Source organism: Gymnoscopelus microlampas (genome assembly GCF_963454915.1).
Source record: "Gymnoscopelus microlampas genome assembly, chromosome: 5".
Taxonomy (NCBI): Eukaryota; Metazoa; Chordata; class Actinopteri; order Myctophiformes; family Myctophidae; genus Gymnoscopelus; species Gymnoscopelus microlampas.
In genome coordinates this window covers 47398095-47470183 of record NC_139942.1, presented here as the reverse complement: position 1 = coordinate 47470183, position 72089 = coordinate 47398095, and the positions used below count along the sequence as shown (strand labels likewise).

The following is a 72089-nucleotide window of genomic DNA, read 5'->3' as shown; positions in this document are numbered from 1 at the left end:
GTCCACGCATGTGTGAGAGGTACGGAGATGTACAGCCATCTCAGCATGGGGCAGGTGACTGAGAACCAGTGGTGGGAAAAGAACTACTACTTTCTTTACTTAAGTAAAAGTATCAATACTGCAATATAGAAATACTCTGTTACAAAGTAAAAGTCCGGAATTAAAAATGTACTTGAGTAAAAGTACTAAAGTATTGGTATCAAAATGTACTTAAAGTACCAAAAGTATTTCAATTTTTAAAATGTATAAAATCTTTTGAAAATAGCAGATTTTCAAGCTCACAATGCGTCGCCTTCGCGACGCATTGTGAGCTTGTAGATATGGCTATTTTCAAAAGGCCGAAATCCATACAGGGCTGAAGTTTGATAATAATAATAATTTGGATATAATTATAATCCAAAATGTAACTAGTAACTAAAGTCTTCAAACAATTGTAGTGCAGTAAAAAGTACAATATTTGCCTCTGAGATGTAGTGGAGTACAAGTAAAAGTACTGAAAATTAGAAATACCTGAGTAAATGTACTTTACTTTACACCACTGCTGAGAACAAAGCGTGAATGAACATGTGACCTGCCACATCGACAATCGACAGGTCCATGTGATTGTGCACCCCCCCCCCCCTGGCCCCCACACACACACACACACACCTGTGTCGAAGAAGGTGGAGGAGACGATGGAGGAGACGCTCGTGCAGTCGTCGGAGATGGCTGTGACGCGGACCATGTATCTCTCACCACACTTCAGACTGCCGATGGTACACCTCGTGGAGGCGGAGGTGCAGTTGAGTTCTGCGCCAGTGATGTCGATGACCATGGCCTTGTAGGAGTTGGCCCCAAACACCGGTCCCCAGGTCACCGCCACCGTGCTCGCAGTACAGTCGTAGGTCACTGAGATCGAACTCACTTTGTCTATGGCTGCGTGAGAGAAAGAGAAAACATTTATTTGGACGGGACACAGCGCACATTGATGAACGTTACATACAAAATGTAGTGTACATACACCAGATTTAGCAAGAATGCTCATTTCCATCCGTAGTCCCCATACAAAGGCACATATAAACATTACAAAAGGGTACAAAACGGAAGAGAAAAAGTTTTCACCTCAAATACAAGGACACCCATGAAAACTAGAGAAACCTACATTTTAGCCTATTACATTTTTTTTCACGTTTTTCATGTCTTCAAGTTTGATTATTCATGATCCATTTTTTGGGTTGGACTTTAAAAGATGGCACATAAACGGTGCTTAATATTTTGTGTAGGAAGGGGAAGAGACGACAGAGATGCCATGCCACTGTGATGCAGTAAAATCCAGAGTGTTAATTTAGCTTAAAATAACACTAGGATGCATTGGGCTGCAGTAATATGGTCAACATATTTAATGGTTTATTTACAGCATCCTGGTGGAGTTTGTTTATAAAACATGTAGCATTGTCAGGAAATCTCAATGCAGTTTAGAGAAACCATGCTCATAATCGTTTCCATGTTGAAACATTTTCACACATTTCCGAATATAAAAAAAAAGCAGAAATAGCAGATCTACAAGCTTACAACGCGTCACTTCGTGACGTATTGTAAGCTTACAATGCTTACAACGCTTACAACGCTGTGACGCTTACAACGCGGCACTTTGTGACTTATAGCTTGTAGATCAGCTATTTCTGTTTTTTTTTTAACATATATAAAAGTATTATACATGTCAATAATTTATCTATATATTGAAGTTATTTGTCATATGTGCCCTGTGGAATTTTTTGTTACGAAGCCTAAATGGCATACAGAAATAAAACATGTATTCATATGTTCCAATATTCGATTCCAAACACAATTTAATCGTTAATCGCAATTACTTGAGTGACAATTAAGCGTCAGCTTAAATTTGTAATCGTGACAGCCCTATAACGTTGAATAATACCCACTGCTGGTTGTGTGGTTGATGTTAGCGGGCTCGCCAGCCATCAGGAAGCTGTTGACGGATGACACTCCAACCGTGTAATTGGAGCACGGCTGCAGATCACTGATGTCCAAAGTCGTATCTGAGGTTCGTCTGACGACCGGGGCGACGCTGGAGTCATCGTTGTCACTGAGGGTCACTTGATACATCAGGACGGCACTCACGGCAGCCCAGGTGACCCTGGCTGTGCTTTTCGAGGTTGGCATAAGAGTCACATCTGTAGGTGGCTGTACCACTGTGAGGAGAGAACATGGACTGTCAAATCGGTGCATTTACAAAACCCTGCTGTCTGCAAATGTCAAGAACGGATCATTTCTAGACTACATACTGTAGTCTTGTATGTTGGCTTTGGCTTGACACATTGACTAATGGTGTATTCTGGCAACTTTCAACTACATTACATAAATGTTTCATTCACTATTAGTCATTAAAACTACGACGCTGACTTACATGTCGTGATGATCTTTGATCCACTACTGGCCCCCATGCCACCTTTATTAGAGGAGTAAACATAGCATTTGTAGGTCGTGGATGGAGTTAGACCATCCACCCGTCCACTGGTGGTTGTGAAGCTCTGGTTGAAGATCTGTGCAGTGGTCTCATAGTCTGTCACAACCAAATAATACTCATCCGCTTTCACGGTGGTCCATTCAAACTTTATGGAGGTACTGGAAATGGCCTCGGAAAGGGAGAATTGGGACGTGGTCGGCACTGTAGGGAAGTAATACCAACGATGTATAGTTATTCGGTTGTGCAGCAACTTCTCCTTTTTCATTCAATTTTATTCCACTGTTAATTGTACCTGTCCATGACGTATGTGTGCTCTGACACAGTAACGATGAGTGAGATCTGAAAGCCTTTAGTGTCACTTCATACAATTGACCACATTTCAGCCCCTGGACCTTTCTGTTGGGCCAAAAAGAATACACCACAACTGGAGCGGTGCTTGTTGAGTTGACAATTCGGAGGTCCAACAAGTAATTTGTCGCATCAGTCGTAGTGTCCCAATCAATTTGCAGTGATGATGCTGAGGGAGATGATATTGAAGTAATAACACAACCTGGAAAGAGAAATCAGTAAATGATTAAGCATACCACAGAGTGCACATGTAATAAAGAGAAAATAAAGGAAACGCCATCACCAGAGTGAATGCACCATGATTTGTTTGCTCTTGTTGTAAGCCCACAACAGAGACATTATTTATGCATTGGAAGAAATTCCAACGGTCCAGATCAGAAACCGAGCTTCTGCAAGAGTCTGGAGCTGTTCATTCAGTCGCACTTTCTTGTTGATTAGTTTGTCCAAAACTGTTACTTTTCAGGATTCAAATTTAAAAAGTAGCAGATCGACAAGCTCAAACCGCGTTGTTTCTCGTTCCGTGCCGAGTTTCAAGCTTGTTTGAAGATCCAAGCTTTTGTTACACAGTATTTTCCATATTATTGTGTTGTTACATTGACTTGACAGTTATTATCTGATAGTCCCCTCATGGGGACTCATAATGATGCATCTTTTAAAAATATTACTTAAAGGTTCACTTTAACAGGACCGTAGAAAGCATCACATTTGAAAACAGCAGAAAGTGTGCGTGTGCGTACGTATTTGTGTGTGCGTGTGTGTGTGTGTGTGTGTGTGTGTGTGTGTGTGTGTGTGTGTGTGTGTGTGTGTGTGTGTGTGTTTTCAAACCGAGCATCAGAATGGGGGGGGGGGGGGGCGGGGGGGGGGTGATACTAATACATACATATGTCTGTCAATACAAAATAAGAACACATAACACTTACCTGTGGCTAAGGCATACTGAATCTGGAAAGAAGCAGAAGTGAGAAAAAGCCAAAATGAAATGTTATTTCTTGGTAAAATAACTGTATTGAAATATTGTCATGAAATTAAAAAGCAAAAAGAACAACAAAACAAATCCACATGATTACCTGTGCCACAGACAGAAGTATAACAGAGAGACATTGTATCCATTGCTTGTCCATGCTGACCCACAGGGATTCAATAAGTTAGATCCGTGAACGGATGCTTGCTGGTACCTACAGCTCTTCTGATACTTTTAGAGGCTGTGCACTTGCTGACCAGCCACCTGTGAGCCAATCAGGACATCCCCAAATGAGGACAGGGTTGACTGTATTGTCGGACCCCCCCTCCACACACACACACACACACACACACACACACACACACACACACACACACACACACACACACACACACACACACACACACACACACACACACACACACGTTGTACAGCATGATCTTGTTTAGATCACCTTAATCTCTCAGACAGCAATGGCCTGATTGTTGTGAAAATTGTTGTAAGTCGATCGTGTTGTAAGGGTATATTCATTTGATTGCAACGCATATGAAATTACATTCCTTTTGGAGTAATTCCACTTGTTTCTTTTGTTACAACTCTCTGTAATTAAGACCTAAATTGGGCCAATTTACCAAGCACTTTAGATTATAGGCTAAAATAATATGTCAATGTGTTCCAAAGAACAGTAATAGTTGTATTATATAAGTGTTTTTCTTTTGTTTATGTTTTTCATAGTGGAATCCCAATGGAATATGAGTCATATAATAAAATAGACTTTTTTTCAGTATGATTCGGCATGATTTCTTTCCTTTAAAATTTGCATTAAGATATTTCGGTGTACAGCTTTAAATGTATTCAGGCTCATGCTGCCCTACCTACACATTCTGTTATCACCTAAATTGTATAAAATGTGAATCCGGTTCTATATTCTATTCTGTATTACATGTGAGTTCAGTACGTCCATCTACTTTGTCTGTAGTCCTGTTTAGTGCAAATATTAGGTTGTCACTGCACTACAAGCCCTGGCAAATTCCTTGAATGTGCTGCCATGAATAATATAGTGTGTCTGAGTCTAATCTTTGTTTACACACACAAAAACTGAATTGTGACATTATTATATCTATATTATCATCCATATTAAATCAAAACCAAAATGGATAAATAATAATAATTCATATTAAATATCACACAAAACTGCCAGTTTTGGCAGCTTTGCCAACTACCCCTTTTGTCATTTATTTTATACTGTGTATTATTACACTTCAGGTGCTACGGACTACACAAATTATTATCCTTGTTGTCAAGGGAACTGGTATAAATTATTAAATTGAACATTGTTTTATTTATCGGTCTGTGGATGTAAAAGAAAAGGGGGGGGAAAGTGATTTGCATAAGGAGTCGTTCATGTTGACTGACACAAACACTATCAGATATGCCTCTGTGAATAGCCATTTGGGAGAGGGTGGATAATGAAATTAGTTTGTCTTTGTTTGACATTATGTAGATAGAAAGCTAGATAGACTTTCTTGATCCCCGTGGGAAAATTCGGGGGGCGTACCACCAGCACCACTGCAGTAAGCGTGAAACACGGAACAGATGCAGGTACGGATAGAGAGATACAACTGTGTGAATGTGTACATTGTTCATGTACGTTTGTGTCAAAGTTAGTGAGTATCACATGACAACGAACAACAGGATTAGATGGGTGAAACACAAGATATTCTAAAGTGCTGCGTTCACAATGAATGGACGGCATGAACTGTCATGCAGGGTCGTCAGGAGGGGAACACCTTTTCCTAGATAGATGCACACTGGTTATCCATCCAACTCTTTGTCTCTTTGCCTTTCATCCGTAATCTCTCGGATCTCCCGTGTCCTGCTTCTCCTTTTCTCCTGCACCAGAGAGGTCACTGGTCACTTTGATCCATACCTGTTTCACAGACCGACTGATACGCTTGGCCTAAATTATGACACCTGAATAGATGGATAGGCTCTTGTGAAGGTCTGAGGAAGAGCCTGGTGGCTCGAAACGTTACCATTAAATATTTGCATATCGGAGCATAATAGTGGTGTGCAGATTTGTATTCTTTTCAACTGTTCAATGTTTTGATCCAGCCTAGTAGGTCTTTCGGCTTTTCCTCATCTCGTCTAGACTCTTATTGATCCCATAGGAGAAATTCAGGTGCCGTAGCAGCACTACAGTGAACACAGGACCGATGCAGGTATAAAGAGTAGAGACTGCATTAACCAGAGATTAATTTCCTCTCATGTTTACCCCTCAACGTGTTATGAAACACCTCACACGTCAAGAATTTACAATAACTAAGTACTTCTCTATTCTATGGAATTGCACATGCAAATCATTACGACGCTTGCGAGCAGGTACATGTGTCTGTGTGTACATGCGTGCATGTGTCTGTGTGTTTGTGGGCAGGTGACATGCGATGGGCATGGTGTTGTCCATCTGATTGGACACAATCACATGGACCGGTCCACATGGCAGTGTTGCTTCTATTCACGCTCATGCTTTGTTTGCAGTGTTTGTATTCTCATCACCTGCCTCATGCTGAGATGTCTTTACAGATACATGCACCGTACACACTGTACTGGATGCGTGTTTGCAAGCGAGTGAGTGAGCAAGCAAGCGAGTACAGTTTATTGTTGCATTGTTATTGTGTGTGTGTGTGTGTGTGTGTGTGGGGGGGGGGGGAGGGGGGGTAGTATGGATGTGCTTGTGAGCGAGTGTGTGTTTGCGTATGTGTGATGGCACATGTGATGGCCACACCAGCAGCTAGACAAAGTTGGTAAAACATGATTGACGTGATTGTCTTTTTTGGTTTATTAATTTAGTTTATATATTTATTTTCAGCAACTGGTTAATTGACACACTGTTTATTGCAAGTTTGGTGATAAAGTTATTGACTGGAGTGTACATCCATTAAGTTATATTTTGTCATGGCCAAGTTGTTTTATCTGTATTTTAGTTATTTAATTTGTATTTAAGTTTATTATTTTTTTGTTGAGTTTATCAGTTTGGATGAGTGCTGGAGTTAGAAGGCTGGCCAAAGAAAGGACCAGCTGCTTCAGAGGTGCTTATGAGGAACTGATTGAGTAATTGGACTGCACAATGTCCCCTGTGCATATGGGGAGGGGCAGGGGTTTATTATGAGTTTGAATTTATTATTACAATTGTGAAGAAATGTATTTTGATATTTCAGTTGTATGCAATTTATTTTTTTAATGAGTTAGTGCTGTAGCGAATTATGTTGTAGTTATTTGTAGTCTGTTTAAATGTTATTCATTTTACATTACATTACATTACAGTCATTTAGCAGACGCTTTTATCCAAAGCGACTTACAATATTTCTTTGTCTTCCGCTTTGTGTTAAGAGTGGCTTGATCACCCACTTTATATGTTCCCCTTATGTCTCATTTTGGTTAGGTCAGTCTTGATGTGAAGTTCAGTTCTGTTTGACCACGTTTGTTTTGGGCCTAGAATTACTGTCATGTTTTTATTGGGAAAATAAAAGACAAAAGAATACATTTTAAAGAAACTACAGGCGTGTCCTGGTGTCTCTCTTGCCGACCAACTCTGGTCCCTGACAGTATGCTAGTGTGTATAATTTATTACCGCAGCTATTGTATGGTTTATTGCTGTATTTAGTTTATTGTTAAGCACTTTTCTTTTTACCTTTTTCATTGCTGCTGCAAGAGCTTGATTTTCTGCCCTGGGGAATAATAAAGTGATAGCCTATTCTATTCTAACCAAATTATCTTTGGGAAATGTAGGCTATCCTCCTTATTGGTGTCAAGTAGCTTGTGTCCTCAACCTATAGGGTTCAATAGCCTGAAGAGACAATTGTTTTCATTTGTCTCTTAGTGGTACATGGTACAATGGCGTGTATCATGCCTTGGGCCATGCAAATGTGTTGGAGCTTTAGTCACCTCAGGGCATCTGGATCACGTCGCAGATGCAATACGTTATGAGCTTATAGATATAAGCTATTTTAGAAAAGTTTATAAAATGTGTCTATAATGACATCCTACAATAGATGTGCGAAATCTCTGCGTGCGTGTGTGTGTGTCACCAGCGTATCTCAAGAAACGCCCGATCAATCGACTTCGAACCCGAAGTGCGTACCGTTGAGGACCCGAGCGAATCATGTGCCGAGTGGAGGCCACAATAACCTACCTGGCGGAGACCTTTTTCTAGTATTACAACTGAAGTTGTGTGTTATTCGTTTTGTCTGATCAATCAACTGAGATCTGACGCTACTCTCCTACCGGACGAGGCGGCCACATTTTTTGTTTATTGATTTTTCTAGGGTTTTTGATTTTGACTAGCAGAGGGGAAATAAACTGCACAAATATTGTCCAAAAGACCGTAGATCGGCTATTGTCAAATGTTTTGCCTCTTATATTATTTGACAATTTGGCCAATGTTTAACCTGTTTTTATTGTATAGTTTGTTGATCACTTTTGATGCAGTAATGGTATTTTTTTCTCTTTTATTTCTTTTTCTTTTTTTTATTGAGGCAGTAAAAAGGTCTTAAAAGTCCTTCAATTGTCACTTCACTGTCATCTGGGGACCTCCCCAAAATCATGTGGGGACCGCCCTGGGGGTCCCAACCCACAGGTTGAGAACCACTGAACTAGAGTGACAACACTGCACAGGTTTAGTTAGCAGCAATGGTCTGGTCCATCCAGGAACGCAGCTCGGTGACGCGGGCGTACACATACGGGACGTTGACACTGCAGGAACTACTGCCCCAGGAGACTACACCGACCAGGGTCCAGGCTCCATCCTTCTCACAGACCAGGGGCCCACCAGAGTCACCCTTGCAGGACGAGGCTCCAGAGGCTCCAGCGCAGATCATCTGGTCACTGATCAGGTTGCCCCAGTATTTCTTGCACTGCTCATTGGTGAGGAGGGGGAGAGCAGCCTGCTGGAGCAGGGCAGGGGTGGTAGAATCAGAGGGGTCGGTCCGGCCCCATCCAGAGGTCACACACACCATTGCACCGGGGAAGTTGTCACTAGTCTCAGCCACACACACTGGGGAAACACGCATGCCCAACTTGGCAGGGTTGGCCAACTTGAGCAGCTGGATGTCATTGCTGTATATTGGGGATCCGTGGAGGGGGTGCTTGAAAGCCTTTCCAACCCTCATGGTCTGGATGTCCTCTGCGTTTGAAGAGCGGTTGTGCTCGCCCAGGATCACACGTGTATCAGTGCTGATAGGGCAGTGGGCAGCGGTCACAACCCAGTTCTCGTTGATCAGGGATCCGCCACAGTAGTGGAAGCCGTCGGAAAGCTGCAAAGAGACCTGCCAGGGCCAGGAGTGAGGTACAGCCTCCGCACCGTTGACAATAAGGGAGTGTCGAGTGATTACTGGAGGGATGGCAGGCTCGCCTTTGTTGGCGCTGCGTATGGACGCAGCGCCAACAAAGGCAAGGCAGTAGAGAATCCACATGTAGGCGGCCATCCTTTCAACTTGACTCTAGCAGGCTGACTGCAGCGTCCTTTATACTGGAACCCGCAGCAGTGGTGTCCGATAAGAGGTTAAGATGTCAACCCTGGTGATTATGAAGGATATGGGTCTAAAGAGCCCTGTACAATGCAGAGGTATTTGAGTTGGAAGGCCAAATATCCAAGTTCGTTCGGCTGCTGGATTTCCTGGTGGGAGCTGGTTGATGGTCTTGACGTTTGAAGCCTTATAGATAGCGGGATAATTGGGGTAATGCCGATTGCATCTGAATTCATGGAATGAATCAACCATTTATATAATGCTTGGCTGGTGCTCGTGACATCTTCCTGATGTCATGATAAATCAGCTATCATCAGCATGATGTCATATCTCCAAATTATGATCGTCGTGGGCGGGCTTCAATGACAATCTGTCCAGTAAGGCCCTCACATATTAACTCAAATTAAAACACCTGGGAAATCATCATTGACAACACCTGTGGAATCATGGCCTTACTTACAGCCATCCCCAAATGTATGAAGTACATTTGCTTCCTAAAAAGGCCACTAAGTGGGATCCGCTGAGACTGCAACACTGTCCTCTGTTCCCTCTGGGATGGCTGGCAGCACCACCAGCCTTTACACTGGTCCTGTGTATTTGTTCTGACCGACAATCGGGGGCTAGTGCCAAATATCCTCCACCTACAGTCACCATTAGCTCTCACCTAGCAATTTGGTCCTTCGAGTTGGATAGTGGCACTTAACTCTGCCCCACTATGGACCGCCATGAAGAGGATGCAGAACCAATAGTCCGACCAAGTTGTCCGATCCATCCACCCCTTTGGAATTGAGGACTATGATGTAAGCCATGTCAACTGCCCCAATTCCCCCTAGGTTGCACAAATAATCACAATAAATTCTACCTAAGAGATCATGGGAGTATTATGGAAAAGACATGTAGAAGCTTCTATTGAGTTATGTTCTATTCAGTTACTTTAAATTCTATTCTACTCTATCGTAGCAAATATGAAGTGTGCACAGTGCTGAAGTGATTCAGCAGCTTTTATTCCATTCCATTACGTTCCTGTTAAGTATGTAGTATCATAACTACATCTTTGGTGTTTACAACACACCAAACGTTTGAAAATCGGATGAAAATTGAGCACGCTATGGTTATTTCAATAGTACATGTACTATAGACATCTATATATATACAATTTGAATCCTGCGCCATGTCGGTTGTCTGTAACGTTGTATGTAGCCAGTGTGACGTCATATGACATCACGGTCGTGACATCACGATGAGACACGCCAGTGTGACGTAATCTCACGAACTGGTGCACCCTACCTATTTATAGGTAGGATGCACCAGTTCGACGGCTTCCATCCTCAACACAACCCATGCCGACGACCCTTTACACAAATAAACTGCTAACTTCATCTTCTGCGATTTCAACTATCTTTTCACATTGTACACCACTGCACTCTCCCCACAGGTCTGCCATACCAGGTCTGAGTAATCACAAAGTGGGTTTTGGTCATTGGAGAGGTGATGCACGTCACCTCTTTCTGAAGTGGGTACTTTCAAAGCCTGCCGTGGATTTAGGAGAGCACAAAACTCTCTCTCACACTGTGAGGTGCCTGTAAGGTGGCACTGCAAAGTGAACGACGCGTCACGCTAGACGTTCGGGCCGCGTAGCGGCCCGAACTTCTAGTAATGTTACGAATGAGCGAGCTGACTGTCGCAAGATGGCCGCCATGTGGCAACGTCATACTCCATTGGCCAGCAGCGCGGGTGAGTCATCTAGTGTTTATATATATCTATGTACCAGGCCATATATGGAGTCCAGGCCAGTCTATGACGACTGTGTGTGTGTGTGTGTGTGTGTGTGTGTGTGTGTGTGTGTGTGTGTGTGTGTGTGTGTGTGTGTGTGTGTGTGTGTGTGTGTGTGTGTGTGTGTGTGTGTGTGTGTGTGTGTGTGTGTGTGTGTGTGTGTGTGTGTGTGTGTGTGTGTATGTTTTGGCTGCACGATAAAGCATGCAATATTCAATAACGTTGTTGAAAACATTGATAACGATATGACTCACAATAAGTAAAATGAATTGGAGTATACAGTTTTTGCTTCAGGTAAATGTTTGCAAACTAAAGTCATTAATTCAAGAAATTAAAACAAATACCTAGACTAACAAGGCTATATAATGCCTCTGAACTTTTAATTTCAGCTGCATTATTGCCTAAATACAATAATAATATTCAGGGTGGAAAATCAAATTGTCGATTTGGTTTTGGGTAGAAGTAGACGTCAGTTTCATGAGGGGCTATATTGGGAAGTACTCAGATATAACAGAAAACGTTAAGTTGGACACACACACACACACACACACACACACACACACACACACACACACACACACACACACACACACACACACACACACACACACACACACACACACACACACACACTATGAAATAGATACAACTTTCAACTTTCTTTGTCCCTCTTGGGCATATTTATTTTGCAGCATAAGTTCAGGCATTGTAAGTGCAACAAAAACATGGTACCGTAGACAGAAACGTTTACAGCTGCCGTTCATTTCAGCTGATTGTCTCTGAAGTGAAAAATGCACATACAGGCACTTAACGAGCCATCATTAACCTACAGTAGTTTTACATAAAAACATCTACCTTGTAAACCTGTGATGTGACAATAAACCTGATTCTGATCTACCGAGAGATCACAACAACTCTAATCTAATTGCAACCTAGCCTCGTAAACCACCCCCCCCCCTCCTGAAATCAAATGCGATTTTGATGCCCCCCCCCCTCCCCTTTTTTTTCTTCTCTTGTACATATTTTTCACTCTTCATACCAGTAACCTGTAAGCTGATTGTATGACGTTCTGTATAGTAGTGATTATATCTGTCTGTCTCTTACATGTCATCATGATTTGTGTGCATGGGGCTCATCTTAAACAAGCTCAGTGCTTAATGAGTCTTCCAGTTTAGTAGACCATTATTGTGAGAGAGAGAGAGAGAGAGAGAGAGAGAGAGAGAGAGAGAGAGAGAGAGAGAGAGAGAGAGAGAGAGAGAGAGAGAGAGAGAGAGAGATCATCTAGACCAGGCAGGATTCTTCCAATCTTCTTTTGTGCCTCTGCGAATTGTAGCCTCAGTTTCCTGTTCTTATAGCTGACAGGAGTGGTACCTGTTGTGCTTTCAGAGATGCTCTTCTGCATACCTTGGTTGTAATGAGTGGTTATTGGAGTTTACTGTTGCCTTTCTATCAGCTCCAACCAGTCTGGCCATATATATTCTCTTCTGACCTCTGGCACCAACAAGGCATTTTCGCCCACAGAACTGCTGCTCAATGGATATTTCTTATTTTTCGCACCATTCTCTGTAAAACCTAGAAATGGTCGTGCATGAAAATCCCAGATCATCAGTTTCTGAAATACTCAGACCAGTCCGTTTCAAGGTCACTTAACTCAACCCCCCCCCCCGCCCCATCCCCCCATTCTGACACAAACACAAACAAAGGTTCAGTATAACCTACAAGCCACAGCTATAATTTGTTATAGGCCTAAAGGACTTTGGGGATCATTTTCATTGTTCCTTAAAATATAATGATGCAGTAACTTAAACTTGTATACTCTCTTGTGCAGCAACAGAGCATTCTGGAGGTTACAATGTCACTTGAATAATGTTGACAGAAAAGGGGTCAAATTACATTCCTCGTACACCATTATGGTTGGGCAACACTTTTTACAATTCCAGTACATTTCCAGTCCTCAGCCATGCCCCCCAGAAGTGGTGTGATGCATTATCTGCCCGTCTAATGCTACTTCTGTGCTCATTCCATGTCATTCTTTGTCTTGTCCTTTGTTTTTCCCTTGTCTCTCTCTTTTCTCTCTCTTCGGACTGCGCCCCAGGCCAGTGTAATAACTGAATGGGGGGCGCACTACAAATCCAGAACCTATGGACTTTTGAACCTATTGATCTTAATTTTCAACTTAGATAGATAAGATAGATAGATAGATACCTTTATTGATCCCATGGGGGAACTTCAGTCGCCTAGAGGCAGCACAGCAGTTAAGAGTTACAGGTGCAGAGTAAGTAAAGTAGCCTACTGTCGTATACAGCAATACAAAGGCAAGAAAAACAATAAGAAGCACCGTCAATACAGAACAACAATATACAATAGTATATACCTATATACAACTATCCTGCACTGTGCAGAAAAACAACAATGCAACAAGTTACATTGTCCTCACCGTATCCTGGCCAAATAAACAAATAAAGTGTCCATTACAATCAGTGCAATGCAACTTTCGACCTGTTAGTATTTGCCACATAAAACAAATCCGTAGATGAATTATGCCTACATAGGTCTTCTGTCTGTAGCAGATCGTTTTGCAGGTCACCTGCAACATGACCTGCAACGTGCTGTGGCATGGTGCAAGAACAATTAGATGAAGTGAAAGGAGTTTTCGGAGTGCGATTGTTTCTTTACAAAATGTTTATAGACAATGCATTTGCATACATTTCGATTTGGTAAAGACGGAAATAGATATTTACTGCCTCTGTGATGATCAGTTGTACAGGAACAATAATATTTATCAAAAGAAGAACCTGGAATAACACTGAAACTTGGGTTGGGGTTAGGGTTTGCTTTGACTCGTTATAATTGAAGCTAATGTACTACCATAAATATGCTCAATGGCTACAAGTATGCTTACACATGTGATAAAATATTCATTAACTTACCACAAAAAACAAAAGTTGTACCACAAAAACAAAAGTTGGATGATCTCTACAGCTAACGTATTCAAATATGTACATATTGTCATGAAATGTGCACAAAACAAAAATATATGACGCAGAAATAGATTTTACATAAAAAATTACTATAGGAAAAGTTTGTTAGTGACAATTATCAAATTGTTCAAGGTGTTGCCCTGTCTATTATGCGAGGGAATGTCTGCGTGCATCTGTCCTTCGCGAATCCTGAGAACCATTCGACCGATCCACTTCAAACTTGAGGGTGTGAATTCGGTCGGATCAGCTTTTCTCCCAAAAATAAAAAAAACCCTATTGTTATCGAGGGAAGGGTACAGGCTTCTCGGATCAGGCACAAGTAGTTTTACGTGGCCATGCAGACAACTATTCCACAATCTCCACAATGCTACATAGAGTCTGGAACTACACATCCCGAAAGCCGAGAAAGGAAGCTGACATCTGTTCACAAAAAAAAATAAAAAATCTATTTCTGTTAAGCAGCAAGCTACATAGGCTTCAATTATTTAGATTTACCGGTATATTAGGACAAATTTGCGCGACTGTAAAGACGAAACGGAAGTGGGGAGGAGGCGTCATATCCGGCGTCACATCCGTTTTATCCGTGCTCCAGAGGTATGACGGAAGCATTTGAAAATTGTGGGAGGGAACAGTCTGGCTCGCGGCCAGACTAAAGGGAGGCACGAGCAGACTGAGGAACCACCAACAACATCTTCCCCCAGGCTATAATAACTACTAAATGAGCAGAAGTGACTTAATAGCAGTATCTAGCGGTGTGTTATTGCCTTGGTGTGTGTGTTATTGCCTATACTGCTTTAGATTTTAACTTGTTTTTAATCTTTAACCTTTATTAGTCATTTTTAGCGTTATTCTTGTTGTTTGCTATCCTTTATTTGTGTGTTATGGAGCACCCCCCAAGCTAGGTTTTTAGCGGCGCGAGCGGATCCTGCTCTATACCTGACTTTGTCCGTGTTCTCCTTCAACGTTCTGATTGGTCAGACCCGTCAACGTTCTGATTGGTCAGACCCGTCAACGTTCTGATTGGTCAGACCCGTCAACGTTCTGATTGGTCAGACCCGTCAACGTTCTGATTGGTCAGACCCGTCAGCGTTCTGATTGGTCAGACCCGTCAACAAAGTGATTGGTCAAGCTTCACGTGACACATGGCTATAAACACATTATAAACACATATCGATGACAAAATGTATCAAAGGCGCCGCTACCTTCACACAGGGTGTGATTTTTCACAGTGCATTCACTTGTACTGTCTTTGTGTCTATCTATGAGTGACATTGAACTCTTGAACTCAGACTTAGGCAGCACTAGTTGTAAAATGTATGGTTATTGACCGTTTGTCACGTGACATGATGTACAGCAGAGTAATAATTTCACTTAAAGATAATCTCTCAAGAACAGATTCTGCACTGCGTGAGGAGGAACGAACAGTAGAGCAGCAGAGGTCGCTGTTTCTCCTTTGCAGTTGACTCTGGGTTCCGAGATTGACTTAAAGAAAACCCTAGAGGGTGGCAAAAACGTGACCACTTAAGCCGATTTATTTTTAAAAGCAAAAAATACCAGATCTACAAGCTCACAACGCATCGATGCGATGCGTTGTGAGCTTGTAGATCTGGTAAGATTGATTAACAGTTTCACACATGTAACATGGTCACTTTGACACGTAACAATGTTTGGTAACGTACAGGTATGTATACAGTACGGACCTCCCTCTGAAGTCTGAACCGGTCCTGTCAGCTTGGGGGCTGTCCCGTCATCACGGTGATTGATCGCCTTGTCTTGTTACATTCTGTCTTTAAACGTGGAGCAAACACCGTTTGATTGAATACTGATGACGGCTGGGGAGCTAAAAAACAAACATCTGTCATCTTTCTTGAGGCATAATGGAAAAAATAAAGCAAAACATGGACTTTTTTTGCGACCCTCCTTGTTTTTGATTTAATGAACGGTTTATTTGGACAACGCACCAGAGTGGTCAGAGGGAGTGAGTCCGGTGGTATAGAGATAAGTCTGTCAGCCAGGGGTAAAAGCCAAATTACGTTGCTTGAATACACATCATTATCTCGTCCAGCCCCCCCACCCTCCCCCACCTGGATTCCTAGGATCATGACGCAACTCCTCATATCAGCTCTTACCATTGCGCCTGACATTTTCCATTTTGCCTTTTCTTCGAAACACACTTTTTGCTTCTAATCCAACAGATTTTGTCCAGGAGTCACACAAATCGGTGCGCAACATCTTTGGAGTCATGTGTAATCATTAGGTAGATCGCGATCGCGATCTACCAGGTTCTGCTAGGTTTAGGCATAGTTTTACTGAGGTTACGTTTAGGAATACCTGGAGGCGACAGTTCCGAGGTCGCCGGATTTGACCCGGGCGAACGTGTTTTAGGGCGAGCGTTCTTGTATTCTTGTACATCATGGCTGGGGATGTACTTGTGCATCAAGCCGCCTTGAACATCCAGCCCTATGGGCCACATATGGCTCGCGAACCAACGGTTCCCAAGGCTACTTAGGGACAGTTCGATTTTTAGAGGAGGGTACCCCTGGAGAAAATTTTACTAAATTTTACTAAATACTTGTGTGCACTCTTTTAGCATGTAAACGAACGTAAACAAGCTTCCTGTTGATTTCGCTATTTGTATTAGGAAGAGAGGCCAAAAAAGGAGGTATACTATTTTTCCTGTTAGACAGACGACCCCCCCCCCCTTTTTTGTGCATATAGCTTTATTGTTAATTTTTTTCCCTGCTTCTTTTATTTTTTGTTTGTACATAGTGCTATCTTTTTCTGTATTTTCGTATTGATATTTGAACTGTGGTGCCACTATATATGACTATGAATTGAATACCAAGGACCTCATTGGAAACAAGACCGCGAGGACTTTTTTGAACAGACCTTTCAGACAAAGTATTTTAAATGCAACTGTGCTCTTTTACATTTTTGCCTAATAAAATATTCAACCAATCAATCAATCAATGACCTGCTACAACAATATCATGTGCCCAGCAGGACCCTAAGGTCAGCCGTCCAGAGTCTATTGGTCATTCGCTCCCGGTTGTTTTTAGGATTGATTTTAAAATGATTTTACTTGTTTATAAAGCTCTCAATGGTCTGGCACCTTCCTACCTCTATGACCTCCCTAAATACGTTCCAAACCGCCCCCTCAGGTCTTCTAGTGCAGGCTCCAAACTCCCATTACACATAAGACAGGCACCCTCTGTGGACAGTTTTAAAGCACATATGACATATTTCTTCACTCTTGCTTTTAGTTGATTTTTTTTCTTCTAAATCTCTGTGTTGTTATTCATGTCTTTACTGTTTTGCTCACTGCCTCACTGCCTGTTATGTATTATTTTAACCATTAATTTTATGCCAGTGTTTTTTGCCACTGTTTTATTGTGTATTTTATACATTTTTATTTTTGTTTGTTTTTGTTTTGTTCTGTAAAGAACTTTGCGCTGCATTTATGTCATGAAAGGTGCTATATAAATAAAGTTTATTATTACTCTCCGCAGGAGAGTATTGTTTTCACTTTCTAAATATGACACACCGATTGGTCAAGCCTCACGTGACACGTGACAATACGGTGAAATACTGTATAAATACATGGCATCACTTTGACAGTGTCTCTGCCACTGTCAAAGTGAGGTAAGACAGGAACCATCACGAAATGGCTGCATGGCTGATACATAATTGGCAGATAGGACAGATAGGACACTTATATAGACAGGAGGGATATGACACTTACACAGACGGATAGGACACTTAGAGTACACAGACAGGACGGATAGGACACTTATACAGACAGGACGGATAGGACACTTATACAGACAGGACGGATAGGACACTTATACAGACAGGACGGATAGGACACTTACATAGACAGGAGGGATATGACACTTACACAGACAGGACGGATAGGACACTTACATAGACAGGACGGATAGGACACTTATACAGACAAGACGGATAGGACACTTATACAGACGGATAGGACACTTATACAGACAGGACGGATCGGACACTTATACAGACAGGATGGATAGGACAGTTAGAACATAAGAATTAGAACATTCCCAACATTCCCAACACAAGTCTGGTAAGAGTGAGGTAAGACAGGAACAATCACGAAATGGTTGAGAAATGGCGGATACTGTAACAATTGGATAGGACACTTACACAGACAGGACGGATAGGACACTTACACAGACAGGACGGATAGGACACTTACATAGACAGGACGGATAGGACACTTATACAGACAGGACGGATAGGACACTTACACAGACAGGACGGATAGGACACTTACATAGACAGGACGGATAGGACACTTATACAGACAGGAGGGATAGGACACTTATACAGACAGGACGGATAGGACACTTATACAGATAGAACATTCCCAACATTCCCAACAGAGGAGAGTTGTGCTCCGAGGAGCACTTTTTCTAGTTACTCTCCGCAGGAGAGTATTGTTTTCACTTTCTAAATATGACACACCGATTGGTCAAGCCTCACGTGACACGTGACAATACGGTGAAATACTGTATAAATACATGGCGTCACTTTGACAGTGGCTTTGCCACTGTCAAAGTGAGGTAAGACAGGAACCATCACGAAATGGCTGCATGGCTGATACATAATTGGCAGATAGGACAGATAGGACACTTATATAGACAGGAGGGATATGACACTTACACAGATGGATAGGACACTTACAGTACACAGACAGGACGGATAGGACACTTATACAGACAGGACGGATAGGACACTTATACAGACAGGACGGATAGGACACTTATACAGACAGGACGGATAGAACACTTACACAGACAGGACGGATAGGACACTTACATAGACAGGAGGGATATGACACTTACACAGACAGGACGGATAGGACACTTACAGTATACAGACAGGACGGATAGGACACTTACAGTATACAGACAGGACGGATAGGACACTTATACAGACAAGACGGATAGGACACTTATACAGACGGATAGGACACTTATACAGACAGGACGGATCGGACACTTATACAGACAGGATGGATAGGACAGTTAGAACATAAGAATTAGAACATTCCCAACATTCCCAACACAAGTCTGGTAAGAGTGAGGTAAGACAGGAACAATCACGAAATGGTTGAGAAATGGCGGATACTGTAACAATTGGATAGGACACTTACACAGACAGGACGGATAGGACACTTACACAGACAGGACGGATAGGACACTTACATAGACAGGACGGATAGGACACTTATACAGACAGGAGGGATAGGACACTTATACAGACAGGACGGATAGGACACTTATACAGATAGAACATTCCCAACATTCCCAACAGCGGAGAGTTGTGCTCCGAGGAGCACTTTTTCTAGTTACTCTCCGCCAGAGTGAGGTAAGACGGGAACCATGAAATGGCTGCATGGCTGATACATAATTGGCAAATAGGACAGATAGGACATTTATATAGACAGGAGGGATATGACATAGGACACTTATACAGACAGGAGGGATAGGACACTCACACAGACAGAACGGAAGAGGACACTTACCCAGACAGGTTGGATAGGACACTTACATATACAAGAGGGATAGCGACCTATAAATACATGTGTCACTGTGATAAGCCAGATTCCAATACCGAAAATCCGGCCACTAGCTCACTCCCAGACCTTCGAACCGGAAGTAGTCAAGTAGTCGCGGTCCAATTGTTCCTATCTGTCTTATTGGACAGATAGGACAGATAGGACACTTATATAGACAGGAGGGATATGACACTTACATAGACAGGACGGATAGGACAGGAGGGATAGGACACTTACACAGAATGAACGGAAGAGGACACTTACCCAGACAGGATGGATAGGACACTTACATATACAAGAGGGATAGCGACCTTCGCGACCTTCGAACCAACACAAGTCTTCTGGCGGAGAGTTGTGCTCCGAGGAGCACTTTTTCTAGTTATTATTATTATTCCTCGTACCAGGTCGGCGGCCATAGTTGAATGGTTAGAGAGCCTCCCAGGCGGGCTAGGCGGGCTAGGCAGGCGTCCCTGAACAAGACACTTAAGCCCTAACTGCTTTCCCCTCCGCATTCCCCCACGAGATGAAGAAAGATAATATATGGAATGTCCTTCCACAGGTCTTGAGAGCTGGAACGAAAAAAGGTCAGCCTCTGTGGATTTTTTTGTATTGTATGGGATTTATTTGATCTTGTCTCCGGATGTTTCCTTCAAAAGTTATGGGCGTGTGGCTCCTGGATTCTGACAGTCCAATGTTGGCAGCCCTGCAATTATGGCCTGATGATTCTGGTTTTACTTATGGATCTAGGCTGGCATCTATCCACAAGTTTCCTAGGGCGTTGTGGGCATCACTTCCTGTCGATTTCATTGGATATCATTGGATTTCATTGGATCAAATCGACAGGAAGTGATGCCCACAACGCCCTAGGAAACTTGTGGATACACAACTGTCCATATAGGTCCAAATTAATCACATGCACAGAATTACTTCAACTGATTATGAATATCCAGTTATAAATTGGTCATTGTAACCTACCTGGTGTATGTAATTCTATGAGCAACAAAAACACACTTGAAAGAGGATATCTCTGTGTTGGAAATTGGGATAATGCATCTCTCCAATATGCCTAATGCCTGTTGAAGTTTTGCTTAATTGTTCAACCACCATCGTTAAGACACTGAATAGATTTGACTGGGTCGTTCACTTGCTGTGCGTTGATGGCTTGTTAACGACCGTCATTGATTCTAAATAGACCAAGTTGTTACTTGATATCCTTTGAAATAGAGAGGGGTCATTGACCACTGTTCTGCTGTCTACTTAAAAGGTACATAAATTATCAATTCAAAATTGCATGACCCTCCCTTGGATTCAAAGTCAAATTAGCTGACCCTCCCTTGGACTAAAATTAGAAAGCCATGACCCTCCCCTATTTTCCTCCAGGGACCCCCTTCTGTAAATGTTGACTGGTCCCTTAGTACTTACATACAACCATGCAGTGGTGGAAAAAGTACTCACATTTTATACTTAAGTAAAAGTATCAATACTGCAATGTAGATGGTTACAAGTAGAAGTCCGGAATTCAAAATGTATTTGAGTAAAAGTACAAAAGTATTGGCATAACAATGTACTTAAAGTACCAAAAGCAAAAGTACTCATTATGCAGACTGTCCCATTTCAAGTTTGCAAATGTCTAAAAATCCTTTGAAAATGCGACGTATTGTGAGCTTGTAGATCGGCTATTTTCAAATGGCCGAAATGTATATAGGGCTGAAGTGGTTAATGTGTGTTTTGTAATAATAATCAAAATCTACAAAGTAACTTGTAACTAAAGTTTTCAAATAATTGTAGTCAAGTAAAAGTGCAATATTTGCCTCCGAGATGTAGTGGAATAGAAGTAAAAGTACTGAAAATTGGAAATACTCCCGTAAAGTAAAAATATCTCAACATTATACTAAGTACAGTACTTGAGTAAATGTATTTAGTTACTTTACACCACTGCATACAACACACAAGTCTTGACTACGAACCTGTGTTAAGGACTTTTCCTTACGCAGACAGGTTTTTAGCTTTTTAACTAGCCTTTCTCTTATATATAAGTTGTTTCTTTGTTCTGTTTTTGTAAAGCGACATAGAGTACAGAGAAAAGCTCTATGTAAATTGGATGTATTATTATTAAGTACTTACTACAAACCTACGTCATGGCCATTTCCTTAAATACACAGACACTGTCGACATACAAGTCCTTACCACAAACATACGTCAAGGCCTTTGACGTATGTGACTTGTGTTAAATACACAGACACTGTACAACGTGATATCCTAAACTGACATTCTGACATTTACAATAGAAAAGAGTCGTCGACATGGACACACACGTCCATATTGGAAACCTTGTATGTCCGGAACACGGTTTTGGACATACAAGGTTTACCGCCCAACAGTGACAATATGGACGTGTGTGTCCACGTTGACGACTCTTTTCTATTGTAAATGTCAGCATGTCTGTTTAGGATATCCTGTTGTACAGTGTCTGTGTATTTAACATAGGTCACAAGTAAGGATTGATTGATTGATTGATTGAATACTTTATTTAGGAAAGACATGGTGGTCCTGTAGTCTTTCGCTCGCGGATTAACACATCGCTGTTGGAGGCGGCACTGTGTGTGTGTGTGTGTGTGTGTGTGTGTGTGTGTGTGTGTATGAGGAGTCAAGTCAATAGTTTGTTTGGTGGTGACGACGACCACACAGTTTTTTTTAATAGTTTGTTTGGTGGAGACGACCACACTTTTTTTTGGTTCTGGGCTATGATCCCATTGCATGGGAGGACACCCGTCGTTCAGAGTATGGGGAAGTCTCCCCATTGGCTTAAATGATTGAAGGACAGCCAATGATGAAAAGGTTGCTAGAAAGTGTTTAGAAAGTGTTTAGTAGTTGATCAGTCTCTTCCTAGACCCAGGCTGCAAGCAACCTGGTAAAAACACATCAGCTCACCGTTACCATCCTCCTAGATGGAAATGGGCCTGTCAACTGTCCCCTGGAACTGAACAACAGCTACCTCCTGCTTCCATCATTGATGGCACGAATGGAAGTAGGCATGAATGAGAATTTGTACCTATTGTTTCTAGTTGCAGGGGCCTCTAACCGTTGGCCATAAGGCAAGAATTTAGGGGATGAGAGCTGTCCGCTCTAATAGATGATGCTCTCTTAAGCACCTGCTTGTCATGTATGACTCGGACAGCTAAATTGCACCCCCACGTGCACCCATTTCTCTTGCTAGCCCCGCCTAACAAAGCCTTTTCTATCTGAACGCCAAGGTTTCCATATCAACAAATGACCTGTAGAACTAAATCGTCAATGTCATATCCACCTGAAATTTGACTAGCTTCCTTAAACAGGAGAGGTGCTGCTGATCTTTCTTACACATCATTTAAGTATTAAAATCAATTTTCAGACAATTGTTAATAATGGAACCGAGATATTTATTAGTGGTTACCAAATCCACTGTCTGGCCATTTATGACACAACTCTGAGGAGCTGGTGGAGCTCGTCTAAAAATCAATGTACATATGTCTTTAGTCTTTGCGACATTAACTTAATGCCTCTTCACACCAGGAAACAAAGTCATCTTCAACTGGGCCATGGCTGCGGCCTAGCTATCACTCAGAAGACTAACAATCACAGAATCATCTGCAAATGTAACAATGTGTTTTTGATTGATTGAATTTTTTATTAGGCAAAAGAATGTAAAACAACACAGTTACATTTATAATACTTTTGTCTAAAAAGGTCTGACCAAAAAAGTCCTTGTGGACTTGTTTCCGTTGGGGTCCTTGAATTAATTTCATAGACATAATATAGTAGCTGCTGGCATGTTGACTTCTACAATCATTAGTATACAGGATATACAAGAGTGAGGAAAGAACACAACCTTGGGGTGAACTGATGGATGATGTTAGTTCACCAGACAATTTCCCATTCACCCTTACCCTCTGGGTTCTATTTGTGAGGAAATCAAGAACCCAACCAATAATACCTAAGACTAAGCTGCTAAGTTGTTTCAGATAGCATATGATATGTGGCTGAATGGTGTTAAAGGCTGATGAGAAGTCAACAAAAAGCAGCCTAGCATGTTTCTTGCTAACTTACAGTTGTAGAAGGTTCAATAAGGTGATGTAGCATCGGACACTCCTCTCTCTGGGGGTGCAAATGAAGAAGAGATAGGAAGAACATTTTTAACAGTGTCCCCAGCGGAGGAGGAGTCTGCCTATGCACCTATTGTTGCTGTCGGTCAGAAACCTCTTATCTCCATATTCTAACTTTGTGTTTTTTCGTAAATTAACACCCTACTTGATCACCGCAGCGTCACACAAAAGCATCAATAGTAGCAAATCTGCAAGCTTGAAACTTGGCGCGAAGTGGCGCGTTTTGAGCTTGTTGATCTACTACTTTTGCTACTTTTGAATTTGAATCCTGAAAAGTAACAGTTTTGGACATGAGGTTTCCACCCGACTGAGACAATATGGTCATCCATTGAAGTGAGAGAAGGGAAGAGTGGATTTGGGAATAGTCTTGTCTGCCAATACTTACATCGCGTGTCCCTAGTATGTAGGTATTCAAAAATGAGGTGTTTGAAGTGACGTTTTCTCATGCCAATAAAAATAAATGAATTGAATTGTGACGTGCGGCTGCACGTGAACGTGGATGAATGGGTGTGTGGAATGTGTACCATCGTTTTGTTCTTCTGTCCAAACGACTCTCGCCGTGCTTCATTAAAGCTGCACTATGTAACTTTACTCTTCTACCCTGGCTTTGAACATAGGTTTACATTTTAACATAGTTTACATAGGGTTGCTGGTTTATGAGAACCCATAGGCGTGATTTCACAACATGGGGCCCCCCATGCAGGCGAGGATTTTTTTTTTTTTAGTTCCTCTTAGCACAAGCGGCGTGGAGAAAATGAGAAGAAAGTTTAGAAGCAGTGGCTGCTGAAGGAGCAATAAAACAATGAAACGCGTCGGTGGAGCATCGTTTTTTTTTCACGCTGCCCCCCCCCCCCCCACCCCCGTTGACAAAACTGTCTGGGGGGCCCATTTGATCTGAAAACCCATGCAGAAAAAGGTGTGTCTACGCCACTGCCTTCAGGTCAAAATTCGTGTCAGATCCTGTGTCTAGGTTAGACATGACTTTTGACAGGATCGAAATGTCTCAATAGAAGAGCAGGGAGACAAAATACAACTACCCCAATTGTATAAGGTGTATTGAATTAACATACTCTACCATACAGATTGGACATTACATTTTATTCATGAAAAAAAGTTACATAGTGCCTCTTTAACTAAGTAAGTAGGGCGGAGAGGGTTACTGCCGGTAGCAGCTGAACATGCGGGAGTCTATCCCCAGTACAATGCACTAGACCAGGGCCAGGGTCTTCAACAGGGGGTCCGGGACCCCTAGGGGGTCCTCAGAGTTACTACAGGGGGTCTACCAAATCTTTGTGTGATAGCATTTAGTTTTTTTTTACATTAACCAGTGCCACTTGAACCCTAGAATTCCTTTTCTGAGGGTAACATTTGTCGAAAATAGCAGATCTACAAGCTCTGAACGCCTAGAACAATTTGATCCAATATAGAGTAGGGGGTCCCTGCTTCATCTCTTTCTCAGCTAGGGGGTCCTTGGCCTGAACACGTTGAAGACCCCTGCGCTAGACCTCTCGTAGATGGATTGCTGAGGAGGAGCGCCTCACCTACCATCAGCTCCCAGTACTTACCGCACAAGCACGGCTTGCCACTAGCCTGGAAACCAGACAAATCTGCTATTGCAAAAAAAAGGATTGCCCTCGTCAGATTTGGTCTGGCACCGCTCAGTTGCGATTGGATTTCACTCCCTCCGAAGTAGTGAGGGACCAATCAGGGCCCAGTGGGGGGAAGCAGTGGCTCAGGGGTGTAGTGGCCAGATGGGAACCGTGAGGTTCCCAGTTCGATCCCGGGATCCCCCGGAGTGAGAGAGAGGTGAGAATATATAATATACTAGTATATAATATACTGGAGGTGGAAAAGTTATTTTGATGTATTTATTATTAGTAGTGGTATTATTATTATCAGTGCTGGATGACAATAACGCTGTGACTCAAGTCCTGTTAAAAAGGCCATGCATGATGACACATCTGGATTAACACTCTCCATCCCTCTTCCATCTCTTCCATCCCTCGACGGCCATTCAATTTAAATCCCATTGTATTTGTACCCCCCCCCTTCATTCAACACAAAGACATTGTAAAAATAAGCACATTCAATTTAAATCCCATTGTATTTGTACCCCCCCCCCTCCTTCATTCAACACAAAGACATTGTAAAAATAAGCACCCCAGCCCCTAACACCCCCCCCCCCCCCCCTTTCTATGTGTCTCTCGCACGCTCTCTCTCTCTCTCTCTCTCTCTCTCTCTCTCTCTCTCTCTCTCTCTATCTCTCTCTCTCTCTCTCTCTCTCTCTCTCTCTCTCTCTCTCAATTACATTCATTTCAAATAGCTTTATTGGCATCATGGCATGGATGTAAACTGTTACAATAGTTGAGACGGGACCAGGCTGAGTAGTAGACAGGGCTCCACTCTACACACAGCCGAACAGACCACTGCCCAGTTTGGAGGAGCTGGACTGTACGCCCACCAGTAGCCAGTAGCTGCCTCAGGAAATTCCTGAGGGTCATCAAAGACTCCACCCACTACTGCCACAACAGCCTGTTCACTCTCTGTTGCCATCTGGGTAGTGGGAAGAGAAGAGGTACAGGATCCTCCAACAGCCACGAGTCGAGCAGAATGTGGAGCAGCTTCTTCCCCCTGGCTAAAAGACTGCTGAGTAAGAAAAGACAATTAACACCTTGCAGTAGGCTAACTAGTGGTGCATTGTATGCTGCTCTAGATTTTTTTTAAATCTTGTTTTAACCTTTATCTTGTTAATTGTTTTAGGGCTGTTCTTTGTGTCAAGGAGCACCCCAAGCTAAAAAAAAATCCACAGTGGGTGTATTCAATTTCATAGCCTACACCTACTGTAACGATAAGTGACAATACAGTCTGTTGTAGGCTACTCTTTGAACTGAAAAGCTAAGCTTTGAGAGAGGATCTTTCAGTCGTACATTCCAACGTTGGACCTCGGTGCATTCCATAGGAAGAAGTCGTAAAATGAACCAATAATCTGGCTGAGTCTGTTATGCCTGCAGGCAGCAGCAGCAGTACATTGTAGTTTACTCCCATAACAGTTAATCATACCTCACTTTACAGCAGGACTGTGCACAACTAACTGTAAGTGTGTTTGCCACATGGCTCTGTGTGTGTGTGTGTGTGTGTGTGTGTGTGTGTGTGTGTGTGTGTGTGTGTGTGTGTGTGTGTGTGTGTGTGTGTGTGTGTGTGTGTGTGTGTGTGTGTGTGTGTGTGTATAATGTTTATATGTTTGTGAATTACAGTTTGACAATGGCTGTGGACATAGTTGGGTTGGTGGGACTGTTGGTCTTCTATGTCTTGATCCTGGCGATGGGGATCTGGGCATCTAAGAAGTCCAGAGAGGAGGAGAAGAAATGTGTGGGTTCCAAGAGCGAGGTCACCATTATAGGGGGACGTAACATCAATGTTTGGATTGGAGTCTTCACAATGACGGGTGAGGAAAATCCCATTAGTGTTTGTGTGTCGGCTACATGGCACAGGACATTGGTTTGTGTCCAGTGGTGGAAAGTAAACTAAGTACATTTTACTCAAGTACTGTTACTTAAGTACAATTTTGAGGTATGTTTTACTTTACTGGAGTATTCAATACTTTTACTTGTACTCCGCTACATCTCAAAGGCAAATGTTGTACTTTTACTCCACTATAAATATTTGAAAACTTTAGTAGTTATTTTGTTTTTGATTGATTGATGTACTTTATTTAGTAAGACATGAGAACAACAGTACATGGAAGTACAAATTCACAATACAAGGTCTACTAAAATGGAAGACTCATTAAGCACTGAGCTCGTTTAAGATGAAATCCCCATGCACACAAATCATGATGACATATAAGAGACAGACAGATATACACACTACTATACAGAATGTCATATACAATCAGCTTACAGGTTACTGGTATGAAGAGTGAAAAATATGTACAAGAGAAGAAAAAGAAAAGGGGGTAGGGGGGTAGGTTAAGACTTAGACAGGGGCCATTTTCGAATTGCAGCCTTCTGAATCTTTAGGGCAGTTTTGAAAGTGAGTAGGGTTTTACACGCCTTTACTCCTTTTGGTAGGGCATTCCACATTTTTGATGAATAGTATGAGAACGAGTTCATTCCCTTTGTTGAGCCAAATCTGGGTTGAACATGATTCATGGAGCTGCCTCTGGTGTTGGACTTCATTAACATTTTGGAAGTATTTTGACAAATACAGGGGGATCCCAATGTTGTGGTGTATCTTGAAGACCAGGCCCATAGCAAGATGCTGTACTCTGTCCTCAACCCTAAGCCATCCAATCCTAGCAAAATGAGAAGGGGTTAGAAGGCCAAGAAGTAGCCTTACTAGTTTGTTTTGGGATGTTTGGAGCCTTGTTTTTAAGGCCTTGGAGGTGTTGTGATACCATGAAGTGCATGCATAATCTTAATAACCTTGTATGAGGGCCCCTGCAAGAATCTTCAGAGTATTCTTACTGACTTGTAGGTTTTATTATTACAAAACAAACAACCACTTCAGCCCTATACTGTACATTGGCTATTGAAAATAGCCAATCTACAAGCTCACAATGTGCCGCATCGCAACGCGTTGTGAGCTTGTAGATCCGCTATTTTTTTTAAAGATTTGTATACATTCTATACGTTGTTGACAACTTGTGAAATGGGACTTTCTACAAGAATTAGTACTTTTAATTTTGGTACTTTAAGTATTTATGATGGCTCTACTTTTGTACTTTTACTCAAGTAAATTTCGAATACAGGACTTTTACTTGTATTGGTTCTACATTGTGGTATCGATACTTTTACTTAAGTAAAGAATGTGAGTACTACTTCCATCACTGGTGTTGTGTGCATGAACTTTGTTTGTTCGTATATAACGTATGTTTGAGTATAACCGCTCTTGTTTCTTCATATATCTGTCATCAGCCACCTGGGTCTCAGCGGGCTACATTATGGGAACTGCTGAGACTGTTTATACTCCCTCGCGGGGTCTCATCTGGGCCGTAGCACCCCTTGCCTACGTAGTCACTTTCGTCCTAGGTAAGAAACATGACATTCATTCTAAATTCAATGAAAACTTTCCCTAGAACTTGCCCTTGCCTTGACGACCTTGCAGGCTTATGCAAAGGCTAAAATTAGATAGCATGTTATGTACCATAGACAGATGCCGGCTCACACTAGACCTGGCATCCTATAGTGCATTGGTTCTCAAAGTGGGGTCAGTGGACCCCCAGGGGTACTTGAGGGGGTTCCAGGGGGTCCCCAGCTAAATGATGGACAGGAACCAAATGGACCCTTAGGGGTCTGTAACTCTGAGAGTGTACAACTTGAACCAAATGGACCCTAACGGGTCCATTTGGTTCCATTTGTACACTCTCAGAGTTAAATTAACATTGATTTTACAATATGAATTGGGGTCCCAGAGATATAAATGCCATTAAATGGGGGTCCGTAGCATAATGCATGTTAAACTGGGGGTCCTTGAAATTAAAATGGTTGAGAATCACTGCTAGAGAGCCGTAAAAATCTTCTCTTATGGGGGTCCCTGGCTTATCTTTTCAAATGGGGGTTCGCGGGGTAATAAGTTTCAATTTGGGGGTCCTTGACATGAAAAAGTTTGAGAACCACTGCTATAGTGTGTGCGTGTATAGTTTCAATGTACAGACAATAGGTTGTTTGATATTATACTGTTTCGACTGATTGATTGAATACTTTATTAGACAGCAATGCAAGCCGCACGAGTACAGTCATACACTTGGTCTAAAACAGTGTTGATTTTGTCGACTAAAACTATGACGAAAAATATTCGCCGACCACCTTTTTTCACTGACGAAAACTGAATGAAAACGAAATAAAAACTAAGCTATGATGACTAAAACTAAGACTAAATATATTGACATTTTCGTCAACAAATAAAAACTAGACTAAAATGTTCGTGAGGGACGAGTGGAGAAGAGATCCAGTAGAACTAAAAGACAAGTCATTTTAAGTTTGGTTGCGCTCGGGTGTTGCGCTCTGAAAATAGCAGCTTGTAGAGCTTGTAGAGCTTGTAGATCGGCTATTTTCAGCATGCAACCAAGTGTAAAATCAGCCATTACGACGCCATCAAGGCACCGGCAAAATACATTTTAGTCGACTAAATCAACTGTAGATTTAGTCGACTAAAATCTTATGATATTTAGTCGACTAAAACTAGACAAAAAGTAAAACATTTCAGATGACTAAAATATGACTAAAACTAAATGGAATTTTATTCAAAAAACTAAATGGAATTTTATTCAAAAAACTAAATGGAATTTTATTCAAAAAACTAAAAACTAAAAACTGAATCAAAATTTGCCATCAAAATCAACACTGGTCTAGGATAAACCAAAAAAGTCCTGAGGACTTGTTTCCATTGAGGTCCATTGATGATAGGTTCAGATGATCCTTATTTACTATTTCTATGCATTTGATGTACAGTATTACCTTGTGTTTTCCTTGCTTACTGTAAATCAATCTGAATTAAGAGCGTCTGCTTAATGCCTAAATTGTAAATTGTAATTGAAAAGCATCCTCCTGGCATTTATATTCTTTGAGACACACTTAGCCCACAGGTATTTCGGGGCGTTTTCAAAATCTAGTCTAGTAGTCAGCTGACATAAAATAAAAATGCAAAAAATGCATTTAATGACATGCAAATCAAGATAACCACTGGCGAGTTAACACTCTGCCATGGACTATGTATTTTTGCATAGACCAGATATCAATGTTTACCGATGTCTGTAGTCTTTGTTGCTCACTGTCACCTCACCACCCATAGTCACCTAAGCCAGTGGTTCTCAACCTGTGGGTCAGGACACCCAGGGGGGTCCCCAGAGGATTTTGGGGCGTCCCCAGATGATTTGCTTAATGTGCAACATTTTTTTTCTCACACAACAGTAAACAAACCAATATACAGGTGCATAAGGGTGTCTGCACATTTCTAAAGTGACAATTTAAAGACTTATATACTGTATAACCATTACTGTGTCAAAAGGAATCAACAAACCATTGGCCAAATACTCAAATATAAGAGGCAACATTTTTGAAATACTGCTCACAACGCCTCGAAATGCAATAGTCAAAATGATTCAACATTTTCGATGTTTTTCAAAAATAGCAGATGTACAAGCTTGTACATCTGCTATTTGTGAATAGCCAACGTATAAATGGATAAAGTAGTTAACATGATTGTGCCGCTATATTAACTACTTTGACTGGGGACCCCCCTGGAAACCCCTGGAGGACCCCTGGGGGTCCCCGGTGCCCACTTTGAGAACCACTGTGATAAAGAGCGCAGCCAAGTTCGAAAATGTCACCATGGGCACTTTGAGGGTGCAATAAAAGCTGTTTGAACTGGAGCCTAACAGTGTGCGAGTGTTTATCTTTTATGGTTCTGTTCTTTTTTGCCCAGCACCTCACCCAACTCTGGGTATTGGATGTGTGCGTTTGTTTTCATAATCTACCACCAGTCACCCTGACACATTTGAATATGACAATATTCACAATTCACAATATTAATTATCCTCTCGTCACTGAGAGTGCTGTCTGGTGCAAAATCTTTCATTGTTTCATTTCCAGGGGGTCCCCAGCAAAATGTGTTAATAGAGCGTCACAATAATTTCAACCTCTTTAACCTTTTATACTTTGGATATTCAAAAAAATAGCAGATATACATACTGTAGCTGAAAAATCGTGAAAAGTTGTGCAAACCCTTGAATACATATTTTTCAAAGCGAACATTTGTAACTCAAATCTTTGCTTCTTGGGGTCCCTGGAACAAAATATTTTGAGATGGGGTCCGCGGCCAAATACATATCATTTCAGGGCTCCTTGACATGAAAAAGTTTGAGAGCCACAGCAGCCACTGCACTAGGAAATTCATGACTACTGAATCTTAATTGTTGTCGACTACTAACATAAACCAGTCGACTAGTTGTGGGGATATATCATATTTGTTTCATCCAATAACAGTAGACGTCTCGGATACAACCAGTAAAGGATCATGTAAGATGTAATTGTATGTAATAATGCAATTTAAGGAGTCATGTCTACTGTATGAGCGCCCCACAGCCCTGAAGGTACAACATCATATATGACAACTTTGATTTGTCTGACAACAATCACCCATCGATGTAAATTAAGAGAACAATTGCTTCAGGTCTCACAGCTGCATATCTGCCGTAGATATGCTGCCCTGCGTAACAATCATTGTGAGCTTGTAGATTTGCTATTTTCAAAAGATTTTTATACATGACGAACTTGTGAAATGGGACATACTGCATAATGAGTACTTTTACTTTTGGTTCTTTAAGTGTATTTTGATGCCATTACTTTTGTAAATCTTACTCAAGGACATTTTTAACACCTGACTTTTACTTTTAACAGAGTGTTTCTACATGGCAGTATTGTTACTTTTACTTAAGTTAGTACTTTTTCCACCACTGTCAAAGAGTTGTAATTCTATTTTTTCTATGCTCTGTCCCAACAGGAGGCTTGTTCTTTACCAAGCCAATGAGGACTAAGCGTTACGTGACAATGATGGATCCGTTTCAGCATCGTTACGGCAACGCCGTCACCACAACCCTGCTGCTTCCTATCCTCATCAGTGACCTGCTGTGGGTGGCCCTCATCCTGGCAGCGTTGGGTCAGTCATACTTTATGTACTCTCTCAAAACACCTCAAAATAGAGCACCGAAGTCTGACGTAATTTACACATCCTAGGTTTGTCTACCTGGTTCGCGGTTTTCCACCCCCATTCTGAATCCCATAGACGTATTTAATATTGCGTCAAATAAGAACTGTGTTCCAAAAATAAACAAATGACCCCGGCGGTTAAACTCTTATGGATATGAAGCATCAACTGACGGTGAGAAAACGATAATGTTACTTCCGCCGAATTAGTTACATTTTCGCCAGAAACAGACTGTATCAAATATAAGTGACTGACTATCATAAACGATACAGAACCTCCTCCCTGACAATATCGCCGAGACAGTTTGTTTATTTTTGGACCACAATTCTTATATGAGACGATTCTATGATGACCCAATGTTATTCTCCATAGCGAAATTACTTTACGAACCTGGGGATGAACTAGTGACGTCAGGACTTCTGTACTCTATTCAGTTCAATACAAAGGAGCTTTATTGGCATGAGAAAACATATGTTTACAATGCCAAAGCAAGTGTCAAAATATAGTAAAAACTATTTAAGAAAAAATGGGGAAAGTATGTATAGTTTGAGGGGAGTACAGCATTGTGTTAAACAGAGCTATGTCACATTGCGTCGTTATATACATGTAGTGGTGGAAAACGTACTGACATGTTTTACTTAAGTAAAAGTATCAACACCGCAATGTTGAAGTACTCTGTTACAAGTAAAAGGCCTGTGTTCAAAATGTCACTTGAGTAAAAGTACAAAAGTATTGGCATCAAAATATACTTAAAGTACCACAAGTAAAAGTACTAAAATGTTTGAAAATAGCAGATCTACAAGCACACAACGCGTCGCATCGTGACGCGTTGTGTGCTTGTAGATCCGCTATTTTCAAATAGCCTAGGTATAATACAGGGCTAAAGTGGTTAATGTGTGTTTTATAATATAATCATGTATATCTGCAAAGTAACTAGTAACTAAATTTTTCAAGTAATTGCAGTGGAGTAAAAGTACAATGTTTGCCTCTGAGATGTAGTGGAGTAGAAGTAAAAGTATAGACAATTGGCAATACTCCAGTAAAGTAAAAGACTTTTACTTTACTGGAGTATTGCCAATTGTCTATTCTACTGTTATACTAAAAGTACCTCCAAATTGTACTTAAGTACAGTATTGAGTAAATGTACTTAGTTACACCACTGTATATATGTTATATATACATAGGGTACAAAGCTTTTGGGACGATTAGCAGCATTCTTCCCAAAACTATTTAAATAGTATTTTTTTTTAAAGCCTCAGATTTACAATGTGTTTAAAGGTAGCAGCTCTGTTTGTATGTGCAGTAGGTCTAGAGGACCACTCGGTACAGGAAACTCAATGGTTAGTACAAAGGACAAAGGACCCCAATGGACCCCAATGGAAACAAGCCATAGTGCTCTTTAAAATCCTCTTTAACAGACCATGTATTGTGCTGTACGTCCCTGTGCGTGTCTCTGCAAACTGTTTAATAATGTGTTCAGTTCAGTAGTTCTTAGGGTGGTTGTATTCCATTAGCTAACCCTCTTTTATCACAACAGTTCACACCACCCACACCCTACTAAGCTTACGGCTATAAAATGTTTAAGCAAATGTGTTCAGACAAACAAAAAGATGGAATTTCATTGCATGCATTTGCACTGGCAATTGAAGCGATATGCTCCACCGTGATGATTAGAGATGGAGTATGAAATCCATGGAAACATAATGATAATAGGCTAAATAATGATTTTTTGAAAATGCAGTGTTCAGTAATTCCATTCAGTTAATTCATATATGTGACCAAGGATGGCGAGGACCGGATTATCATGCACATGTACTGTATAGTTCAGCAAGTAAAAAATATTGTATATTCTTTTCTTATATAGTTTTCTGTTATTGTGGAGAAAGCTTTCGCTGAAAATAGCCGAGCTTGTCAATCTGCTGACAGGAAATATAGGTGGGGGAACAAAATTTTAATTCTGAAAATGACAGAGAGTAATGAAATGATAATGAGAATAAAAAGTAATGAAAGAAATTGGCAACAGGAGTGTGACACTGATCTAAAAGTTAGATAGAAAAAACAACTAAATAGAGAGTTCTGGGAGGATGAAAGGTTAACCCCAAGGATACAAATGTAATCAGACTGCCTTGATGCCGTATTCTCCTTCCCTCTGTAAACTTTTTCATTTCATTTCATTTAAACCTTTATTTAATTCTCGGAAAACACACTGAGGGCTGAGAGCCTCTTTTCCAGCGGTGCCGAGATCACAAGTCGAGGGGGAAAAAAGCACCATGCAGGTGGCTCCTTATCCTCCTTGACCTTGTTTATGTTCCCTGCCAGGACGCTCCATTCAGGCATAATGATAACAATGTGTTGTTATACTATAAGGAACTTTTAGAATTCAGAATACAGTCAAACAATACAAAACTAAAACTAATGAATAATAAACAAATAATCAAACAAAAGGTATATATTGTAAATTGTATTTCTGTTACATGTCATTATTATTCATATTTTTGTTATAGCGGATATCTTAATTGCAATGAGATTGTCAGTGAAGTTTTGTTTCTTTATGTGGGGTATTCATTCAGTTTGGGAAAGGTTGGCTGGCACAGAGCCATCTCAATGGGTCCGGGGTGATACTGGCTGAGTAAACAGGGACTAGTTGTGTCTGTCAGACCCCATTTATAACACTCACAAAAAGGTTGTTCTTTTGAGAGCGAATTGCCCTCCAACATGAATACATTTGTTTCATGTTGGTCAGAAGTGGCCTGCCAGCGGTAATATCTGGCCCGGCAAATAAGTTTGTAAATCATTTACAATAGCTCACTGACTGTCCAGGTAGGATGTGGACAGCAATAGCTTTGGATTGATTAAACCGGGTAGGATGAACAAATAGGTCTATTTTCCATTCTTTGAATGTTATGTTTTCACTGTCAACCTTTCTCTTGAGACTTTTGGATGAAAAACCTCTCTCATTTAAAAAAAAAAACAAAAAACTGTTTCACATGCCTTAAGTGATTCATTGTTTCTCCCCTTTCTAAGAGACCTTGAGTCATGAAAGAGCTCTTGTTCGAAAAGGAGTATGCCTCCCTGTCTCCCGATTAAATGTTCTTTTGAAACTCTTGTATGAACTAAATATCCTCTAAGTGCCACATTCAAGGATGAGGCCTGCACATAAATGTGATTCCACATGCATTTATATCGATTGTTATATCACACACATGCTTATTTATTAACTTTTAACAAGTTAACATAACATAGTTATTATTGTATATAAGGTTGTTTGTTGCAAGTTCCAGGTCCTAAATTAGCCATTTATTTATGTGTTCTGGCCCACCATCTAATGGCTTAGAAAACATTGGGCCTGAGGCCAGACTTGTGGGAATGTGTCTCATAATCACTCATCGATATTGGCACTCCAGCGATGCTTGCAGAACTCGGTCCTGACTGCATCATTGTCGTGCTAATAATGACGTGTAATATTGCTTAATTGTAGGTTTCTGTCTCAGGCTTGCTAAGGATTCAAAAAATGCGAGAACACAAGCTTCCCTGTATTCATACAAATAAAGAGTGTTTGCTTGAAGCTCGTACATTTCAACTGGACGTTTAGTATCTACATAGTATCCACATAGTATCCACATAGTATCCACATAGTATTCAAATAGTATTCACATAGTATCCACATAGCATTCACTTAGATGAGTGGTTGAATTAAGGATATTTTCAGGAGAAATTTCAATTCACAAGAAGCACAGCAGAAGAAAGGCTAAAAATCTCCTGCTAAATTGTGTGTGTGTGTGTGTGTGTGTGTGTGTGTGTGTGTGTGTGTGTGTGTGTGTGTGTGTGTGTGTGTGTGTGTGTGTGTGTGTGTGTGTGTGTGTGTGTGTGTGTGTGTGTGTGTGTGTGTGTGTGTGTGTGTGACTACTTATGAGGGCAAAATATCAAAGCAAGTATAGTAGAATCTGAGAAATAATCATTCACACAAGAGAAATGGTTGTTTTTTTGTTTCAAAAAGATTTGGGGAGTTACGATTAGGATTTTTTTTTATGGCATTCATAAAGTGTGTGTGTGTGTGTGTGTGTGTGTGTGTGTGTGTGTGTGTGTGTGTGTGTGTGTGTGTGTGTGTGTGTGTGTGTGTGTGTGTGTGTGTGTGTGTGTGTGTGTGTGTGTGTGTGTGTGTGTGTCTGTGCGTGTGTGTGTTCTCAGGGGGGACATTCAGTGTGATCCTTGACCTTCCTCCATCCTGGTCCATCGTCCTGTCTGCAGCCGTTGCCATCACCTACACCCTGCTGGGAGGGATGTACTCGGTGGCCTACACCGACGTCATCCAGCTCCTGATCATCGTCATCAGCCTGGTGAGAGCAGAAAGCTTCATTCATGCGGCTCCACTAGTCAAATTGTTTATCTTCAAGTGATAAGCGTTGAAGCCACTAGTTGGTCTTATCAGTGGTGTAAAGTAACTAAGTAAGTACTGTACTTGAGTAAAATTTTGAGGTATTTGTACTTTACTTGAGTATTTCCTATTTCCAATACTTTTACTTCTACTCCACTACATCTCAGAGGCAAATATTGTACTTTTACTCCGCTACAATTATTTGACAACTTTAGTTACTAGTTACTTTGCATAAGTAACTAGTAACTTATTACATTATAAAACATACATTAACCACTTTAGCCCTGTTTTTATAGGCTATTTGAAAATAGCCGATCTACAAGATCACAACGTTTGTACAATGTGTTGCTTTGCGACACATTGTACAAACGTTGTACAAACATTGTACAAATAGCCACGTTGTGGCTATTTCTGGCTTATTTTCCCCGCAGAATGTGGACGCTGGGGTTCAAGTGGTTATAAATATTGAGTTGTTGACTGCAGTCAACAAGGCTGCTCATCACATTTTCCAGCCTCTCTGACAGGCATTTTCATTGTGGTCAAACCTTGGTATTAGAACTTTTATGGATTTATATATAGATAAAGTTTTTGCATAATTTCTACAGCTTTCTGGCAAATATTCACTTCCTAATCACCATTTTTTCAGATACTTACAGAACCTGTAAGTAGCTTTGTTCACAATAATTTCCCAATTTACCTAATGACTCCACTTTAGATAATCTTTTGAGCCCGGTTCCATCTTTGAAAGGTGTTATTTCATTTATTTATGATCTAATTAGTCTGTTACGCCCAGAGTTAATAAACGGTGTGAAAGCTAGCTGGGAGGAGGATTTGGGGGAAGAGATCTCGGAGGAAGTTTGGGAGGAGGTGTTGAAGTGTGTTCATGGGTCTTCTTTTCGTGCGAGACACTCTCTCATTCAACTCGTACTTATTATACCAAGGTTCGGTTTACTAGAACCTATGTGGCTGTGATAGATGTCAACACGCTCCGGCAGACCTCATTCATACATTTCACACAATTATTGGACAGAAATCTTCGTTTCTTTGTCTTTGAGATATCTGGGGAAAATGGAAATCTCCTGACTCTCCCCCCCATACTCATTGGATGAGAGATATCCTATATTTTCTTAAATTGGAGAAAATTTGACTGTCCCTGAATGGTTTTACCGAAAAATTCTGGAAGGTATGGAGTCCTTTCTTCCAATATGTGCAGAGGATGAACTTTCCTTTCATTCCAGATTAGGGTATTGCGTGAGGTCTGGTAGTGTAGTGTTATTAGGCTGTCGTGACAGGAGTGCTGTTTTGCGGATTGCACTGTAGATTTTATCTGTATGATCCTGTTTTTTTGTTGAAGTTCCTGTTTTTGGTTTTGGGTATCGCTGTTGATGGAGCTGATAAGGGTCGTAAATCCTGCTTTATGTTAATTAAAACTATTTGTAGTTAAACAGCTGAAAACCCAGTGTAAAAAGACTCTAGTCCTTTGTGTTTTCATCACTTGTAGATCTGCTATTTTTGAAAAAATGTGAAAATGTATGCAAATCTTTGAATATATATATTTTTAAAGCAAAAAATAATAACTCAAATCTTTGCTTCTGGGGGCGGTCCCTGGAACAAAATATTGAACATGAAAAAGTTTCTACAAATTCTAAATTCTACGATTCTACAAATGTCTTCTAAATCCTAACATTTTTTTTTTAATCTTATGTTGCTATATATTTTTCACGATTTTCAATTTTGTTCATGATTTAAAAAAAATCTACAAGCTCATAGCGTGGCACTCGGTGCCGCGATGTGAGCTTGTATATCTGCTATTTTTGAAGAGCCAAAGAAACCTTAAAACGACACAGATGCTTTCCCAGTCTTAATGGATTAATCCAACCTGGCAGCAGGTGGTTTCCATGCCTTGTCCAACAGTCTGATAACCGGGTAGAAACTGTTGCTCAGAAATCAGTTGTTCAGGCACTTTGATACTGCAGTAGAGCTTGACTGGCCATTAGATTGTGGCAACAATATATGTCTGATCTATGATATAATCAGTGGTTGTATGATTTACTTTTTTTTTAAACTTTTTTTTTAAACTTTTTTTTTCTTTTCCCAGTGGCTCTGTGTTCCATTTCTGCTTCTATACCCATCATCGCAGTCATCATCATCGTCGTCGTCATCGTCATCATCATCTAATACGGTGATTCTCAACCCTTTTAATTTCAAGGACCTCCAGTTTGATATACATTAGACCACTGAAGCTCTAAAGTGACACAAGCCAGAATAGTGGGTTCTGGACACGCATTGGGTCATGATAGGGCCTCGTATGAGACTTACAACGACACATGGGGGGGATGTTATACAGGACTGGTCACTCAGAAGTGGCAACAGGATAAAGAAATGAAGAAATAGATGAGAATATAATCCGAATATAATCTGTAATTTGGTTGTGTTATACTGTAGGACCAATTATTAATTATGCTAAAGTGTGATATTAATCATGGTGTACTATGATCAATGACAATCGTTGGCTTCCATACACTCTCTGAGTTACAGACCCTTAAGACCTGGAACGCATCTGTGTCACTTTAAGATTTATTTGGCTATTCAAAATTGGCAGATATACAAGCTCATAGCGCGGCACGAGTGCCGCGCTATGAGCTTGTAGATCTGCTATTTTTGAAAAATCGTGATTTTCTTTTTTAATAGATTTTTTTCAAAAAAAATTTATTTAACTATCAATCATTTATCTGGGGACCCCCTGGAACCTCCTCGGGGTCCTCAGAAGAGGACCCCCCACGTTGAGAAGCTCTGATCTAATATGACACTCACACCTTTACAGTCACTGCTCTGGACGGGTGAGCTGAAGCTGGAGGATGCTGGGAAATGGATGGATGAATTTCTCTTACTGGTCAGTTGTTTTTCTTTTTCCTTTTTGTTTATCCTTCCTACATAAGGCAGTGGTTCTCAAACCTTTTAATGTCAAGAATCTGAAAATATACCCAATGCAAAAAAAAAAAAGCAGATCTACAAGCTCACAACGTGTCGCATTGCGAAGCATTGTGAGCTTGTAGATCGGCTATTTTTAAAGCAGTTAAAGTGGTCCCACTGATTTTGATGCAACATATTTTGCCGGGGACCCCCTGGAACCCCCTCAAGGACCCCTGGGGGTTCCCGGACCACACTTTGAGAGCCACTGTCCTAAGACAAAACACATCACATCGCTGCGTCTTATGATTTGCGTGTGTGTGTGTGTGTGTGTGTGTGTGCGTGTGCGTGCGTGCGTGTGTGTGCATGTGCGTGTGCACGCTCTGAAGGCCCTGGGAAGTCTCTCCTACCAGGTTTTCTATCAGCGGGTCCTTTCTGCTGCATCACCCGCTCAGGCTCAAATCACCTGCTATGCCGCCGCCGTCATCGTCTTCATCATAGGAATCCCCTCAGTCATCACAGGAGTAGTGGCTGCTACTGCAGGCATGTGATGAACACACACACACCTTTGCACACGATGCTAGAGGAATAAAGGCTAACGCGTACTTCATCTCATGTCCCGTTCATTGCTGTATATCGTCGCTGTCTTGGCAGAAACCTCCTATCTCCATGTTCTAAACCAGTGGTTTTCAACCTTTTTCACGTCAAGGACCCCCGAATTGACACATATTAGCCCACGGACCCCCATTTGAAAAGATATGGCAGGGACTCGACCTCTTTGATTTCTTGGGGGTCTTAATCTAAACTGTATCATCATCATTAGTGATGATGATACACTCTGAGAGTGTACACTCTGAGAGTGTACAAATGGAACCAAATGGACCCTAACGGGTCCATTTGGTTCCATTTGTACACTCTCAGAGTTAAATGAACATAAGGGTCAATTTGGTTTCTAACTATTCATTTGGCTGGGGACCCCCTGGAACCCCCTCAAGGACCACTGGTGGTCCCCGGACCACTGGTTGAGAACCACTGTTCTAAACCTTTTGTGTTTTCTCTTAAATTAAACACTCTACTTGATCATACTACTACAGCGTCACACATAAGTATCAAAAGTAGCAGATCCGCAAGTTCAAAACACGGCGCGAAGCTTTATACTGTAGATCTGCTACTTTTGCTGTTATTTTATTTGAATCCTGAAAAGTAACGGTTTTAGACAGTTTCCACCCGACAGAGACGATATTGTAAATTTGTCTTGCTATTTTCAAAGAAAAATATTGGATACTAGCAAAGACTAAAACTAAGGAGATGTTCTCTATGATTTTAGTTTGTTTTAGTTACTGTAAACACACAATACAGTTTCAGTTAATTATCTTGTACAAAAGCAAGGCTTGTAAGGCCTTGTCTTTGTTTTTATTTCAGTTATGAAAAATGTTTTTTTTTGTTTTTCCAATTATAGTTATTGTTATTTCTATCGTTTGATAGCAGAAGTAATCGTTTGATAATAACCTTTGTATACCTGATTCGTTTTCCCCTTCTCAGACTGGAACCAGACCCAGTATGGTCTTCCACCTCCGTTTGAGCGCGGGGAGGCAGCTAACGTGCTGCCGCTGGCCCTGCAAAACCTCACTCCATACTGGGTGTCAGTGCTGGGCATTGGAGGCTTAACTGCGGCCGTCATGTCTTCCATGGACTCTGTCCTGCTTTCCTGTGCATCCATGTTCACTCAGAATATCTACAAGAACTTCATCAGGAAACAGGTTGGCATAACGACTAACTTGGGGAGAAAAAGGGATAAAAAGCACTCACAAAAAAAACGGAACATTGAGGAACCAGAATCGGTTCCCTTACATTTGGAACCGTTTCCGGAACCAGTTTTATCATACTTAGTCCATGGGCCAGACCAGAAGTCAGGGACACGAAAGGTGGCAAAATCTCTTTTGCACCATTTTGTTTGTAGGGTCCATATAAGTACTTTGAAACATGATAGCCTTTTCAAATGAGTAGCTTTAATACTTTTTTAGGATATTCATTTTATTGCCATTATCTCCCCACATTATCTGCACAGTAGTCCTGTACCTGGCCTACAGACCCGTTCGCAATTTGGTGGTAGGATAATTTCTCACTTGAACAATGGGTACCTAGACATGAGAAATCACAGAGGTGCTTGTCCACCATAGTGCCACGAATGGCGCAATGGCCAAATCAAATATGGCTGCCATCGGCTATGATGAAAATCCAACTTCTTTGTTTCTGAGTGTATATACACATGCAATACCTCCATTTTGACTAATTGTGGGGTGGGGAATTCATTTCTGATATTGTTATGACCACTTTGGGTGATGTTGACCTTGAAAGGTCCTTGGCCATAACTTGCCCAGTGTTAGGACTAAAAACAGGTGCAATAAGACTAATTCAACTAATTCCGACATTTATAATTCCTTTCTGAAATTGTTTTGACCATTAAGGAGCATCTTGTCATTGAAATATCAAAGTCAATGTAATTTTTCAATAACTCAGTTACTCAATAATTGTGTTCTTCACAATCACTTTCATCGTATTTTTTTTCAATAATGATTTGTTTCATTTATAACAAAAGACATACAGATGAGACATATAACAATTAGAAATATCCCCTTTAAATTTTATTTCAATTTGGAAATGATAAGAGTGTTATAGACCTACAAAATGAAATACAAATAAAATCATAACACAAAATCAAACTAGAAAAAGTGCTCCTCGGAGCTCAAGTCTCCGCCAGGTCAGGTAGGTTATTATGGCCTCCTGGTAGCGCTATAACAGGCCAATGTGAAAAAGAGGGCATTTCTTCCTTGGCAAAGTGGGAATCTATGCGGAAAATGTAATGGAAATCGCATGCTGCGTTCAGGATTTGAGGCATTTTGTTCAAAACGAACCAATCCTGCAAACTTTGGCAGGTGTGTGTTTATGACGAGGAGCACCCGCGGGATCGGTATCTACGACATCATGTGTGTGTGTTGTGCCTTGGGATATTTAGCTATGCACACTTCTCTGGGGCATGAGATGATCTGTTTTTTGTTTTTTTAACTTTTTTTTATCCCCGATTTTGTAACCCTTTTTTCACCCGGTGCCAATTTGCTAAGTGATCCTGGGCACTACACTCCCCCCACCAGCCTAGGGAGGCCAGGGCCGAGCTCATGCCTCCTTCAATGCATGAGAGCCAACTGACCTTCTTGTCACCTGACAGGGGGGAGTTTCCCTGGTTGGACGTAGCGCGTGGAAGGAACACGTTATTCCAACCAGTTCCCTTCCCCTCCATCAGGCGCCCCGGCTGACCAGGGGGCATGAGATGATCTGTTTACTGGGTTGTAAAAAGAAAAACTCACAAAATGTGGAGGAGAGGATAAAAAGCTAATATGCAGATTATTATATAAAGTGCGAGAACTGAACCCGATCACTCCCTGATGAAGACCATGACACTTGTGTGACGGCATAAAGTCCACCTACCACACAGATGGACTTTTGGTCAAATTGACCTTTTTTTCCTACGTTATCATTGGCCACTGTCTCCCCTCGGGGCTCCACACACGTCCTAACACCTTCTTCCCCACGCAGCGGGGATACCATAGTCTTATAAATATTATTTCAATCCCACTCACATCTCACAGGTATACTACACTTCATTTGGCTTAGAGACAGAAAACTAAATCTGATATATAACTTCAGTTACACGTATTAACTTTTCAAAAAACAAAAAATACAAACATATACCACACACTGTAGGCCTACAGTAGTAGTCACTACAACACTCACTTCTACTGTACAGTACTGTATGTCACAGGAGCAATCCATATGAATTCAACAGTTAAAGCATTATTCCTTTTCACATTGGCAAAGTAATCACCGAAAATCATTATTCAATATACCAACAGTCACACAAAAGTTCTACATCCAGTCCAGTGCTTTTCTATTCCGTACATACAACATACCATCATGTCAACAAAATGTTTCCCTCAATACAACAGTCACAACAGGACTCCTAAAATAATGCTATACTATGGTATTATGAAAACATGGCATCTCTCTACCTAACATGCTATCTAAATTACATTTTAGCCTTTGCATAATCCTGCAAGGTCGTCAAGGCTAGGGAAAGTGCTACAGGCTTTTTAGACAAGTATACGTACAACCCATACAGTAAACAGATCCCGTCATGCCCCAGAGAAGTGTACATAGTTAATATCACAAGGTACAACACACACCTGAGGTCATAGGCGCCGATGCTGTGGGTGCTCCTTGTCATAAACACACACCTGAGGTGTTCAGGGGTGCACTGGGCGCTTCGCGTGACACCACGGCGTTCCGCCAGTTTTCTGAACAAACATATGTTGCTACCAGTGGTGTAAAGTAACTAACTACATTTACTCAAGTACTGTACTTAAATACACTTTTGAGGATTTTTTACTTTACTGGAGTATTTCCAATTTGCAGTACTTTTACTTCTACTCAGGGGCAAATGTTGTACTTTTACTCTACTACATTTTTTTGCAAACTTTAGTTGCCAGTTACTTTGTAGATTTTGATTATTATTACAAAACATACAGTAACCACTTAAACCCACATTTCGGCCATTTGAAATTAGCCGATCTACAAGCTCGATCTACAAGCCGATCTACAAGCTCACAATGCGTCGCTTCGTGACGCATTGTGAGCTTGTAGATCGGCATTCCTGTACAGTAGGCTACCCTTTGATTGTTTGTTATTCTGAAGGAAATGTGTTCAAACGCAACAGATTATTGAGAAACCATTACGCACGCTGCATGCGTTCAATGCTCAAATGGTAATAGGTAATTCATGTATTTGTGCAAGACGACCCAGCTGTAAAATGTGTATATTACTAATTATGTTCAATCCAAAATATCATGCTGTAAGTGTTAGGCTGCATTTACACACCTGCTTGTCATTAATGCTTAAAAATATCTATGACCATTATTTTTATCAGATGTCCGATACATTTTAATCATGCCGGACATTGGGGCCAGCCACCAAAAATCCTAGCGCGACCTCTGAATATCTGATATGATATCTGAATCACTGGTATTATAGCAACACATATATATATATATATATATACACACACACATACATACTGTGTACCGATTTGCGTGATTTTTGGACAGAATCTGAAGGAGTAAGAGCAAAAGAATTGTTTTACAAAACTCAGCCTCCTGGTGGCGCTCCAAAAGGCATATGTGAAAAATGCAGGGCAAAGGTGTTTCCTTGGCCTGAGGTGTTGTGAGATTGTAGACATGCCATTTGCTGAATGTTCGCCCCAGAATAGGCATGCTAGGGTTCATGTGGTTAAATAAGTGAATGAAAGAGATTGAATAATGTTTTTTTTCCCTCTGTATGACATGTTCTATTCAAAAAAAGTTCGAGATTTTTTTCATTCTTTGGAACTATGGTTGGTGTCATTGAAGGCTGATAACTGGGACAAAGCTACTACTTGGGAAGGGCTATCATGTTGAAATATTATCTAGATAAATAGACCTTTTCAAAATACCAAACTAGAGTTTGCCACCTTGAGTGTCCCTGATTAGTGAAAATTCTGGCCTGGGCCCATGGACTAACTGTCATGGCTGGTATATGTGGACTTCACGTCTGCCATACAATTAGGCCTACAATGCCAGTGGTTCTCAAACTTTTTAATTTCAAGGACCACCATAACTCTCAGAGTTACAGACCTGTAAGGGTCCATTTGGAACCCCCTTAAGTAACCGAGAGGGTCCCTAGACCTCACTGTGAGAACGACTACAATAATATGTATGCAATACTTGTATGATTGAATTTGTGTTTATCAAAAATTACAAAATGAAATCCAAAATGATATACACATGAAATATAGAGGAATCATTAAAAGGGAAATGTTAAGGAATTGGACCATTAAGAGGGAATCTTTAAGACCTCTTGTACCTAGGTATATGTTTATCTGGGTATGTGTGCCGGAGAGAGAAAGAGCAAAATAAAATGTTTCTAATAGAGCGATACAGCACAGGATGTTTAACTTTGCATCCTGTTATGACAGACAGACAGGAAGCAGTGTTCTACAGTTAATTCAGGTTCGATGCAAACCCCTAAAGTGGCCAAAAGTGTTGCGCAATCAATACAAGTCAAGTAAGACAACAATTTTAAATAGTCATCTTCATCTTCTATCACTTATCCAGAGTCAGCTCGCGGAGGTTCCCAGAGAATCGCAGACTCAGTAGGCTACTAGACCACACATGGGCAACATTTCAACATTTGCAGTTTCAAGTTTCATTCAACTATCCAATGTGTGGCCCTTCCCTCACTTTATCAAAGTCAGTATGGTCCCCTGGACAGAAATGCTGCCCACCCTTGTACTAGACCCAAATAGACCGGGAGCCAGGCCCAGCCCTCATAATGTTTTCTGCTAAAAAAAATTCACTATGATTTCCTGTTAGCATATACCTTGGGCCATCACAAGTTCATACTGACCACCCCCAACTCGGGGCCGTTTGGTCTCAGGGGCCCCAAAACCCCCTTTTTTGGGGCGAAATTATGTTAATGGCAATATTAATTTACTAAAATTACATAAATTGTCTTACACATATGAAATTCGGCTTGGAGTATCCTGACACATAGGGGTAAGTAGCAAAATTGGATTCTGGTGCTTGCTACCATTGTACTTTTAAATATGACCACAACATCCCCAGAAAAACAAAAAAAAATACGGTCTGCTTGACAAATAACAACAAAGATGATTATTTCCCAGCACTTTATGGTGAATATCACTGCCTCACTTGTATATAGAAAACCTCCCATGTCCCTAAGCTTCAATTTGAGCCCAAGATGACCTTTGTATCTTCAACATTACTCTTTCTGTAGCCAAAATTCTGCTTTATAGCCTACCTCAAATCGGAGAAAATTGAATATTCAGTCATAGTAGAGGCCCTAGGAGTGGTCCACGCGCGACTGTTTATTTTCTTTTCTAGTTTGGACTTTTTGGCATCCTTAGGACCTCTAATATAGGGATTTCGATGATCCCAAGAAAATAAGTGGTCCAAAGTGTGTTTTTTTCAATGTTTTATTACCCCTATGAGACCTGCGGGATTGCTGGCTGGAACGCCGGCGTATCTTTCGGAGACTATGGCGCGCTAGACGTAGCCCAAAGATAGAGATACCATTTGATTCTAGACAACCTCAGGTTTTCAATGGGACCAACCTCTTCATGCTACCTTGTCGGGAAGGGGGCTAAATACCTAATGATTCAAAGTTAGACAACATTTTGGCGAGGGAAAAACGGCCATCAACATTTTCCAAATGGTCCCTTGAGGTGTCACCTCAATATATGTGAATGGAAATGGGTTACATGGATACCTACAGCCTCCCCTGTACAGACATGCCAAATTTATGCCAATCTCATGCAGTTTTGGGTAAGAACCATGCAGTTTTTTGCATGCAGTACAAATATGTAATTTCCGCCTATTGTAAAAAGGAGACCACTTCTTACTGTATCTATAGCTGTATGAGACCACTGTACTTTATCTATTGCTATATGATACCACTGTACTTTATCTGTTGCTGTATGAGACCACTGTACTGTATCTAGACCACTGTACTGCATATATAGACCATTGTACTGCATCTATAGACCACTGTACTGCATCTAGAGACCACTGTACTGTATCTAGACCACTGTACTGAATCTATAGACCATTTTACTACATCTTAAGACCACTGTACTGCATCTATAGACCATTGGTCCAGTGGTCTACAGACCCTGGGGGGCCCAGGCTCTGGAACAGCTTGCCCCCAGTGGGGGGCGGTCACCGCGAAGACTTGGTAGATGCAGTACAGTGGTCTACAGATGCACTAGAGTGGTCTACAGATGCACTACAGTGGTCTACAGATGCACTAGAGTGGTCTACAGATGCAGTACAGTGGTCTACAGATGCACTAGAGTGGTCTACAGATGCTGGTCTACAGATGCACTAGAGTGGTCTACAGATGCACAAGAGTGGTCTACAGTTGCACTATAGTGGTCTACAGATGCACTAGAGTGGTCTAGAGATGCACTAGAGTGGTCTACAGATATACTAGAGTGGTCTACAGATGCACAAGAGTGGTCTACGGATATACTAGAGTGGTCTACAGATATACTAGAGTGGTCTACAGATGCACAAGAGTGGTCTACGGATATACTAGAGTGGTCTACAGATATACTAGAGTGGTCTACAGATGCACAAGAGTGGTCTACGGATATACTAGAGTGGTCTACAGATGCATTAGAGTGGTCTACAGATGCACTACAGTGGTCTACAGATGCACTACAGTGGTCTACAGATGCACTAGAGTGGTCTACAGATGCACTACAGTGGTCTACAGATGCACTACAGTGGTCTATAGATACAGTAGTTAGTCTATAGATGCAGTGCAGTGGTCTCATACAGCTATAGATCCAGTGCAGTGGTCTCTAGATGCAGTACAGTGGTCTTAAGATGTAGTACAATGGTCTCTAGATGCAGTACAGTGGTCTCATACAGCTATAGATCCAGTGCAGTGGTCTCTAGATGCAGTACAGTGGTCTTAAGATGCAGTACAATGGTTTATAGATTCAGTATAGTGGGATATAGATGCAGTACAGTGGTCTAGATGCAATACAGTCATGGTCTCATACAGCTATAGATGAAGTACAGTGGTCTCATATAGCAATATATGCAGTACAGTGGTCTAGATACAGTACAGTGGTATCATACAGCAATAGATAAGGTACAGTGGTCTCATACAGCTATAGATGCAGTACAGTGGTCTCATACAGCTATAGATACAGTAAAGTGGTCTCCTTTTTACAATAGGCGGAAATTACATATTTGTATACTGCATGGAAAAAACTGCATGGTTCCTGCCCAAAACTGCATGAGATTGGCATAAATTTGGCATGTCTGTACAGGGGAGGCTGTAGGTATCCATGTAACCCATTTCCATTCACATATATTGAGGTGACAGCTCAAGGGACCATTTGGAAAATGTTGATGGCCGTTTTCCCCTCGCCAAAATGTTGTCTAACTTTGAATCATTAGGTATTTAGCCCCCTTCCCGACAAGGTAGCATGACAAGGTTGGTCCCATTGAAAATCTAATGGTATCTCTATCTTTGGGCTACGTCTACATTTGAGCGCGCCATAGTCTCCGAAAGACAGTCTCGCTGGCGTTCCAGCCAGCAATCCCGCAGGTCTCATAGGGATAATAAAACATTGAAAAAAACACACTTTGGACCACTTATTTTCTTGGGATCATCGAAATCCCTATATTAGAGGTCCTAAGGATGCCAAAAAATCCAAACTAGAAAAGAAAATAAACAGTCGCGCGTGGACCACTCCTAGGGCCTCTACTATGACTGAATATTCAATTTTCTCCGATTTGAGGTAGGCTATAAAGCAGAATTTTGGCTACAGAAAGAGTAATGTTGAAGATACAAAGGTCATCTTGGGCTCAAATTGAAGCTTAGGGACATGGGAAGTTTTCTATATACAAGTGAGGCAGTGATATTCACCATAAAGTGCTGGGAAATAATCATCTTTGTTGTTATTTGTCAAGCGGACAGTATTTTTTTTTGTTTTTCTGGGGATGTTGTGGTCATATTTAAAAGTACAATGGTAGCAAGCACCAGAATCCAATTTTGCTACTTACCCCTATGTGTCAGGATACTCCATGCCGAATTTCATATGTGTAAGACAATTTATGTAATTTTAGTAAATTAATATTGCCATTAACATAATTTCGCCCCAAAAAAGGGGGTTTTGGGGCCCCTGAGACCAAACAGCCCCGATTTGGGGGTGGTCAGTATGAACTTGTGATGGCCCAAGGTATATGCTAACAGGAAATCATAGTGAAAAAAATTTAGCAGAAAACATTATGAGGGCTGGGCCTGGCTCCCGGTCTAAAACCACCGTAACTGGCTTCTTTCCACGTGAAGGAGCAGTGGCTCTACTCCGAGTTTCTCACGAATGTCTCAGCTTCTAACCCTAATAATAATATTATTAGGGTTATTTTAGGATAACTTAGGATTATAGGCAGATAAGGCAGATGCCAGAAAACTAATTTTGTCCGTTTGTATATAATATATATGTAATCTTGTTCATAATATGTAACCACTGCCTTTCGTAATGTCATGATCATTAGGAATGAAGATTGACTGGTAGATTGAGAACTTTGCCTTCTGGCTAAGCTCTTTTTTCATCACAACAGTGCGGCACAGCAAACGCCAGCTGCTGCACCAGCTGCTGTAATTCTCTTGGCTGATCTCCTGCTCCGTCCTACCCTCACTTGTGAACAAGACCTCCAGATATTTAAGAAAGAAAGAAAGAAAGAAAGAAAGAAAGAAAGAAAGAAGGAACATATCAAAAACAAACAAGCAAACATTAAAATGTACGTATAGATTTGTAGGGTTATGGAAGAAAACTGTAGATGGGATGGGATTAATTGGTCGGATGATCTAAGAGGCCTGGATGTGCAATGGGGGGGTAGAGGAGGTCAGAAATAATGATTCGATGCCAAACCTTGAATTGCTTGAAAAAACGAATAATAAAACCGTACAATAAAATTCTGTATTTAACAGGTGGCAATTGAAGGGAAGCCATTATAGGGAAAATGTGGTCCCGCTTCCTAATGCCAGTCACGATCCTGCACGAGATAGGGAAGACTGCAAACTGAATGACAGTAAGAAGGAAGTTAAGGCATGCAAACAATTTGCAGTTGCTACTGTACAGGCATGCACACGCATGCATGCATCAGCACCAGGGTGTTATGTGTCACAATCTTAAAAAAACAGCAGATCTACAAGCTCATAGCGCGTCACTTCATGCTGCGTTATGAGCTTGTAGATCTGCTATTTTTAAAAGATCTTGAAAATTTGAGCAAATCTTTGAATACATAATCTTTTTAAGGGGATGGTTCACCCCCCAAAAAAAAATTCTATCGATTAGTCACCCCATGGAGACTTGAATTCATGGATTCAAGTCATAGGAGACAAAAAAGATACTCTCTGTGTCTTTACATTACATTACATTACCCTACCTATGTTGAATGCACTTATCGGAACCACCGGAACCGGAACCACTGCCGGTCATCAAATTATTGGCTTAGGAAAGCAATCAAATAAAATAAATACCCATGATTTCAAGTCTCCATGGGGTGACTAATCGATAGAGAAAAAAAGGCATTTTGGGGGTGAACTTAGCCTGACACTCAGCCTGAATTTTCATTTCGTTTCACTCCATTATATATAGTCTGAAAGCCCTCTCAATGCAGCCGATTGCTGAGATGGGGGCGTGGCCAAAGTTTTTTTTTTCAAAGACTCTTTGGCGATTGGTTCATACTGGATTATCCCGATCCCGATTCGTCGTACAGATTTTCAACCGAGGCTGAGACCTCCTATGAGAGCGTCACCAGACCAGAATCGCCTGAACATATTTTTTTAATGGCCGTGGCTAGCGATTCACGGGCTGGAGCCAGGCTAGGGTGAACTATCCCTTTAAAGCAAACATTTTTAACTGCTTCTGGGGGTCCCTGGAACAAAATATGTTGAGATGTGGGGTCGGCGGCCAAAATACATATAATTTGGGGGGTCCTTCACATGAAAAGGTTTGCAATATTTTTTTTGTTCAGAAAACTGTTGTGGATTTAGAAGACATTTCTAGAATTGACTTAAGAACTTGTCTTTCCTACACTCTCTCTCTCTCTCTCTCTCTCTCTCTCTCTCTCCAGGCGTCGGACAGGGAGATTGGATGGGTGATCCGCGTCAGCGTGCTGCTGGCCGGCGTGGCCGGCACAGGTCTGGCCTTTGCCGGAGAAAGTATCAGTGCTCTGTGGCTCCTGAGCGGGGACCTGCTGTACTGCATGATATTCCCCCAGATCGTCTGCGTCCTGTACTGCAGCCGTGCCAACGGATACGGCGCGGCGGGCGGCTTCCTCCTGGGCACCTTTCTGAGACTCCTGAGCGGGGAGCCGGTGCTCAACATGCCCCCCGTGCTGGTGTTCCCCGGCTGGAGGGCGGACGAGTTGACCGGGGACGTCGTCCAGTATTTTCCCTTCAGGACTTTGATAATGCTGCTGACATTGTTCGTCATCCCCTCGACCTCTGTGCTGGCGCGCCTGGTGTTCGACCGCCACGTGCTGCCTCCTTCATGGGACCTCCTGGGCGCCTCGGGGGAAGGGGATGGCTCCTTTCAGGGACCTATAGGTGTCTCGCGGGAGGAGGACGGCGAGGTTAAAGGGGAAAAGGGTGTCAACGGAGTGGAGAGAGCAGAAGTAATCGACAGCACCTGTTTGTAACACAGATTCACCTGGTGAGAAGAATGACTACTTCTCACGCACACATGCAATCCTACTATTGATTGTCTATTCCTCTCCCTCTCCGTTCGTTTGAGTACACATAAAGCCAGACAACAACAAGAAAAACCGTTAGATCAGGTATTTTTGGTGTTTATAATTTAGTTTTACAATTTTTATATTATGTTATTTAAATCAATTAGCGTAATTGTTTATGATCGATTACATTGATTGGTAAAGGTGTTGTGAGCATGTAAGAAGTATAGAATAGGGCTGAAGTAGTTAATGTATGTTTTGTGACAATAATCTCTACAAAGTAACTAGTGGTAAGTAAGTAAGCTGTCAAATAATTGTAGTGGAGTAAAAAGTACAATGTTTGCCTCTGAGATGTAGTGGAGTAGAAGTATAAAGTATATCAAAAAGTAAAGTAAAACTACCTCAGAATTGTACTTAAGTGCAGTACTTGAGTAAAGGTTGTCACTTTCCACCACTGCTGATAGGCTAAGTGTTTTTTTTTTTCATTGATACTTTGCTGATACTGTATATTGTTGATACTATATTGATACTGTTTTCTACAATTTGCATATTTGTGCTTCTTTTATAGTTACTATTAAGATGTAGTTTCAACCCTTTAGACCGGGAAAGCCTATACGTTGTTATACCTTTTAAAACCGGGAAAGCGTCTGTGTCATTTTAGGAATAGTTTTTTTATTTTTGGAATAAAACATTTAAGATTTTCTGAAAACTTTTGAAGGCGCTTTTAAAATCGGCCTCATGTCTAAATGGCTTAAAGGAACTAGTTCACCCAAAAAATTACTTATTTTCTATCAATTAATTTGATGACCGCGGAGTCAACGGAAGGAGACTTGCAGAATCTCGCCGGTCATCAAATTATTGGCTTAGGAATGTGACAAAAACTAAAGAATCTCCTTGAATTCAAGGCTTCATGGGGTGTGTAATTGATAGAACATAAGAATATTACTACTCCTTAAAGCCCGATGTATACTTGGTTGCGTGCCAGTGTCGTGCTCAGTAAATAGCAGATCTACAAGCTCACAATGCGTCACAAATGTCAACCCATCTTTATATAATTGGTCCTCAGTAATGCTTATTATAAAATGGCACCATTTTTGTCTATTCACACTGTGTCTCAGAGGAGGGCTGTGGACAGTTCAGAAACCCTACCAATCCAAGCTAATAGAAACTGCATGCTTTATAATCCTGGAAAGTTTGCAGGCTATAATGGAAGCCATTGTTCTTGCGTTAATAAAGATCTAAATTTAAAATATGTAAATCTTGTTTGAAAAAATAAATCTATCTAACGATGATGTCACTGGCGGTTTCTGAAGTGTCCACAGCCCTCCTATGAGACATAGATTTTTACCATTTTATCATAAGCATTAGTGAGGATCAATTATATGGACAGTTTTTGTATACTATATTAACCACTTGAATCTCAGCATCCATACTCGTCGTTATGAGCTTATTAGATCAAGCTGTTTTTGGCGAAGACACTTGGTGCAGTAGACAGACAACAGCCGTCCAAGTACAAAGACAACTCGGGTCTAGTTTACTAATTCTAGAGTTAACAACCCGTATTATAGCATATTGTCTCTGTTGGGTGGACACCTCACATGTCCAAAACTGTTACTTTTCAGTATTTTTCAGTATATAAATTCAAAAGTAGCAGATCGACAAGCTCAAGCTTGTAGATCGAGCTTGTAGATCTGCAAGTTAAATCTTCAAGATTGAACTTGAACTGTAAGATGTGTGTTATTTAATGACTCCCAACTGCTGTCTCTAACTGCTGCGCCGCCTCTGTCAAAATATTTCCCCCGCAGGCTCAATAGATCAGCCTTCATATTTCTCTGTTCACTATCCTGTCAAAAATAAAGCAGAAATGCAAAATCATAATCTGAAAAAAAGGGAAATGAAATGTACAATGTCAACAGTAACATTTTTCTAGTGTAATAAAATGTACATTTTATATTGTCCAGGTTACATTTTGTTTCATATTTATTTAATAAGAATGTTTAGCTAAGTAATTAGCTTATTTTTTTTCTTTTTAATTATGCTGTAGTTGTATTACACTATAATAATTACAGCTATCAGCTGTCATTCAGTTGCACTGTTTGTGGGAGTACTACTCCCATCTAGTGGACAAATGGTGTAACTGTAGGATTACTGCTATAATGCAAACCTCAAGTGGGACGAACATGAACACATGAAGTGAAACATATTTTTCTTTCTAAGTGGACTGACATGACACTGACCATAATACTTTACTGTACATACAGTATACGTTCATTGCTACTAGTGTTGTGTATGTCCTGTTTATAGTATTGTTTGTCTTTAAATGTCTTAATTACACAGGAACACAATGGAAACAAGCCATACCTGCCAACCTCAGACCGTCCGATAACAGGAGATTTTTTTCCCCAGTGGGGGCGGGGGGCTCTTGGATTTGAACCGGTAACCTTCTGGTTGCAAGTGCTGTATCTAAACCAATGCACCACAGAGGTTCTCACTTGTTCTGTTAACTTAGCCTGCCATAGTTTGTACTTTTTCCCCTTTAAATAGAGCACCGAAGTCCTGACGTCACTGCCAGTAGAGGGCGCATTCCGCAGCTTTATGATTTTACTTTTTGTATTGATATCCTCATTGGGGAATCTTAGATCGCTTCATATAAGAACTGTGTTCCAAAAATAAACACACCACCCTGAGGTTTTTACTCATATGGATATGAAGCATCGACTGAAGGTGTAAATGTACACATTTACCCAAAGAGTAACACAATATAAACACTAGAAACGAGTCAAACAACCCAAAGACTACATTTCCCATGAACGCGGCTGCTGTGGGGACAGTGATATCAGACCCGGAAGTAGTAGTTCTTAAGACTTTTAAGGCAGAATTAATTACATTTTCGCCAGAAACAGGCTGTATCAAATATGAATGAATATCATAAACGATGCAGAGCCACCCCCCTGACAAAAACGCCAGGGTGGAGTGTTTATGTTTGGAACACAGTTCTTATACGATGTGATCTAAGATTCCCAAATGGGGATTTCAACACGAAAAATAAAGCCACGAACCCTGGAACAGCGCCCTCTACTGGCCCTCTACTGGCAGTGGCGTCAGACTTCGGTGCTCTATATCCATTGCCATTGACAATGCATTGGGCGCTTAAAGTTAAATATCTCAAAAACTACAAAACATTTGAAAGTAAAAAATTCAAGCATTTGTTTCCACAGTAAGATTAATTATAAAAAGTGTGAATGGAGTTTCTAGGTGAAAGCGTTGTTTGAGGTGCCAAAACTTTTAAGGGAGTACAATTCTAAAACTACAAAACATTTCAAAGATTCAAATTAAGGCAAACATGTTCACAGTAAGATGAACATTTTAAAGTTTGAATGGGGTTTCTGTGCGTAAGCAAATAGGACTAGTAGCCTGCCAAAGTTTGTACTTTTCCCCCTAACATCTGAAAAAAGAGTGACGGTCAATGGCAAAATGGACAAGAGTTTCTAGGTGAAAGTGTTTGTTGAGGTCCCAAAGTCTTCCATCGGCCTTCCATACATTTTTCCCTTTAAATGTCCATTTTGCCATTGTCCTACATAGGCCTACTTACACCTAGAGCCCCCATTCAAACTTTAAAATGTTCATCTTAACGTGGACATGTTTGCCTGAAAAGGAATCTTTGAAATGTTGCATAGTTTTAGAATTGTACTCCTTTAAAAGTTCAGAGATTTATAATGGAGGTCGATGGACGATTTTGGGACCTAAAAAAAAACACTTTCACCTAGAAACTCCATTCACAGTTCAAAAATTCCACCTTACTGTGGACACGCATGCTTGAGATTTTTTCTTTGAAATCATTTGTAGTTTTGGAGATATTTAACTTTAAGCGCCCCATGCATTGTTAATGCGGCAATGGACATTTAAAGGCAGGCTTACAACTACATACTTACGCCTAGTGACCTCATTCATGCTTTAAAATGCTCGTCTTACCGTGGACATGTTTGCCTGAAAATGAATCTTTGAAATGTTGCATAGTTTTAGAATTGTACTCCTTTAAAAGTTCAGAGATTTAGAATGGAGGCGGATGGAAGGTTTTGGGACCTCAAAAAAACACTTTCACCTAGAAACTCCATTCACAGTTCAAAAATTCCACCTTACTGTGGACATGCATGCTTGAGATTTTTTCTTTTGAAATCATTTGTAGTTTTGGAGATATTTAACTTTAAGCGCCCCATTCATTGTCGATGCGGCAATGGACATTTAAAGGCAGGCTTACAACTACATACTTACGTCTAGTAACCTCATTCATACTTTAAAATGTTGATCTTACTCTGGACATGTTTGCCTGAAAAGGAATCTTTGAAATGTTGCATAGTTTTAGAATTGTACTCCTTTAAAAGTTCAGAGATTTAGAATGGAGGCGGATGGAAGGTTAGGGTTAGGGTATAGGGACCTCAAAAAAACACGTTCACCTAGAAACTCCATTCACAGTTCAAAAATTCCACCTTACTGTGGACATGCATGCTTGAGATTTTTTCTTTTGAAATCATTTGTAGTTTTGGAGATATTTAACTTTAAGCGCCCCATTCATTGTCGATGCGGCAATGGACATTTAAAGGCAGGCTTACAACTACATACTTACGTCTAGTAACCTCATTCATACTTTAAAATGTTGATCTTACTCTGGACATGTTTGCCTGAAAAGGTATCTTTGAAATGTTGCATAGTTTTAGAATTGTACTCCTTTAAAAGTTCAGAGATTTAGAATGGAGGCGGATGGAAGGTTAGGGTTAGGGTATAGGGACCTCAAAAAAACACGTTCACCTAGAAACTCCATTCACAGTTCAAAAATTCCACCTTACTGTGGACATGCATGCTTGAGATTTTTTCTTTTGAAATCATTTGTAGTTTTGGAGATATTTAACTTTAAGCGCCCCATTCATTGTCGATGCGGCAATGGACATTTAAAGGCAGGCTTACAACTACATACTTACGTCTAGTAACCTCATTCATACTTTAAAATGTTGATCTTACTCTGGACATGTTTGCCTGAAAAGGAATCTTTGAAATGTTGCATAGTTTTAGAATTGTACTCCTTTAAAAGTTCAGAGATTTAGAATGGAGGCGGATGGAAGGTTAGGGTTAGGGTATAGGGACCTCAAAAAAACACGTTCACCTAGAAACTCCATTCACAGTTCAAAAATTCCACCTTACTGTGGACATGCATGCTTGAGATTTTTTCTTTTGAAATCATTTGTAGTTTTGGAGATATTTAACTTTAAGCGCCCCATTCATTGTCGATGCGGCAATGGACATTTAAAGGCAGGCTTACAACTACATACTTACGTCTAGTAACCTCATTCATACTTTAAAATGTTGATCTTACTCTGGACATGTTTGCCTGAAAAGGAATCTTTGAAATGTTGCATAGTTTTAGAATTGTACTCCTTTAAAAGTTCAGAGATTTAGAATGGAGGCGGATGGAAGGTTAGGGTTAGGGTATAGGGACCTCAAAAAAACACGTTCACCTAGAAACTCCATTCACAGTTCAAAAATTCCACCTTACTGTGGACATGCATGCTTGAGATTTTTTCTTTTGAAATCATTTGTAGTTTTGGAGATATTTAACTTTAAGCGCCCCATTCATTGTCGATGCGGCAATGGACATTTAAAGGCAGGCTTACAACTACATACTTACGTCTAGTAACCTCATTCATACTTTAAAATGTTGATCTTACTCTGGACATGTTTGCCTGAAAAGGAATCTTTGAAATGTTGCATAGTTTTAGAATTGTACTCCTTTAAAAGTTCAGAGATTAAGACACTTGACTCAAGTGGGAATCGAACCCACTCAAGTCAAGTCAAGTCAAGTCATGTCATGTTATTGGACAGACGCTCTACCAGTTGAGCTATGCTGTTGGCTGAGAGTTACAGGTTTCATGGTGGTTTTAACTTGTTTTTCTAGAAGTTAGTCTGCAAAGGGAAGCATCACTAAGGATATCAGTCAATTTATCCGTTGCCCCAAGTTACCGGGGACACTTGACTCGAGTGGGAATCGAACCCACTCAAGTCAAGTCAAGTCACGTTATTGGACAGACGCTCTACCAGTTGAGCTATAATGTTGGCTGAGAGTTACAGGTTTTCTGGTGGTTTTAACTTGTTTTTCTAGAAGTTAGTCTGCAAAGGGAAGCATCACAGTAAAGACACCAGTGGGATTTGAACTCATGGCCTCTGGATCATGTATACTGCGTCTCAACCCATTGAGCTAACAGATGGCTGACAAGTACAGCCTTCCTGGTAGTTTTCAGTTGATCTTCTGGAAGCCAGTCTGCAAAGGAAAGAATCATAGGAAAGACATCAATGGGATTTGAACTCATGGCCTCTGGATCATGAATACTGCGTCTCAACCCATTGAGCTAACAGATGGCTGACAAGTACAGCCTTCCTGGTAGTTTTCAGTTGATCTTCTGGAAGCCAGTCTGCAAAGGAAAGACATCAATGGGATTTGAACTCATGGCCTCTGGATCATGTATACTGCGTCTCAACCCATTGAGCTAACAGTTGGATGACAAATATAGCCTTCCTGGTAGTTTTCAGTTGATCTTCTGGAAGCCAGTCTGCAAAGGAAAGAATCATAGGAAAGACATCAATGGGATTTGAACTCATGGCCTCTGGATCATGAATACTGCGTCTCAACCCATTGAGCTAACAGATGGCTGACAAGTACAGCCTTCCTGGTGGTTTGACTTGAACAACAAACAAGACAAATAACTTTAAAAAAATGTGTTACAGCATAAATATAAATCTTTTTCATGGGGGGCCCTGACACTACATCTTTTCACATTGGGGTCCACTGCCCAAATACATGTCAATTTGAGGGGTTGACAACAAAACGTTTCAGAACCGCAGATTACAAGGAAACAGCTGTAGGTGAATGGATAGAGTCACTGACTAGTGAGCCGCAGGTAACAGGTTCAAGCCTCAGCTACAGCAGCAAGTCAGGATGTCAAATCAAATAGGTATTATTAGGTGTGAAATGGTTGTGTTTCTTCACCCCAACTGCACATGACATCAGTTTACATGTACGTTATTTTCAGTGATGAAGACAAACCGCACAGACGTTCACTGTACTTTAGTACATTTTGTAAACTTATGACTCTGAGTAGAGTATAGCCTGACTTAAACAAACAAATAACAACTTAGTATAGTCAGATTATTTTTTACACAACTTACATTTTGTAATCAAACTACCGAAACGAAAGTTGGTCACCACCGAAACGAAAGTTAAATCCGAAATTTGTGGAGGCCAAAATCGTCCCCCCAAAAACCTGTTAGGAGTACGTTTCAGGCAATTTAGAGTTGATTGGTAGTACTTTGTAGTGACTTTTTTGGTCCCTAACACCACAAATGGTTTACATACTCTTTACGAATGTCTTACGCATCATTTGCTTAACATGAATGATAATTCTAGTAATTGTTTGGTGTCTGCATTCATGAAAGCCAGGTAGTTTGCAACAGGTAAGGAGAAAGTCCACATTAACAGACAGTCATAAATGATGAACTGTCTTCACTTTACTGTAGGGCACATAATAACATGTACAAAGGATTTATAGATATTTTAGGAATGTTTTACAAAGCATGTTAAACATGAACAAACACATTAACAGACAGTTGTAAATGATGAACTGTCTTCACTTTACTATAGGGCACATAATAACATGTACTAAGGATTTATAGATACTTTAGGAATGTTTAACAAAGCATATGTCAATAAACAAGCTACCAATAGCTTGTATATATTATGTAACATCAGTTACAAATGATTTAATAATCATTTACAGATGTATTATACATGGCTTATTCATGAATAGTTACTAATACCTTTATAGATGATTTGTAACCGTAGTTATAAAGGTTTTAGTAATCATTTACGAATGTCAATAAACAGGTTGTTAATGATTTGTTAATAGTCTACAAACTGCTTATAAACGTTTATAAATGCTTTAGAATGGGTCGTTACAAATGATTTAATATTTTTTTACAGATGTATATAAATGGCTTATTCATGAATAGTTCACTACTTACTAATACTTTACAAATGATTTGTAACTGTAGTTATAAAGGTTTTAGTAATCATTTACGAATGTCAACAAACAGGTTGTTAATGATTTGTTAATAGTCTACAAACTACTTATAAACGTTTATAAATGCTTTATAACGGGTCATTATTGTAAAGTGCTACCAAAAAATGTTCCCCCAAAAACCTGTTAGGAGTACGTTTCAGGCAATTTAAAGTTGATTGGTAGTGACTTTTTTTTTGGTCCCTAACATTCATCGAGCTCTGGACTTAGTAATTTTTTTTCCGTTTCGGTAGTGACACTACCGAAACGAAAAAAAAATTGTTCCCCCAAAAATCTGTTAGGAGTACGTTTCAGGCAATTTAAAGTTGATTGGTAGTGACTTTTTTTTTGGTCCCTAACATTTATCGAGCTCTGGACTTAGTCATTTTTTTCCCGTTTCGGTAGTGACACAATGGTGTCACTACCGAAACGAAGAAAAAAATTGTTCCCCCAAAAATCTGTTAGGAGTACGTTTCAGGCAATTTAAAGTTGATTGGTAGTGACTTTTTTTTTGGTCCCTTACATTCATCGAGCTCTGGACCTAGTAATTTTTTTCCTGTTTCGGTAGTGACACAATGGTGACACTACCGAAACGAAAAAAAAAATGTTCCCCCAAAAACCTGTTAGGAGACAAAATTATTGTCTTTGCAGGTGACTTCCGACAGTGTCTCCCAGTGATTCGAGGGGCCAATGAGGGCCAGATTATAGACAGCTGCCTGAACAATTCCACACTCTGGGAAAAATTCTCCGTCTTCTCCCTCACAGAAAACATCCGCGTCAAGGCCAGTGGAGACCCACGTCTGGAGGACTTCGACACGTGGACCCTCAGCCTTGGCGATGGCACAGCAAATGATGCCAACGACTTTGTCTCCATCCCTGAAAGCATGCGTTTCCACATTCAACACAGATCGCAACAACGTCGCAGAGGCCACATCCATGAAAGAATTTTGCAACACAGTGTTTCCAGACTTGCCTACCAATTACGCACGCACTGACTGGCTGCACGGCAGATCACTGCTGGCTCCTACCAACAAAGAGGTGGACACCATCAATGACATCATGGAGACCTGGATGTCAGGTATGGCTACCAAGCTCACCAGTGCTGACACCCTGGTGGACTAGCAAGATGTTATGCGCTTCACCATCGAATATCTCAACACCCTCTGCCCCAGTGGATTTCCCCGCCACATCATCACCCTCAAGCCTGGAATGCCCTTGATGCTACTCCGCAACATCAGCCCTAAAGACAGACTGTGCAATGGCACCAAACTCTTCTTCCAGAGGTCCCTCAACAAAAAGCTCCTGCTGTGCACAATCGCAGCCACACAAAAGGAAGTCTTGATCCCTTGCATCAAGTTCCTTCCTGAAGCTGGACAGTTCCCTTTTGACTGGGCCAGACGACAGTTTCCTATCCGCACTGCTTTTGCCACCACCATCAACAAGTCCCAAGGGCAGACCCTCAGAAGAGTGGGAGTCTGGCTACAGTCCCCTGTCTTCAGCCACGGACAGCTTTATGTTGCCAGTTCAAGGACGGGTAACCCAGCAGCCCTGACGTTTGCCATACCGCACCAGACAGACCACACTGAAAATGTGGTTTTCAAACAAGTGCTTCTTCCACATCGAGGTAAAAGTCTTGCATTCTTCCATGTGCCATTTGTAATTGCTCTACATAATTGACAATACCTACCGCTTCAAACACAAATCACTGTCACATGATCCATGGTGGACGTCTCACATTGTGTGCTTCCTTCCCGCCTTCTCCATTTCTCCCATTCTGCAGCCTCTGTCATGGATGACTATCTGTGTAACCTCAGCCCGTTGCAACTTCCCTTCATGGTCAAGTGCTCCTTCACAAAGAGGTACGTCTGCTGCATTGTCACATGCGCCATTTCTCATTCATCTACATAAGTGCTGCTGACAATGACGCAAATTACCACTTCACAGACATTTCACTGCCTTGCCCGCACACCAGCACCCGTTCCAGAGACCATCTCACAGCAGTCCTCCACCACCTGCAGTGGCCCCCCGTCAAACAAACAATCCACTACTATTACTACAGTTTTCCCCCCTAATCAACGTGACGATGAGCTGACCAATTGGTGGTTGCCAAAGTCGTTGTGATACAGGGATACACTTTTATCCCGCACTGTTCCAACAACTTCTGGCACCACATAGGTCACAACCCCCTTCTGCTCATCACACAGCACCACATGTCATCAAAGTCACCGCTGCCATTCAGCCATTCTGCAGAGCCTCTCATGACAACCTGCGCCACCTGCCGGCCTTGCAGCTTCTTTCCTGGACTACTGCTTCGTCCCTCTTGAGGCAAGGTTCATGCATTGTTACATTCCTTTCTCATAAATCCACATAACTAATAGTGCTGCTGCTTAACACTTCACACACATATCACTGCCTTTCCTTTCACATAATCCCTCTTCAACATGTCACATTGTGTGGTTGATTCCTGGCTGATCTTTCACTCCCATTCTGCAGGCCCTGCGTTGCCAATCTCTGGAACCTGATGACGTGCCAACTTCTTTACATCATGGACATCTGCTTCTTCCCCATTGAAAAAAAAAGCGCATCTGTTGCATTCTTCCATGTGTCATTTATGCTTGCACTACATAATTGTCAAGGCCTACCACTTCACACAAAAGACGCTTCCTTACACTGTTACATCTTTTCAAAATATCCATTCCTATGCAAGGCCCAGTCTGTCCTACAGCGACACAAACACAAAGACAGACACACGTAGGCACCAGCGAACGCAAAGCCCCGCGCAACGGCTGGGATCTCGGGGGGCGTAGTCCCCCGAGACTCTAGTAAATGGATAAAGTGGTTAAAATGTTTATGATGCTACCTTAACTACTCTAGCTGGGAACCCCCTGAAATCCCCCCAAGGGGTCCCCGGACCCCACTTTGAGACAGGCTAAGAGCTTGTAGCTGCGTTAGCATTTGGAACCGTATCCATCACACTAAGAGCTGGTGTGTGGACTTCACGTCTGATAAACCATTACAATACCAGTGGTCCTCAAACTTTTACGTTTCAAGGACCACCATAACGGGTCCATTTGGTTCCATTTGTACACTAAAGAGTTACAGACCTGTAATGGTCCATTTGGGCATCAACAATTTTAATGATAATGAAGGATCCCAACCCTACACAATGAACATAAAGAATAAAACAAACCATGTAAGGGTAAATACAACATTATGAACAAAGAATTAAACAAACCATGTAAGGGTAAATACAACACAATGAACATAAAGAATAAAACATCAAACCATAAAGGGTAAATACAACACTATGAACATAAATAAAACAGACCATATAAAATGCTAAATACAACACTATGAGTAGGGCACTGCAGGGAATTGAACCCCATCCCGGTAAACCAGGAGAACCACACCAGAGCCTTTGTTTTTATGTTGTTATTTACAAATCACATGGTAACATTCACTCATTTACATTTCAACAGTAAAGTCACTTCAATTTTCAATGTAGATATTCATCTATACTCTTTGTCCAGAGTGACTCACAATAAACAAGGTAAACACATACATAGAATACCATCACATTCAAATACAGTAAATGTAAGTTAAAACAAAACATACATTACAACTGAAATATTTTTTGTGCAAATATTACATAATTTCCAATGATATTATCCATCAAAGACTAATGCTATTATGTAATTTTGACAAGCCTATGAAGTCATGACGACCAAGAAGAAAACAGGAAAACAATAACCCAAAATACATGTCAATAATTAACATAACAATAAAAAAGGAGAAAAACTAAAACAAAATACAGATAAGATACAATAAACTAACAGATATTCAAATTAATATTTGCACAAAAAAAAAAAAAACAGTCACAGTTCATCCATTTACCAATTTAGTTTATCCACTTAACAAGGCTGCCATGTTAAAGGACAAGTCCGGACTAGAATAACAGCCTTTTTTCCTACTTTTATTGATCCCAAATGACTGGCCATGGAAAATTCATGAACAGGCCATAAATAGGTAGCCATGTTTTCACTCCACACAAACTTTAAGGAAAACTCCTTAGACAGAGATTAAGAAAATATATTTGTATTTTATTTGTTCATGCTCATAAAGTGCTCCAAGAGCTAAGTGAAAAGTGCAGCAGCAAACTTTTGGGTCAAAGGACCATCGTCAGTGCCTCGCCTACTGACCGCCGTGAATAATGAAGCTTTACCCGCAAATGACAACACATAAATCCACATCACATACAGCGCCTATGGTCATATGTGATGTGGACTGACGTGATGAAGACTTACCTGCACATGACTGAAGTGACGTGAAATGATAAGACGAGACGCAAATCAAATTACGCAAAATGAAACTAGACATAAATCCACATCACATACTACACTACACTACACTACACCAGACATACACTATGGTCATATGTGATGTGGACTGACGTAATGAAGCTTTAACCGCAAATGATTAGATCTGATATAGCACTGACGATGGTCCTATGACCTAAATGTTTGCTGCTGCACTTTTCACTTTGATCCCTTGGAACACTTTATGATCATGAAACGAATAAAATAAAAATAGCTTTTCTTTGTCTCCGTCTCCGTCTAAGGAGTTTGTGGAGGGAGTCTTTTTTTCTGCCAGTTTTGCTTTTTTTTTTAGACCAGCTACAGTCAGTAAATATTTCTCTTTTTCCTTTTAGTTTCCTACAATAAAAAAAAAGAAAGAAATGTACAGAAATAAAACGTTATTTTTCAAAGGAACCTCATATATTTAAGGAAACATGGAACAAAATGGACCCTTGTCCACTGTTTCCCAAGTTATGGGTCGGGACTCAATAATGGCCGTGGACACATTTTCTTGGGTCATGAGTAAATAAACCCCCCCCCCCAACCTGTTAATTAAGTATTCAATCAAAGCTTCCAGCAGGTTATTGGCCTGTGGATTACGGTTCATTGAACATTGTAATGTATTAAATACATTTGAAAATGACATTGGTTTGTTCTGAATGGAGCAGATATGACATATTGGAATATTGTTGATGTCCAAAAAACATTATAAAAAGTGAAAATAGCCGATCTACAAGATCAATGTCACAAAATAAAGGAAACATTCAAAATAATGTAATTTAAGAAAATGCTAAATAAGAAATTCCATTAAGAAAAAATAATGAAAATCTACAAGAGTGAAGATCTACAAGCTCAAACTAATTTCATAAAGTAAATAAAAAAAATAAAAGCAATTCCATGAAGTAGGAGAATCATTTGTTTAACATACAACTTACATTTAGTTGAAATTTAAACCAGTGGTTCTCCTCCTAGATATTTGGCAAAAACATTAAGATTTGATATAAAAAAGTTATACCAAATAAATAATTTATACTAAGTTAGTACCAATGGATTGATTGGTCTTTAAAGCATGCTCTGAAAAGGCCCACCCATCTGTCCACTTAACACGGCTGCCATGTTAAGTGGTCAGATCCAGAATAAGGCTGAGAACCACTGATTTACACATTTCAAAGATCTACAACTACAGCAGAAATTAACATTCAATTAAAGATCTACAACTACGGCAGATGAAAACCTAACCCTATGGATTAAGTACATGAGCAACATGTAATTAAGTTTCACAATTAAGATTGACATTTTTAGAGGAACTTTATCTTATTTAACACTTTTTTAAAGCTCTGTGGACATTGTTTTAACAAAAACCTGATAATGCTTTTAATCGGGTAAACGACATATAGATCATGTTTTTATCCAAAAACAAAAATGTCCACAAAACTTACAAGTGTGAAATAAAATCTTGACTCCTCCAACCAATTTTATATTTTTGAAAATTGTAATAATGTAATCATTTACAGACCATAAATGGGTAGCCATGTTAACATCTTTATAAAAAATAAAAACCAGCTGAAGAAAAGACTCACTCCACAAAAACCTTATGGAAAACTCCTTAGACAAAGACTAAGTAAATATATTAGTGTTTTAATTTTTCATGCTCATAAAGAGCTCCAAGTGCTAAAAGTGAAAAGTGCAGCAGCAAACTTTTGGGTCAAAGGACCATCGTCAGTGCCTCGCCTACTGACCGCCGTGAATAATGAAGCTTTACCCGCAAATGACAACACATAAATCCACATCACATACAGCGCCTATGGTCATATGTGATGTGGACTGACGTGATGAAGACTTACCTGCACATGACTGAAGTGACGTGAAATGATAAGACGAGACGCAAATCAAATTACGCAAAATGAAACTAGACATAAATCCACATCACATACTACACTACACTACACTACACCAGACATACACTATGGTCATATGTGATGTGGACTGACGTAATGAAGCTTTAACCGCAAATGATTAGATCTGATATAGCACTGACGATGGTCCTATGACCTAAATGTTTGCTGCTGCACTTTTAACTTTGATCCCTTGGAACACTTTATGATCATGAAACGAATAAAATAAAAATAGCTTTTCTTTGTCTCCGTCTCCGTCTAAGGAGTTTGTGGAGGGAGTCTTTTTTTCTGCCAGTTTTGCTTTTTTTTTTAGACCAGCTACAGTCAGTAAATATTTCTCTTTTTCCTTTTAGTTTCCTACAATAAAAAAAAAGAAAGAAATGTACAGAAATAAAACGTTATTTTTCAAAGGAACCTCATATATTTAAGGAAACATGGAACAATATGGACCCTTGTCCACTGTTTCCCAAGTTATGGGTCGGGACTCAATAATGGCCGTGGACACATTTTCTTGGGTCATGAGTAAATAAACCCCCCCCCCCAACCTGTTAATTAAGTATTCAATCAAAGCTTCCAGCAGGTTATTGGCCTGTGGATTACGGTTCATTGAACATTGTAATGTATTAAATACATTTGAAAATGACATTGGTTTGTTCTGAATGGAGCAGATATGACATATTGGAATATTGTTGATGTCCAAAAAACATTATAAAAAGTGAAAATAGCCGATCTACAAGATCAATGTCACAAAATAAAGGAAACATTCAAAATAATGTAATTTAAGAAAATGCTAAATAAGAAATTCCATTAAGAAAAAATAATGAAAATCTACAAGAGTGAAGATCTACAAGCTCAAACTAATTTCATAAAGTAAATAAAAAAAATAAAAGCAATTCCATGAAGTAGGAGAATCATTTGTTTAACATACAACTTACATTTAGTTGAAATTTAAACCAGTGGTTCTCCTCCTAGATATTTGGCAAAAACATTAAGATTTGATATAAAAAAGTTATACCAAATAAATAATTTATACTAAGTTAGTACCAATGGATTGATTGGTCTTTAAAGCATGCTCTGAAAAGGCCCACCCATCTGTCCACTTAACACGGCTGCCATGTTAAGTGGTCAGATCCAGAATAAGGCTGAGAACCACTGATTTACACATTTCAAAGATCTACAACTACAGCAGAAATTAACATTCAATTAAAGATCTACAACTACGGCAGATGAAAACCTAACCCTATGGATTAAGTACATGAGCAACATGTAATTAAGTTTCACAATTAAGATTGACATTTTTAGAGGAACTTTATCTTATTTAACACTTTTTTAAAGCTCTGTGGACATTGTTTTAATAAAAACCTGATAATGCTTTTAATCGGGTAAACGACATATAGATCATGTTTTTATCCAAAAACAAAAATGTCCACAAAACTTACAAGTGTGAAATAAAATCTTGACTCCTCCAACCAATTTTATATTTTTGAAAATTGTAATAATGTAATCATTTACAGACCATAAATGGGTAGCCATGTTAACATCTTTATAAAAAATAAAAACCAGCTGAAGAAAAGACTCACTCCACAAAAACCTTATGGAAAACTCCTTAGACAAAGACTAAGTAAATATATTAGTGTTTTAATTTTTCATGCTCATAAAGAGCTCCAAGTGCTAAAAGTGAAAAGTGCAGCAGCAAACGTTTGGGTCAAAGGACCATTATCAGTGCATCGCCTACTGACCGCTGTGAATAATGAAGCTTTACCCGCAAATGACAACACATAAATCCACACGCCTATGGTCATATGTGATGTGGACTGACGTGATGAAGACTTACCTGCAAATGACTTATAAGTGACGTGAAATGATAAGACGAGACGCAAATCAAATTACGCAAAATGATACGAGACATAAATCCACACTACTACACTACACTACACTACACCAGACATACACTATGGTCATTATGTGATGTGGATTGACGTAATGAAGCTTTAACCGCAAATGATTAGATCTGATGATATAGCACTGACGATGGTCTTATGACCTAAATGTGTGTTGCTGCACTTTTCACCTTGAGCACTTGGATCACTTTATGATCATGAAACAAATAAAACAAAAATAGATTTTCTTAATCTCTGTCTATCAATCTCTCTTTTTCCTTTTAGTTTCCTACATTTTTTTAAAATAAAACACTTAGAGAAATAAAAAGTTCTCATATTTAAAAAGAACCTACATTTAAGGCAACAAATGGACCCTGGTCCGCTGTTTCCCAAGTTATGGGTCGGGACTCAATGGTGGGTCGTGGACATGAGCAAAATGTAGTTCACAATTAAGATTGTTTTTAAAGGAAAAACTATTTTATTCAACACTTTTTAAAGCTCTGTGGATTTTTTGTTTTACTTTTTTTTAAATGACACATTTAAAAGTGGGCACTTCAATGTGTAATTGGCCATTTCTATTCCTCAAAGTAAGTAATTAAGTAACTTAAAGGAATAGTTCACCCACAAAATGACTTATTTTCTATCAATTGCACACGCCATGAAGCCTTGAATTCATGGATTTGTTTTTGTCGCATTCCTATGCCAATAATTAGATTAGTCACATTAGTCTCCTACCGGCTAATGTATCCGGTAGGAGGAGACACAAAGTAAATTATTTGTGTCTCCTACCGGAAATACACCCGGTCATCAAATTATTGGCTTAGGAATGAGACAAAAACAAAAACATATCCATGAATTCAAGTCTCCATGGGGTGACTAATCCATAGGAAAAAGTGTTTTAAACTATCCCTTTAAGACAGGGGTCTTCAACGTTTTCAGGCCAAGGACCCCCTAGCTGAGAGAGAGCTGAAGCAGGGACCCCCTCTATATTGTATGAAATTAAGTTTGAGATAAACTTTTGCTGCTCTTTTTTCCCCTCTACACCTATAACTCTTTGCTAAAAAATAGCCGATCTACAAGCTCAGCGCGAGGCGTTGTGAGCTTGTAGATCGGCTATTGTTGGCTTAAGTTCTCCTCATCAAAGGGATGCTAGGGTTCAAGTGGTTAATGTAAAAAAAGATTTGGCGGACCCCCTGTAGTAACTCTGGGTCCCGGACCCCCTGTTGAAGACCCCTGCTTTAAGAACATTTAGCAAATTCTTCATTTGCTTTACATTTTGGGAGAAACATTGCCAATTTTAGACAGGGTCAATTTTCAGAGAAGCATAACCCCGAAGGCATTTCGTGTTTATTTTTGGTATACAACATTTCTAGGGGTATTAAGGGGTGCTGAATCCAAATCTGCTGTATACCCAGCGCAAAAATGTCAATTAAGGCCTCAAAATTGAGAAATTCAACATGGCCGCCAGCGCCAGGACCTCTTTCCAAAAAAACAGGTGCTAAACCCACATTCTTTATTCTACTGACATGAAACTTTGCACAGAACATCTGCACTTATGGGGGAAGAAAGTAGGAATATAGCTGGGGTGCAACCATGAGAGTAACAGGGTGTTTTTGACTGTCTAACTGTAATCTTTGTATAGGCGAGGATACAAAAATGACATTTCTTCAGTGTTTGCAGGAATACTACAGCAATTTGGTAATAACTGTACAGTGTTGGACACCAACATTGGAATCCCCCAAGTCTTAGCTTTCTTCAGGTACCAAGTTTATGCCAGTAGCCCTTATAAGTCTGGATATATAAGCATTTTAGTGTAAGCATGCTGTTTTATAGTAGGGTCCGAAAGTGAGGTTCTGTGACCATCCTTTGGCAAGTATGTTTTTACGATTGATTTGACCTCTATGGACCCTTTAGAAAAGATTTAGCCCCCAGGTCCCTCCCAAAAATCCCGGCATTTTTTGCTAGACAGCCAAATTCAAAATGGCGCCCGGCGCCATCTCTAAAAAATAACTTTTGATCTGGATGACCTAGAATCATGTATGAAGGCACTTTTCCATACAAGTCAACCATGAGGATTCCAAATCTGACACAATTTTAATTGTCAGACCTCGTTTTGACTCCGAAATTCAAGATGGCCGACATCCAGTACAGTAAAAACTTATACCCAGGGGGCAATGAACCAGATGGGCTAGAAATAAAAACTTGGTGTCTATTTCATGGTTTCAGAGCATGAGAAACTCAATGGAATAGTTATCTTTATGATTGGGTGTGTCTGGACCTTTAATTTGCATATTTCCAAGATGGACGCCACGCAAAAATGAGTTTTACTTTGACTTTTACAGTGACAGCTGACTGTTATGGCAAAAAGTCTGCTTTTTAAGTAATATGAACACATTTGGTCAGTTTGAGCTTTAATTTATATGTTGTCAATATGGCAGACCCACACCATGAGTCTGGTCAGAGTCGTGTAATCCGGGATGCAGAGATGGTAGTCAAGGCAGCAGTGGAGACTAACCCATTTACAGTGAGCACATCATCCATGATCAACATATCTACAGGACAGTGTGCTGATTCCACATCCACAGTCAAGGACGACTTGATGAGTGTGAAAGAACTGGGTCTGAAGGCACTGTGTGAGTCACTGTCCAGTGAACAGAAGAAGACAAGAATAATGAAGCTTAACACTTTCTACACTCAAAACACAAAATCTAAACAATCTAAGGGGAAAACCTCAGCACCTGGCAAGAGCAATGAAATTACTGCCCTCCTGCGCATGACCCTAATCATAGCCAGTGGTGGAGAACTCAACCTTGTTGACTTTATAGGCAACCACGAGTGCAGTGACTTCCCCCCTTCCCTCTTCCAGGAAGATGGCAGGATGAGAACAGGTACCGAGGCAAGCCTTGTGAAGGTCCTGAAAGAGGAGACCAAAGTTGCATGTATCCCTGACCTGCCTACAGAAGACAGAAAAACAGCAGTAGTTATTGATGTCATGTATGCCATGCGCCATTGGTCGTTCCTGAAAGGTGAAGCATTTGGAACAATCGCTGAACGATACCAACGTCTGCTGTTGAATGATGTGCCTGCTGGCACAGAGATCATTCACTTCTGTTTTGACCGGTACTGTGGACCTAGTCTTAAGACAGCTGAGCAAGAACACAGATATGCTTGACCAAAACCTACCAAAGAATATGAAGTCAGTATGCATTACACAGCTCCAGATCCTCAGGAGTTTTTTGCTGTGTCAGCTAACAAGGCAAACCTATTGAGTTTCCTCTGTGACGAATGGTGTGAAAATGAGAAACTTAAGTCGGCCCTTGGTCCAACACATCTTTACCTGGGTGGGGGGTTTAAAGAAGAGACAAGGAGTGTGGTGATCAAGGAGGGGTCTATTGAAGATGTCCCTGCACTAGAATCCACACAACAGGAGGCTGATACAAGAATAATACTCCACACCCTGTACAGTGTCCAGAATGACAAAGTTGACAGAGTTGTCAGAATCAGAATCAGAAGACTTTATTGCCATGACATGTGAACATGTTAGGAATTTCATTTGGTACAGCGGAGCACAGTTTACAACAGACAGAAACAACACTCCCCAACACCACAGCAGCCATGGGCGGTGCTGTCATCCATGCCAATGACACAGACATCATCATCATGTGCCTTTACTATGCAGCAACCCATCTCCGATGCCTTCCAGAGCTGTGGGTGAGA

The 72089-nt window shown here is 40.6% G+C and overlaps 2 protein-coding genes across 2 annotated transcripts; one reads left to right on the top strand and one right to left on the bottom strand.

Moving 5' to 3' along the window:
* Positions 1-8449: 8449 nt before the first annotated feature.
* On the bottom strand, positions 8450-9256 carry prss56 (serine protease 56; the record flags this gene model as incomplete). Its single annotated transcript, XM_084056947.1, has 1 exon — positions 8450-9256. One exon carries the CDS (start codon positions 9254-9256, stop codon positions 8450-8452), a length of 807 nt encoding a protein of 268 aa, XP_083913073.1.
* Positions 9257-26344: 17088 nt separating this feature from the next.
* Positions 26345-54091, top strand: LOC311045136 (high-affinity choline transporter 1-like). The gene is made up of 10 exons (XM_084056946.1): positions 26345-26434; positions 27039-27229; positions 28701-28814; positions 32287-32442; positions 36679-36827; positions 38964-39047; positions 39690-39758; positions 40165-40318; positions 41318-41535; positions 51541-54091. The coding sequence occupies exons 2-10, from the start codon at positions 27046-27048 to the stop codon at positions 52105-52107; spliced, it is 1695 nt and encodes a 564-aa protein (XP_083913072.1). The 5' UTR covers positions 26345-26434; positions 27039-27045; the 3' UTR covers positions 52108-54091.
* Positions 54092-72089: the final 17998 nt, after the last annotated feature.

Coding starts and splice junctions, on each gene's coding strand:
- LOC311045136 (XM_084056946.1), top strand. CDS start 27,046: ATGGCTGTGGACATAGTTGGGTTGGTGGGACTGTTGGTCTTCTATGTC. Junction 39,048..39,689: donor CGTCATCATCATCTAATACG/GTGATTCTCAAC, acceptor ACACCTTTACAG/TCACTGCTCTGGACGGGTGA. Junction 41,536..51,540: donor AGAACTTCATCAGGAAACAG/GTTGGCATAACG, acceptor CTCTCTCTCCAG/GCGTCGGACAGGGAGATTGG.